The sequence below is a fragment of the Halichoeres trimaculatus genome, unplaced genomic scaffold, assembly GCF_033239565.1.
Source record: "Halichoeres trimaculatus isolate MK-OKI-2021-1 unplaced genomic scaffold, fHalTri1.1 fHalTri1_scaffold_11, whole genome shotgun sequence".
NCBI classification, from domain to species: Eukaryota; Metazoa; Chordata; class Actinopteri; order Labriformes; family Labridae; genus Halichoeres; species Halichoeres trimaculatus.
Genome location: NW_027437189.1, coordinates 5,841,031 through 5,913,119, shown reverse-complemented (window position 1 = coordinate 5,913,119; position 72,089 = coordinate 5,841,031). Strand labels below are relative to the sequence as shown.

At 38.3% G+C, this 72,089-nt stretch overlaps 3 protein-coding genes across 11 annotated transcripts in view; 1 reads left to right on the top strand and 2 right to left on the bottom strand.

Annotated features, from left to right (window-relative positions):
* Positions 1-23,122: 23,122 nt before the first annotated feature.
* Positions 23,123-31,920, bottom strand: znf217 (zinc finger protein 217). Of its 4 annotated transcripts, none has more exons than XM_074682299.1 (6): positions 31,658-31,920; positions 27,989-29,351; positions 27,454-27,561; positions 24,486-25,847; positions 24,274-24,398; positions 23,123-24,172 (listed from the first exon to the last, which is right to left on the bottom strand). In XM_074682299.1, the coding sequence occupies exons 2-5, from the start codon at positions 29,304-29,306 to the stop codon at positions 24,286-24,288; spliced, it is 2,901 nt and encodes a 966-aa protein (XP_074538400.1). In that variant the 5' UTR covers positions 29,307-29,351; positions 31,658-31,920; the 3' UTR covers positions 23,123-24,172; positions 24,274-24,285. The 4 variants fall into 4 exon arrangements, with proteins under 4 accessions (XP_074538400.1, XP_074538401.1, XP_074538402.1 ...); XM_074682300.1 differs by having other exon boundaries at positions 23,123-23,649; XM_074682301.1 differs by having other exon boundaries at positions 31,776-31,920.
* An 8,638-nt stretch (positions 31,921-40,558) lies between these two features.
* On the bottom strand, positions 40,559-53,907 carry bcas1 (brain enriched myelin associated protein 1). Of its 6 annotated transcripts, none has more exons than XM_074680635.1 (9): positions 53,584-53,907; positions 51,364-51,423; positions 51,023-51,058; positions 50,556-50,771; positions 50,365-50,442; positions 44,842-44,964; positions 44,662-44,742; positions 44,141-44,374; positions 40,559-41,535 (listed from the first exon to the last, which is right to left on the bottom strand). In XM_074680635.1, the coding sequence occupies exons 1-9, from the start codon at positions 53,602-53,604 to the stop codon at positions 41,458-41,460; spliced, it is 927 nt and encodes a 308-aa protein (XP_074536736.1). In that variant the 5' UTR covers positions 53,605-53,907; the 3' UTR covers positions 40,559-41,457. The 6 variants fall into 6 exon arrangements, with proteins under 6 accessions (XP_074536736.1, XP_074536737.1, XP_074536741.1 ...); XM_074680636.1 differs by having other exon boundaries at positions 50,365-50,436; XM_074680640.1 differs by lacking the exon at positions 44,662-44,742.
* A 15,196-nt stretch (positions 53,908-69,103) lies between these two features.
* pfdn4 (prefoldin subunit 4) overlaps positions 69,104-72,089 on the top strand; it is a 7,569-nt gene continuing 4,583 nt past the window's right edge. Inside the window, exons 1-2 of the mRNA XM_074681703.1 lie at positions 69,104-69,200; positions 69,661-69,768. Coding sequence (XP_074537804.1) covers positions 69,174-69,200; positions 69,661-69,768 — 135 coding nt within the window. The 5' untranslated portion in view covers positions 69,104-69,173. The remainder of the gene's footprint in view (positions 69,201-69,660; positions 69,769-72,089) is intronic.

Sequence of the window (72,089 nt, the reverse complement as noted above, 5' to 3'; positions counted from 1 at the left end):
TCTTTATGCTCCAGAGGCCATATCAATGAGTGACTGGCGTTTTTAGTTCATTTACCCATAGCAGTTTCTAGCTTGTTTTATGTAGTCTACACCCACAAGTGCAATATATTTAGTATTCATTTAGCATATTTTTTTATATGGTTGTTAATTCACTTTTATGTTGCCGTTAATCAAAACCATTTACTGATATGCCATTTTTTTTACTTCTATTTGAACAGATCTTGTTATACAACCAAACTGGTAGTGAAATGTATTGTGCTGGTAGGTGATGTATCATTATTAGTTTGGTTTCTTAGCCTGCTTGCTTTCTGGTTTTCACAGTGAAGTTAATGAGAGAGAGCTGGTGTCTACAAGTAAGTTAACATTTCATGTTTTTTTTTCTCTGTGAAAAACCTGAAACGGGTTGTTTAATTATTATTTATTTAATAAATAGTGTTATATATTTCGTTAATGCTGTTATTATTTTTTTTTCTGATTTTTTTTCCTGTCAAGATCCCAGAAAGGATTATTAATATTTGGTTATGTGTGGCTTTCTGGGAAAAAATATATATACACGTTTGGACACCTCTGCGATCGTCACACTATTTTTTTTATAAACTGACCCTGGCCCCCAATTAGAGAAAGGAAAAGTTGTTTGGCCCTGTCGGGAAAAAGTTTGGGGACCCCTGGTTTAGACCTTTGGCTGTAAAAATTCAAGGATAGCACATCAGCTCCCCAAAAAGTGAAGCCAAAACTTGTAGAGCTCCCTCTGGTGGTTGGCTGCAGTATGTATTACAAAGCTCATTGGTTCCTTTCCGGCTTATTTCTAAACAATTATTAGGGTTTTGAAGGGTTAGACATTTGCTGACTAATTATTTTTTGGATGTGATGTCATCATTGACAGGTCTGTTGACTAATGTAGCAAAGTCGAACCAAAGATCATGTCCATTGTCTGTGACCATGTCTTAAGAAGTGATCGTTGAACTTTAATGATGCTAACCAGTATTCATTCAGCCTTTCAAATTAAACAAAGTGCTTCACACATGTAGTGAAATTAATCAGGAACATTATTTATTCATCTGATTTAAGTAGACAGGAAACAAATATGTTACAAGATGTAAAACTGTGAAAAGTTAATTTATGAATGGATTTGAATCCGGCTCTCTTAAAAAGGATGTTTTAAGAATTGATGTATTCAGACGCCTGGTGTCGCCTACCGCACTGTAAACATTACAGAACATGCAGCGATGACTGCGACAAATCATCGTAGTTATTTATTAACGTTCATTAACGCAAAGCCATTCCAAAGGCAAACCTCCAGCCAGCGGTAATGGCCGTGTCATCAAGCACTCCTCCATTTTTACAGAAGAACTGTTTCATCATTGCACTTATCTCTGTCAGGATGCAAATGTGCCCGACGATTGATCGGCGTGACCACGGTGAAAGACTGTACGCCATGCACGAAAAACTGGTGACAGGACAAGGGTATGTTCAGGAGGTAGTGCTGCCTTTCTCCTCCTCTCCCTCCCTCCCTTTCGCCTCCTCTCCTCGGCTCTTTGAACCATTCCATCTTTATAGCTGAGCCAATCAATGGCAAACCAGTGTCTATTGTCTGTTCTGTGCTCAGGCCACTGCCCTCCTCCTGCACCCCCCATTACAGAAATGTTTCTTCCCATCAGTGCCTTTACTTATCACTTCCCGGGTGACATTGAACTTCCTATGCCCCGGCCGCCGAGACACATCTCTGAACTCACACAATTACTCTTCATCCCCACTAACAATTTAGTAATGAAGTATTGATTTCCAGATTCCTCTCTTATGGATGATATTAGATTTTGTTTGATAAACTGTGCCTGGGCCTCTAATCTGCACTGTCCCTTTTCTCCACTGTCTGTAAAACAAAGTGCCACTGGAGAGATAATGACCAGGGAACATCGATGAACTCATTTCATCAATTTGTAACACTTGACAATGAAAAAGGGCAGGCATTTTTCAAGCTGCAATGTCAAAGTTTATTGCTCTGGGTACGCTCTTATTGGAAGCCAGACATCTTGAGCAGCGTTCGGCTCTAATTTATGGGCCCCAATGTGCCAGTTACTTTTAAAGGAAATGTTTGGATACTGGGAGGATATTAGTGTTGCACCTGGGCTGTCTGATTTCCAGGGCCACCGGGGATTCATGTCATGTTACAAAATACAAAAACAGCAGAGGGGAGACGCAGACTGTGGCTGTTTGCAATGCAGGAAAACGCAGAGAAGGACATAAATCAGGCTGAAATGTTACATGTAAGTCACATATGCACTGACGTAAGAGCCGCTGAAATGCTTGAATTATAATGTTTTATGACTCAAATGTGTTTCCAGGGCATTGAAAGCACCATGAAGAAAACCCAAAGAGTAAAGGATTAGATTTAAATCGCACACACACACTGTGGGCCTCCGAAAAAGTACAAACCGTTTGAAACACATTTAGTTTCCATCAGAGCGAGAGGTCACTCTCTAAATTTAGGCCTCTGCTCCTCCAGAAGTAGGTTAAATAAGTCCTGGCTTATTGTGTTACAACAGAGCAACCTGGTGTTTGTCATCTGGGTTTATTGGCTTCTCCTCACCTCAGGCTTGACCAGTACTTCATCAATCTTACTGACACCAGCTCATTTCTTCACGGAGAGTTTCTCCACTGTATGCGTCAGGACCATGCATCATGTGCTTAAATTTCACATTTGAAACATTTCGCTCTGCTCGTTCTGAGATTCTAACCTGGAAACTTAAGAAATCATATTTTTCTGCAAAAAAATGCAAGAATCTGCTTTTGAATTCAGTTTCCTGAAATTGCAGTTAAAAGGAGCAAAACTTTGATACAAAAATCTGCCATTTACTCCAATGCAAGTTGGACTCGGTACATGGGGCGCCTGCTCTAACTTCAGCTAAAGTGACACTGAAATTTACAGCAATGAGTACTTATGAGTGAAAACTTTGCAAAGCATGATGGGATAAATTTACAGCTCTAGTTTTCTCTAAAGGAACAAAAATATATATATATATTTTAATTTTGATTTGACTTTATTTCATTCTGTCAAAAAATAAAATATTAAGTACAAAAAAATAACTAAATTAATAATTTAAACAAAAAATAAATAAATAATCATTTAAACAATAAAAAATAATTTAAACAATAGATTAATACATTATTTAAACAACAATAAATTTATAAATATTTAAATATATAAAAAAATAAATATTTAAATATATAAATAAATAGATAAATGAATAAATTATACATATGAATGAACCTAGTGCAAAACTTAAAAAGAGTTGCAGGCAAACAATGCCACACTACACTTCATTCTTACATGTTGACAAAAAAGCACTGTTTAAAAGATTATTTTATCAATTTAAAATGATTTATGTTTGCAGCTTTTAAAAATTAATTCTAGTGATCGTACTGCAACTAGCAACCAGCTGACAAAGTTATGTAGCGAGAAGAGTGATGGTGGACACTGGAGCCAAACTGTCGGACAGAAAAAGGACAGAAGAGGAGAAGAAAGCTAAATGGGAGAATGATACAGCCCAAGCTAAAGGCTAACACAGGGGCTAAGCTGTTCATGCTAATGTTGATTCCAACCCACAGTCAGCAGTTATTCTGCAGTGGTCTGTTCAAACTTGAGAGTCTATCAATAAAATGAAGAGTGAGGTTACGTTAGCTCTGATTGGTAGATGACTGGCAGGACATAGCTAACCAGGATTTACTAACTTTACACATTACAGACATGTCTTAGAGCACCGACCTGTCGGCTGTGCTAAATATAAACAGCTACAAAACTACTCACGAACTGACAGTGTTTGCTTGTTGTCACGTTAGCCTACAGATTCGTCAGAGCACCAAGCTAACGTATAGCCTGCTGCTACAACGTTTGCTTGATGTTACGTTTCAGACTGTACAGCTATTTAGCTGTACTGATAAATACCTTAGCTCAGCGTGTTGTATCCAGTAAAAAAATGTCTTTAACAAAGACAATTTGTTTTGATCTGATCTCCATTTAATTCCAAAACAAACACAGGCCTCACTAAAAGTAATTTACGTCAGTGTGCGGAGACTCCAGGCCACAAGGTGGCGAGGGAGTCCAACTAAAACAGATCTTCTTCATAGCATCTTTAAACCTCTATGAGTGAATTATTAAATGTTACATGGTCTGGTACAGAAATCTAAGATTGCAAAAATGGTCACCACCTCATACTTTAATCAGTTCCAGCTCCCTGCTCTGGGTTCTGGTCCAGTCTCATGAAAGCAGATTAAGCCTGGACCCGTTTGTCATTCAGGACAGGCTTTTCACTTTTCTGACTCACCTTTATGAAACGCCTCTCTGATGCGTCATGATGCCTGATTAGTCTTTGTTGTTCAATAAAGGTCCAAACACTTAGAGTTTATTACATTCCCACAGTCGATGCTCCGCTGCTGGCTTTGCAAAACAAAAAGTTACAAATTGAGAAGTCTCGTCTGGGTTTGGGAGATGAGTGAAGAAACTCGGTTAGATTTTGGCCTCCGCGGTTGTTTATCTTCCTAAAGATCACCGAGACGACTTTACATGAATCACCGAACTGAAGTGAAGATTTTCACACTCGTCTTTCAGACAGAATGCATCTTTGTGGTCCACCTGTGTGTGTGTGTGTGTGTGTGTGTGTGTGTTTAATAACCCTGGCTGAGGTTTCTATACGTGTGCTCCTCTGCACACAATTTACCCAGTGCAAAGTCAAATCGTTTATTTCCCCTCATTCATCCTGATAGAATGAGAGACCCGAGGAACAACAGCCAATTTAGACAGAAAATCCCAGTTCAGCTCGGGGTAATCTGATTTCTCTGCTCCCCAGAAATCTACATGTATAGTGCTTATCAACTGGATTACTGGCAGGTAGGAGGAATAACCCAATTTGAGGTTACTTGTTTCTCTGTGTGTAGTATTCAGTGTCACGTTGCATTAGAAGAGGAGGGCTATTGCTTTGTGGAGCAGACGCGTAACTTCCTCGCTCCTCCTCTCCCAGATCTACAGTAACTGCTCATTCATTGGCATGTTGTTGTTTTTGCATTAAAGCGCCGCGTAGAGCAACAAAGTGATCAAATGTAAATGTACTGCAATCACATAATGGCTCTGAGGGATGCGTTTAAACGGGAAATAAAGGCCCGAGCAAGCCAGCGTCTTATTTTCTTCATATATTCTCTTTGAGAGGAGCACGGCCTGGTTTTTTTTCAGTCGTGCATGTAGGAGATCACAGATTGGGAATGGGTGAATGTCATGGGGTCCAACACCAACCCTAAGTAAGGGCAGTATTGGCATTTTTACACTAAATCCCTATTGAATTATATTTATTTGTTCGTTTATTTTATTTTATTTTATTTACTTATTTATTTAATTTATTTTTATTTATTTATTTATTTATTTTTTATTAATTGTTTTATTTATTTACTTTTTTTTTCTTTCTTTGCACCATAAATTAGAAACAGTTATATTGGCATAGAAAAAAAATGCAGGAAAGGGCTGGAGAGGACAAAGTGGGCTCATCTAAGAAACCTCCCCAAATAGAATTAATAATAATAATAATAATAATAATAATAATAATAATAATAATAATAATAATAATAAAAACATAACAAGAAAAAGAAATAAAATTTAACGTGAAATAAACTCAAAACAACAAACAAAAAGAAAAAGAATTAACTATGAATAAGAACAAAAATAAGCTTTACAATCTTGATGTATTATATATGACTTTAGTCTGAACTTAAAATTGGTCAGAGATATAATAATATGTAATAATATAATAATATATAATAAATGATCTCTTTTTGTTTGTTTGTTTTTAGCTGTGAAACAGGCTGCAATGCTTATTTTTACCACCAACTGCGTACGTGGATCGTTGACACAAATACTTCCTGGAACAGAAACTAAAACTATTAGAGCTCCCTCTGGTGGCTGGCTGCAGAATACATCTTCAATCCTACTACCTCCATTCAAATAGATGGAACATGGGTCAAACTTGAAAAACAAAAGTCTAATCAAAGGTTCTCCAACATGGTTTCTGTCATGATGGTTTATTCTTACTGAGCTAAATTTAAGGACAAGCGCTACTTATTTGGAAAAGTTTAACATTTTAAAGATAAGCAGCTATTATACATTACAAAGCTACTATTTTATAGCATCATAAGTTCTTTTAAAGCTTTTGGATGTTAGACCAAATTTTGTTTGGTTTGAGCTGAACATTTTGGAGAAAGTGAATTTGACAGTTGGTCCTGGTTTAAGAAGGCCTAAAACCCTTTAACACTAAGGTCACATATATGTCATGGTCTGGATTAAACCACACACTTTTTCATTCCTAGAAGTGAAATTTTGAATATTTTTCCCCATTGGAAATACTGACTTAACCTAAGTTTAAGTCGACCCTATGTCAGGTAAAGAAATGGGCACATCGTTCAGGTATGACACTCTCTGACCGACGGACTCTCTGGCCAAAGGACTCTCTGGCCAACTGTTACAGGTATAAAATTCACCTGCCTATGTGTCTGTTATAAGAGGTTCATATAATTAACACTATCTTAGATTCAGACTCATTTTGAGGTGTTTAGTGATTTAATTATAACATTCATTTCCATTCTCATTCACGTTATATATATATGAAATACCACAGTACTGTTAAAAAATGTGTGTCCATTTCATATCTATTATTTCACAGCTGAAAGACAAAAAGGCGACATATTGCAGTTTCACATGTCCAAATTATTTGATTTACAGACTTTGTAGATCCGTTTTGTGTCTATCTAAATTAATGGTATGCATTGAAATAAAATCTGTTCATTAAATCCTAAACTTCGGTGACTGTTAATCATACAAGCTACAGTTTCCAAGGGTAGCAGATGGAAAACTTAAATAAAGAACAAAAAAAATGCATAAGCAGGTACAACTAAATTAATAAATAAATACAGTGTCTTTGTGTACAGAGCCCTGTGGTGCTGGGTTACCATTCCTAAAGTGTTGTTTAGACTTCTCATGTGATTCTGTGTGATTTCAGCTGGCAGGGTGTTTTCATAAAGTGTCTTTTCCAACAACTACATAAGGCCAATTTGTCAGTTAAGTCAGCCTTACCGCTAATAATGCAAAATCTCAACTTTAGCATCTTCAAATCTTATGAATTTCTGAATGAATATTTGTTAAAAAAAACCCAAAGAGTATGTGAAATTAGCTATTCAGCCCAAATCCTTCTTTAGCAAATGGCAGCAAACATGCTTTCCAACCAACCCCTAGTGGACACTCAAGGAACTGCAGTTATTTTTTTAAGACAGGAGGTCACAATTGGATTTTATCTTTAAGTATCTATTCTTAAATGCTGTGCAAACTTGGACAACCAACTAGAAAACCACTTCTGTCAACTGTAAACAAGCAAATCTTATTTATCTTATGGTAAAATTGTTCTGTAATGTAAACAGAGTGCATTTGCAACAAAACTAATAACTGAATAGCTTTTTCTGGTTATAAAAAATGTTGTACTCCTTAACAAAAGTGTCTTTATCTGCCTTTAAATGTTGTCATGCACTCAAGTTAACAATTTGATTCTGTCAGTTGCAAAAAAATTGATAATAATGAATATAATTCAAACACAAAATGTGTGAAGTTTAAAAAAAATCATTACATGGTATCTTGAATGGTTCCTCTTAGGTTTCACATTTGCACACATTACTCTGGGTTAAGCCCGGGTTGTGTTAACGGACCAGCGTTCATGTACCTCATCACCGCAGAGGTCAATCTCCCCTGAGAGAGCGCAGCCCTCCCTCCACGGTGATTATTGATAAAAGATGACACGCCAATGTAGACACAGGAGGAATTATTCTCAGGGGCCAATCACCACTCCTCTCCTGTTTCTGAAGAGGGACACCTTGCTTAATGTATAAATACTGAGGTGGGACAGTATTCCCAAACCTATCGAGTGACTATAAAAGAAACGGAGTGGAAACCATCAGGGATGCAGGGAGCCATGTCAGTTTCCTTTAGACACAGTCCTCCTAATGTCTTTTAAAGGAAACAATCATCTTTCCTGATGAACCAAAATGTCCTATCACTGCCAAGGTCAAGTACACCAAGTACACACCCTCACACACACACCCCTACACACACACAGACAGAAAGAGCTTCAGTAAATGCATCATGTGTTCAACTGTGCATTATGTCCTCAGTGCACTTCAGGGCGTGTTTCGATCTCAAGGTGCTGAAGGCAGATGCTTCAAATGTGTTTCACACCAAAGTAGAGTCTCATAATATCACATTAACAACGCTTAATAAAGGCTGCAGGCGCTTCAGTTAAAACCTGGAAACAGACTGTTTGTCTCTGTAATCACATCTTCAGACCGGAGAGTAAATTTACTGGCCTTGTTTGGGATTTACTGCCAGTAAATACACAATTAATGGATCGTAAGACACTGGGGTGTAGCTGTAAACACATACAAGTACAAATCTGAAGGGTTTATCCATAGATTTAATCATATTATACACTTTCATCACTGGCTGTTTGATAACTTCCAACATGAGCTTGATAACACAGTATAAAAGAGTTTTTAATATGTACAGATATGTGTAACAAAACAACTATGAAAATCCCTAAACTTTCTTTTTAGTTAATTTTTAACAAATTAAGCTCAAATCCAGTCTTTTTCCTATAAAACACACGACATCTGTGTTGTTTTATAATTGTCCAAGGATAAGAAAGTAATTCACCAGTTATTCACCAGAAACTGTGAATAAATTAGGCAAGTAAAGGTTAAAAAAAATAGTAATAATAAAATAAAATTATGCAAAAATGTATGAACTTGTTTTTCTTTGTATCATTGAATATGGTGAGTTCTGCAGGGTTGAATTATTATATTTAACCTTTATTTGGCCAAGTTAACCAAGGGAGACCTGGCCAAACATGGCAGCAACACAAAGTTGAAACAACGAAAAAAATTCAAACTAACCAGAACTAAACGTTTTCAAACAGAAATCAGCTAAAATACGAGATTAATGCAACCAGTTCTCATTTTCTGTGACTCACAGACTTAGATATGAGGATCTATTTTGGGTTATATACAATGAGACAAAAACTTCCACAGTATTAAAACAGAAACCTTTAAGTAGTTTAGTCAGACCTCAAATTCACATTTACTACCAACAGATTCAGCAGCACAAGATGGATTTCAAAATAAGTCATGCAAATAAAAAAAAAAAGTTTTATTTTGAAGGTTAAAAGCCCTTTTTTGACTTTCTAAACAGTCTGACTTTTATATGTTCTCATGGTTATAATCGCACCAAAAATTGGTGATTTCTAAATGCTTTTTCTCGGGATGTAGACCAAAAGTTCCCATGACAACACCACGCCAGCTGATAGAGATAGACACAAGATGTGTCTTTTCTCCCCGAAAAATGATTTCTGGGATCAATAAAATGAAAAGGGAGGTTACGTTAGCTCTGCTTGGTGAGGTTTGAGTTGGTAGATGAGCACAGATAAAGATATGTTTCAGCACCAGGCTGTGAGTAGCACAAAATATAGCTGGCTACTTAAGCCTTACTTAAGTAGCCGAGTCTACAAAGTTTGCTTGTTGTCACACTACTAACTACAAATAAATACATGACCTTGTTGCCTCTTAAACAAAAAGGAGTATTATAAAGGAAGTCAGCTCTCCATTTATTTGCTTCAAAACAAATTCACACTTTGGTAAAGTCTTTTTGACACTGGGTGCTTGTGCTCATGGGAAATGGAGTCCTTATTTATACATTAGCTTTTCCATATAGTCCTCACAGCACCTTTAAAATACATTCTTTGATTCAAAGATATAAAACTGTCTCTTCCAAATGCTCCACACTGCAAAAAATGGAAGTCTTATCAAGTGTTTTTGTCTTATTTTCTGTAAAAATTGTCTTGTTATGCTTGATATGAGCCACATTTGACTTAGTCCAAAAAAATGTCTTGTTTTGAGCTATTTAAAGACAAAAATGAGGTCTAAATTGCTTGTAGCAAGTAAAAAACGAAAAATCTGCCAATGGAACATAAAGAATTTGCTTGAAAAGTGAATAATGTCTTAATACAAGTAACTTTTTTGTCTTAAAATAACTTGAACTAAGACGTTTTACTGAACTGGTCAGGTGAATGTGGCTCATATTAAGTCTAAAAGACATTTTCTACTGAAAATAAGACAGAAACACTTTTTAAAAAAGGTGCACAAAACAGTTTAAATAGAAAGAAAGCAACAGTAAAGTTTGTCCACTGTATTTCTCTAGTTATGGATGCTCTTGGGGCAAATATCACTTAAACATCTGTTCCAGTGTGTTGTTCGCTATTTCTAAAGTGGTCAAAAAGAGTTATTATTTTATTCAACTTAGTGCTGTCAGGTGATTAAAAAAATAATCGAATTAATTGCATGATTTGTAATTAATTAATCTAATTAATCATATTTTAATCTTATATCTGCGTAAACTCCTCAAATAAAAAATCTGAATTCAAGGACATTAAAAATTTTTAGTGCATGACTAATCAAATAAATACACAAAGAAGAGAAGATTTGTAAATCCATATTTTTTTTCAACTGGTCAACATTAAAATGTTCGCGTTCGCTGCCTTTGACGTCTATAGAAGTAGGGTCTGGCGGCACTTGTCAATCAAAATCCTGCTCGTAAACTACTGTGGGTGAGAGCGGTGTGCTCTTTGGACGAGAACTCAGCATGGATATGAGGAGAAGATGTGAGATGACAGAGGCATAGCGAGACGCTGCAATTCAGAAAAGTTCAGGCAGTTCACGCTCCAACTGAGGATGTGTCGCGGTAGTTCAGAGAGAAAGAGCAGCGTGATCATGAGAAAAGATGACGGAGATCATGGAGAGGATCAAAGTTTTCTTTCTTTCTTAGGCAGTTTTGTGTTTACATAGTCATAGAAAACAATATTATTTGGGTCTTGAAAGATCGTTAAGGATCCAATGAAAATGGCTTGCAGCCAATGAGTTAATCATGTGTTTATTTTTATAATGCATGAATTTGCGGTGTAATTAATTAATCTAATCAACTTGTTAAAGTGACAGCCCTAATTCGAATAGATATACACATCGAAAACATTGATATCTTACAGACAAACTGTATCTGATCATAGCCGTGGAATAGCGAGTACATATGGTCTTCAGTGGCACTGTCAGGATATTTACTGCTCTGTGTCTTGTTGGAAACTGTAAGAAGGGAAAGTCAGGGAAAAAACAGTTGCTTAGGAGGCGCCGTGTCCTACCAATCACTCTCCTCTTCTAAAGGGGCTCCAATGGCACCTGAGGGGGAATCTCATGGCTGTCATCCCAGAAAGCCTGCCGCACTGATGCCTGCTTACCATCTGCTCCCCATATGAGCAAAAACAGCCGATTGTCTCAGAGAAGCCACCTCAATCACACTGTCATCCAACTAATATACTTTAACGTGTTTTTGGGCTGGCTTTGGACCACATCCGCCGTGCTGGGAGGCTCCTGTTTGCGATAGCAGTAAATGATTCGGTGTGCATGCGGCGTGCATTGGGTGGAGTGTGTTTGAAATGTACATCACAGCCCTGCCCCGTCTCAGCGTGGACTTGGCATCTGACAGTGAAAAAAGCAGAACAGTGGGACCCTGTCAGCGTTACACTTCCTGTAAATAACCCCGCCATGCCTTTGGTTTTATCATTCCCTGCAAATGATTCCAGGCCCCTCCAGAGTTGACAAGAAATAGCATTATTTTATGGCATGGAAAAAAGAGGAGATAAAAAGAGGAGCCGGGGAGAGAAAAAGGGAGATGGGGCTAAAAAAGGTCCTTCAGGGAACATGGTGTAAATGAAGTTCCAGGAATGACACAGGCGAGCAATGAGGCGTGGATGGAAAATATACGCTGCACATCATCGGATAGAGATGCCAGTGAAAATGGCTTCATTGAAGTGTCAGCCCTCATCCATCAATCAATCATCCGCAAGAAACAATAACGCTGCAGCGATGGGGCAGCTTTTATGGGGCTTACTCATGGGTATCGGAAACAGCACTTAAGTGTAGTTCTGACACTGGAGAAAAACAGAGGTGAGCTGCTCGGCTTATTCCACATGCAGGTAGAGCAGATAGGAGGAGGGGGGTGGGGAGAGTGGGGAGGGGGCTAAGTATACAGTATGCCCCTCTGGCTTCAGAGATCTGGGAGAGGGTTTTTTTTCATCTTCACATCAGCTCTGTAAGATCCACTTCCACACATGAGTGCCTGACGTATTCTGATCTTTTAGATCTACTTAATGCTCTGTTTCTGTGTGATTCTCATATTTCTTACAGCAGGACTCTGCCCTAATAAGTATGCGTATTTAAAAAAAAGCTTATTTTTTAATCTGTATAAGAATGCATAAGTGCACAGTGCATGGTTAGCTTGGATGGCCCTGTTAGTCCTCGATACCTGCAGAGGTTTTAGAGCTCTTTGCATATTTTCTACATGCATTACAACAGTGTAGCTCTGTAGTAGAAGAGTCCAGTTGTTGAAGTGAATTTTCTGTCTTCTTTGCTCTTCATCTGTTGAAAAAATCTGTTGTATTATGGCACCCAAAATTTGTTGTTTTTGTTTACATGGAAACAAAAGGCCAAAAATCTGCTGAATCTTCCAACTTTCTTTTTGCAAAATGTGCATCTGTTCCTCCACTTCTGCACTTGGTATTCAGTAAAACACCAGATGATGAAAAATAAACTAAAAACTCTTTCACTCGTGAAATTTCCTAAGTGTTCAGTGCCGCTCAGCTGCCACTGAAATTTACCAAAATTTGTTTTTTACACTTTGTCCCTCACAGTGTGAAGCCTCTCCTGTCATATGAGTGGGTGATGGGCTGTTGGGGGATGGTAGCTTAGTTTTTTTTTTTTTTTTTAAGTGGGTTGAAAAAGGTGCTTCTTCAATAGTAAAGTCTAGTATATAAGTCTGTGTTGACCCTGTGCCAAAAAAGGCAGATGCAAGCAGAGACACTACATATTTGTGGATTGTTGTGTCCTCGTTCCTCCGCAATACCCCGCCGAAACACATGGGGGCAGTGTGATTTGAAGTCGCCTAAGCCGCGTTTCCACCAAGCAGTCCAGTTCGGTTCAGTGTGGTTTGGTACAGTTAAGCCCGATCCCATTTGCATTTCCACAGAAAAACTGTGCCCTCTAGTGGTAGGCAGCGTGTAAGCTGAGCATGGATGGAAGACATGCAGCATTTCGTCCTCTCTGTGATTGGCATGTAGCTCTTTGATGCAATCAAGCTTTGTTTCAGAGAAGTCTGTGTGCTGCCAGGAGAAATGCAGCCACTGTCGCACAGGAAGTGACCATTCTTTCAACCAATCAAAGGTCTGCAGTGTTGTAGCTCCACCTTCTGAGAGCGGATCGGTTCAGTCTGGCACCCATACGAAAGGGTCCCAAAAAGTGGGACGGCTCGTCTTGGTTATTTGGAAATCTGTCCCGGGATAAGTCAGTGGAAACGCCACTAAATGCGTGATACAGAGACGAACCGAACCGAGCCACTTGGTGGAAACGCAGCTTTAATTACAGGAAGACTTTATTTACTGATAGGGCCTAACTGGGACACGGACCCTGGAACAAGGCAGTCCATTCATTCTAAAATTTAGCTCCAAATGAAAGCCAAAAAGTGGAAGATATTATATATATACATTAAAATTTCTAAAATCTGGACTTCCACTCCAACCAGATCTAATTAACCCTTTATTGCACAATGTATCATATTGGTTACATGAGTTTAAAAGACCTGTAACTCATCAACATGATGAGTAATATCTAAAAAAAAAATATATATATATATATATATATATTAAAAAAAGGATTATCATTCCACTACAGGCAACTTTAGTTGTGTTTTGGCCCTTTTCAAAACAGCTGCTCTCATAAAGTCATCCACACACTTTTTTTTTTTAGGAAAAATTATTAATAATTTTCAAAAGTTACAGTAAAAAAATAACTTCTGCAATCTCTACTTTTAAAATCAGTATTTTATCCATCAAATGAATGCAAATTTATGAGACACTTTACCAAAGAAAATTTGGGATAAAAAAAAATAAATAAATAAAAACAAAAAAACAAAACAAACAATTAACAACATGTGATGTGAAAATTATATAATAAACAAAATGATATAAAACAAATATATTTGTTATGTGGATTTTGCTAGGGAAATTCATAAACATCTTTAAAGAAAACTAGAATTGTTCTGTCTATTTTAAATGGATTAGGCTTTTAAGGGTTAATATAGGAAGACCAGCACGGTAGCTTTGCTTCAGACATCAGGTCAGAAAAACAGTTTTTAATGTCAGGCTGGTGATTAATTGATTGATTGATTGATTGATTGGTTTATTTACATTTATATTTGTATTTATATGTATTATTATTATTATTAGTGTTATTCTTTTTGTTATTATTATTATTATTATTATTATTATTTAAAACATATATTTTTTATTTTTATTTTTATTAAAATCTTTCCTATTTTAGAGTAAATAGATAAGATAAGATCAGATAAGATCAGATCAGATCAGATCAGATAAGATAAGATAAGATAAGATAAGAAAAGAAAAGAAAAGAAAAGAAAAGATAAGATAAGATAAGATAAGATAAGATAAGATAAGATAAGAAAAGAAAAGAAAAGAAAAGAAAAGAAAAGAAAAGATAAGATAAGATAAGATAAGATAAGATAAGATAAGATAATAATGTAGTGTCCTCAGAAATTTGTTTTGCACAGTCCGGCTCATGCAAACAGCACACTGTCAATCACATTTAAAATAAAAGCTCAACTCAATTTAACAACTAAATCTGATAAACTATATTCTTTAAAGACTAAAAAAAAAAAAAAACTCCACAGTGAAATGCAAAGAAATTATGAGCACAATCAGGGTGGTGATGGGCCCCCAGGGCCACCCTCTGGCTCTGCCCTGATTACTGTTTCATGCATACATTATATATGCCCAGCTCGCATGACACTATGAATTTCCCCAGCTTAGGCTTGAAGCGCATATCAGGCCTGTACACTGACATAAACAGGAAGAAAACTTAAGAATTGAACGAACAAGAAGCAGACTTTTCAGATAGTATCGAGCATTTCTTCCACCAGGAAAACAAAAATGAGTTTCAACGGGTTTGTGGAACAAATGAAATCTCGGGGTGTCATTTTTTTGTTTGTTTGTTTTTGTTCACAATTACAAACCCTGACTTACATTAGAGGTTGATATGAGTCATATTATTCTGTTTCCATGGCTGCATCATATGTCAGTTTATAATCATGACTCCAACCAGAATCATGACTGTGTTTACTCACAAACACGAGCGAGCCTGAAAATGGAGCAGCACTTTCTTTAAGGCTATATGTTCAGCACTTTCACAGCACAGAAATAAACAAAAACTGCTAAATGGTCCAACAGTCGCTTTTGTTGTACGTGAGCCTTTTGATTTCCCCAAACCAAGTCTCTTGATGGCTCCTCGGCAACATGAAACATGACACGTCATCCATTATTCTGTACATGTGCCTTGCTATCTCAGCCCGCTCCATATGGCCTCTGTTGTCTCCAGACACCCAAATCCCTTTCCTCAGGCCAGGGGCTGTTTTTGTGGGAACCATTACATGGCTCCTCTTCCTCAGAGGAATGGGGTGACGATGATGAGCAATCACAGCCAGAGCAGACTCTCTGCCTCAGATTCTGACAGGATATTCAACAATTGACCGTATCCGCTTTGTTGGCCCAATTGCTAATTCATGCAAGTTGACAATCTGGAGGCAACAATTATGAGTGATGAAAGGCCTGAAAATAAGAGAGGAGCGAGAGCACTTAAGGGGACGCAGAAAACATGAAGTTTACTTTACGAGAAGGAGGGAGGAGAAAACATCCTCAGACAAAGAGGAATCTGCTAAACAGAGCCTCTTCTAAAACCAAACACTGAACAGATGAGTGGATGACAATGCATGCAGAAAATGTCATCTGTGTATTAGATTGTGCACTTTAAATGGAGCTCTTTCCCACAAATGTGATTTTAAAAAAAGGACTCAGTGAAGCGAGGACCTCAGGTGTTTGATGCCTGAGCATTTTGAGAGAAATAGAGGAAACCTGCAAAAAATCATAAATATGTTTCTTGGATCATCTGAATTTATCCTAAGCTTTAACTGTAATGAGATTAAAGCGTGAGATTCTTTAAAGTCACAAACATTTGCTTTTCATTTATGCACAGAAAATGGGTAACACGCTACAAATAACATTTCTTCACATTAAGCTCTAAAACATTGCTTTTAATGCAGATTTAGAGAAATATTTGCCAAACATATCTGTCAAATATTATATATAAATGTATGAATAAATTCAAAATCTTGAGTAAAGATTTCCAAATAATCGCTAAAATTTCTAAATATTTAGTCAAGGTTTCTAAATATATATATATATATATATATATATATATATATACACACACATATATAAACATATACATATACATATACATATATAAGATTTCTAAATCTTGAGGTATGATTTCGAAATATTAAGCTTATGTGCAAATTTACACTCCTGTCCGTCAGAAGCATCAAAATAAAAATTGACAACGAATTGTTGAACGAATTAGTGGAGAATATTGGAAGGGCTGTTTTAGCCGTGATCCAGGGTTTTCAAGCTTTACTTCTTTAGTGTCAGCCACAGAATCCACGATAGTGCCATCACAGCGCCTGGTATGTTTTTCTAGCAGCTAATTTAGCCGACGGTGTTTGATGTTGTTAACTTTTTATGTAGGCTTGCTATGGTTAAACATAAGCTACTTCATACTCAAGCCTATTTTTTGTTTTTGTTTTTGTGTTTGATGATTAACATGATTAGCAATTAAACAAGAAAATATTTTGTTTGATATTCTCAAAATCCTGCTTGGCTGGATCGCTTCCACAAACTTTTATTGCGTGAGTGACTTCATATCTAGAAAGTTTTGAAAAGAATTAGAAATCTCAACTTAATATTTATAAATCATTGCAAATATCAACATATCCAAGCTAAATATTTAGCCTCACGTTACCAGCTAGTGGAAGAAAAGCATTTCACCCTCTGCTGGAGAAAAGTGGGAACTTTTTCTTACCTAGTTTATAAAGACTAAATTGAAGGATTCATTTCTTCATTTACTGAACCTCTTGTCCTGTTCAGGGTCGCAGGTGGCTGGAGCCTATCCCAGATACCATTGGGCGAGAGGCGGGGTACATCCTGGAATGGTTACCAATCAATCAGAGGGCTGACACATAGAGACAGACATCCATTCACACCTAGGGACAAGTTAGAGTGACCAATTAAGCTGATGAGTGTGTTTTTGGACTGTGGGAGGAAGCCGGAGTACTCAGAGAGAACCCACGTATGCACGAGGAGAACATGCAAACTCCACACAGAAAGGCCCACCGGCTGAGGTGGGGATTTGAACCTGTGACCTTCTTGCTGTGAGGCTGCAGCGCTAACCTTTGTTCCACTGTGCAGCTCCGAAGGATTTACACTTAGAAAAAAAAGAAGTCATTATTAGACCCATTATGAGCCACTAGCTAAATATTTAGAATGTAAGATAAACACTGAGTACCGTAGCTGAATATTTAGAACCAGACACTTATCATTTATGTATAACATTTGACTGATATATTTCACAACTATTTCTCTTAATATGCATAAAAAGTGGTGTTTTTGAGCTAAATGTGGAGAAATGTTATTTGTAGTGCGTGCAACTTTCCAATCGGTGCCCAATCACATTAGAGGGGTGTGTCTTGCTTCCACAAATGCACATTAGAGGACAGGGAGCACTGTACCACCAAATATAACTGTTTTCATGCAAAAAAAACAAATCTTTTTGAAAAGAAAACAAATGTTCTGACTCCTTAAGAGGAATAAAATCATGTTGTGATTAAATTATTTGTCCCACTAAATCTTAACATCAAATTTAGACGTTAATTTATCGCCATCTCTGGTTGTTCAGAGACTAATTGGATTGGAAATTTTATGACTAACTACTTATTCTACTTCTGTTCTCTGTCATGTAGCTTAAAACCAACACTGATTTCCTCCCAGGGTTCTCAATATACATCCAACTCTGTAAATAAACAATATTTTAGAGTATTTCTGCTCAGAATCTTTGGTTTTATAATTGTTGTTGAGTCTTTTTTTTAATCAAGGGTTTATTTTTAATTCAGGACTTAAGCCTCTAATTTTCACTTTTGTGTATATTTTCTGTACAATGATGGTGTTTTGGGTGAGGGACAAGACAGAAAAAGGAAGATAAGGAAGGTTTTAAGTCTATGCACACGTCATAAACGTCTCATATTATTCTCAACATTCTGACTTTTTTCTGCTTATTTAAATTAATATTTTTCTTCCTTATCTTTTCTTACATCTGATCTTAAAACTCTTTTGTGTCTAAACAAACAATCCATTTCTTTAGGTGCAGCTTTAACATGTTTTATTGACACTAAGACCTGCAGAGATGTACAGATGAAGACAAATAGAGTTCAGGTCAAGTTTCAGGCAGAAGTGCACTAACTTTCACATTTCTTCAGGCCCCAAACAGCAGGATAAAAACATCCAGCGCAGGGAGTAAACAGAGGAAGAATTCAAAGAGCATCTTTGCCTATCAAATGGACTCCTGACATGAAAGCCTCGCAGCACTCTGGACACGGGGATTGAGAGTAACGGGATGCATGTCATAATCTGTTGTCGACTTGCATCCTCCGCCACGCGTTTGCACTAAGTTTGCCACAGTGTGGGGGGATATGAGGGTGATGCTAAGTGAAATGCTCATTTTGCGTTTGTGATTACCAGGGCCCATGGGCGATATGCACTAATGTGAGCTAATGCAATAGATTACACAGTGCTGGCCCAGGGGAACAGACAGCAAACAGATGTGGTCTACTCAAAAAGGGAGGAGGGGCTGGGAAGAAAAAAAAAATCAAAGTTTAAAGTGTTCAATGCGCTGAAGATTGTCCCCTGCAATTTGTTGTTTACAGAATGCACTGCCATGATGGGTTTTGTCAGCCATCTCTGTGTAGAGACAATAGTGTGCTCGTGTTTCGCAGATGTACAAGCTGTGAGCGAAGTTCTCTCAGGAAGCTTTTTAAGGACTCAATCGTCACGAAACACAAAGAGCGGAGAGAGACGCGGCTGTAAAGCTCTGTCTGCACCTCTCGCTGCTATCAGGGGTGTCACACCAGGTGTGTTTGACAGCTGATTCACCTGTGTGACGTTCAACAAAAACACACTTTAAAAATTCAATCTGCAGCACAACTTAACAAGCTCATTTCCTGTTACTGTTATGAAGAAATATGATAAGAAATGTGTGTTTCTGTAAGTTTATTCAACAAAATACACCTGAAACTCTCACCATCAGTCTCAAATTTGTGATATTTGCTGCCAACTAAGCACACAGCACTGGTCTGCAACTCAGACTGAAGATACTTTGAACACAGAATCTGGAGAGGCCATTATCTGGAGTTTGTCAATACTGCCCTCTGGTGGCCAACCTGAGGCATTGACAGTAGAAAAGTACATTATAAACATTTAATTTAAATTTTAATCCATCCTCATTATTTTTAACCTGTAAAATCCAAAACAGATTTTCAAGTATCAACCTTTTTTTTCACATCTGTGTTAGAAAGCTACCACATACGCAAAAGTACATTTTCTATCATAAGTTTTGTTCATGTTTACAGACCTGATTAAAATCTTAAGACCAGTTGAAAAATTGCTAGAATATGCATTTTGCACATTTGGAGCTTAATGAGGTTTTATATAGAGCTACAATATGCAAAAGCAAGAAGGGGGAGTATGAAAAAAAATCATTTGGAACTTGTAATTAAAAAAACAAAAAAATGAAATAGGTTGTTTTCTGTCAGGCTTCACACGGTCATGCCCTCCTGATGGCTAAAGCTAAGAAGCTGTCTCTTCTTGAACGTGGTCGGATCTTCGAGCAGCATAAGGCCTCTAACAGTAAGACAGTCATTCTACATTTTTTGAAAGATCCTGAGCATTATGGGAACACAAAAGTCAAGTGGTAGACCCAAAAAAATTACACCTGCGCTGAGCCGGAGGATCTGATTGGCTGTCCGTCTAGACACAGGGCGGTCATCGACCCAAATTAAGGCCCTTACTGGTGCAGACTGCGGCACAATAAGCTTCAGACAACATCTGCTGGAAAAAGGTTTCAAAAACAAATTCAAAGACCTCGACCTCCGTTTACACTTTGCCAGGAAGCATCAAACATGGGACACTGGAAGGTGGAAAAACCTTGACGTTCTAGATGACTTTCAACGTTACTGGCATGACGAGGAGATCCCACCTGAGATGTTTTCTACCCGGCACAGTGGAGGGGGGTCCATCATGATTAGGGGCTTTTTCATTCAGTGAACACTGGAGCTTCAGGTGGTGCAGGGTGGTCAAACGGCAGCTGGTTACGTGCAGATGTTGCAGCAGGCACCCTTCATGACTGAGGGCCCTGGTCTGTGTGGTAACTGTAGGTTTTTCAACAGGACAATAACATCACTTTTTTTGACCATCCCGCATGTTCCCCTAATTTGAATCCAAGAGAGAACATTTGGGGATGGATGGCGAGGGAAGTTTATAAAAATGTCCATCAGTTCCAGACAGTTGATGCCCTTCGTGACGCCATCTTCATCACTTGGAGCAATGTTCCCAAAAGCTTCCTGGAAACACTTCCATCAAGCATGCCCAAATGAATTTTTGGAAGTGATCGAGAAGAACGGTGGAGCTACTTTTTACTGAGTCCTACTGAGAAAAGTTTTTTGTAATTTTTTGAGTGATGGTCTTCAACTTTTGATCAGCTGATAAACAGCCTATTTTAGTTTACTGTTTTCAGTAAATTACTTTCTTAAAGCTTTTTGTCACACTCCCCCTTCTTGCTTTTGCATATTGCTGCTCTACTTAAAACCTCATTAAGATCCAAATGTGCAAAAGGTCAATTCTAGCTGTTTTTCAACTGGTCTTAAGATTTTGATCAGGTCTGAATTGAAGGTAAGAAGCTGTTTTTCTTTTTAAGAAATTCTATTTTGAATCGACTATTACTGCAAAAACATGTATATAAAATCCCACTTTTAAAAAGAAACAATATCTTAAATGTATGATGTTATTCAAATCTTCATCTTTCCATCTGGGACCCAGAGCCACTGACTCCAATTAAAACAGTCATTGCGCCGCATCCCCTTGGACCCAGTTAAAGAAGCTTCTGGGTCTCACTCTGAACTCTCTCTTGGCCTCAGCACTTTATAATATATGCACATAATATTGTTGTTAAAACGAGGAGCATCAGCAGAAGTGTTCTCCCTGCATGCATCCCTCCAGATGTTATGAAAAGAGTTAAATCACAGCTTTTAATACCACTCAGATGTTAACCTTAAGTTTCCACAAAGCATCCTGACACTTGAAGTCATTATCTCATAAGAAATACTTTTAATTGGATGCTGAAAGTAATTTAGTTTCAAATGGTGAAATGTAAACATGTCACTTCCTGTCAGCACTTATCTTTGTTCATGTCTACTTCTTTATTCTGTTTCTTAAAACAGCTGTTTAGTGTAAGACTGACTCAGCAGGGATGAAAAAGTTTTAAAAGTGTTATTGTGCACTAGATTTTAAGAGCAAAAACACAAAAACAAATAAAGTGACCATTTCAGTAAAAAGTTTGTGTGGCCAGTATACTAACACTTGTGTCTCATTGAGGCACCCACAGCAGCTTTTCCAATGTGTCGATTCTTTTACTGTTGTTTCTTCAGTGATATTTTTACTATTTTTCTCCTGTGTTTGTCTGGAGATCCTACATGTAACCAGGGCTGCATTGTTTACATGTGAAATCAGCTGTTAGCAGCCTGTAGCATGTCAGTGCTAACTGGTGCGAGGCCTGATGTTCCCCACAAGGAGAGAAGGAGGTGAGGACAACGTGCTGGTTCTCAGGTGTGAGCTAAGAAGTGACGACATCAACCTGTACTTCCAACCATCATTATTGGGAACGTAAGATCTATCTCCAATAAGATGGACAAGCTAGCCGTGCTAACCAAGCAACAGAGGGAATACCAGAAAGCAGAGTAGCAACATGCTATTCACAGACATGGCTAACAGAGCTAACCTCAGACACCAACACCACATTGGAAGAGCTTCACCTGCTGTAGGCAGACAGGATCCAGGAGACAGAGACTGAACAGACTGCTGAAGAAGCTCAGTCCTGGACCCTGTGGAGGTGGAGGCTGGCTGAACTGGACAATGATGGACAAGCTGTCAGCAGCTATTTTCTTATGGACATTTTTTGCACTTTCTATACACTTTCTTACTTTTGTTTTCTTGATTGCTGCTGTGACTCCTGAATTTCCCTTTGGTGATTAAATATTTTCTATTTCTATTGTATTTCCTAAAAAACTCAAATCATGTGCGTCAGTTTTGACAATTTAGGGGATCTTTTTTGGTGCTTTTGTGGTTATAAATAATAGCTTAAAAAATGCCTGGATTTTATTATTGGACAGTGTAACATATTTATTCTTTAGTATATATCCTTGCAATGCTGTGCTCATGTTCAGCATGGAAAATCACCTACTCTTCCCCTTCCTCACAGTCACGAGGATGCGTTTAGGTACCTAAACATTAGGGCTGGGACAAAATAATTTTCTCCTGATTTGATTCTTTTACAATTTTGGGGTGCCGACTCGATTTAAATTGCAGTTCTTTGGTATTTATAATATTTTGGTTTGCTTTGTTTATCGCCAAGCTGTTTAGTTAAATGATGATGATAATGCCTGGACTATAGTAGGAGCCGTATTTTCCCATAAAATGCACATCACGTGAGTCAGAGAGAAACATTTCGCCCTCTGCTGGAGAAAAGTGGTAACTTTTTTTTTCCTATCAAGTTTCTACACAAAGACTAAAATGAAGAATTTGAATTTGAAAAAAAAAAGATTTTTTGACAAAGAGTGCCAATATATTGTATAGTGATTTTTTTCTCACCCCCACTAAACTTGGTACTTTTTTGTATTATGTGACTCGGTACTCTGTACCACGGACAGAAAATAAATGCGGTCTCCATGTCCCCGGCTACGTGTTTGTCTCAAATAACTCTACAGAGATGATCGCCTCTCTCTTTATTATTGAAATGTGTCATACAAATCTCAAACAATATTTTATTTTACATAAGTACACATGTAATGTGAATACCAAAACAACGAAAAATAATTTAACCCAAGGCTTTCAAAGTGGAAAATACAAACATTGCAAAACAGCTTGTACGTTTGAGTTCACCTGAGACTCTGTTCACAGTGTAGGTTAAACAAGCCATATATGAACAAGGCTGCTTTTGTTTTTTTTGTTTTTTTTTTACAGGATGAACACTCGCAGGACTCAAACATCCTGAAAAGTGACAAATCATGCAACGGGAATAACACGACTGTGAGCCTTTAATACCCAAACAGAACACAGTGGATCTGAGGCACAACTCAAGCAGATTTTATGAAGACAAGTCCTAACCAGGAGAAGAGTGTCACAGTTAATGATACGCCACAGGTTGATGACGCCGTTCTGTCACCAGATGTGTGTGTTTTACGTGCTGCCTGACAGACACGCGTCTGTCTGAGTCTCCAGTCTGACATGATCCCTACAGCAGCTTTACAAAAAAAAAAAATATCACAGTGTCGAGAGCACAACATGAGGTAGACAACTTCAACATGCACAGGACTTGTTTCTGTGGCCGAAGCCGTCAAGTTAATCCAAAGAAAATCCCACACACACACAAACACACCCGTCAGTGCCTTGGAGAGGGAGTAAGACTGGTTCTCAACTGTTTCCTTTAACATAAATCATATTTCATACATTTTTATTTAATCGAATTATATGTACTGGGAGCTTACAGATATATTTCTGTTACTCTACGTACACACTCTGCAGAAGTTCACAGATATCTGAGAATAACTTGGTCAATTATGGATTCAGAACTATCACAGTGCACACCAGTGAAATTAGATCTCTAAAGAGAATTTGTCTGCATTTTTTATTTGGGAAAGTATCAACAAAAAAGCCTCAGCCCTGAAATGTTTTTGCAGTTCAATGAATGAAAAAATAATCTTCCAGCACAGATCAACTCTCTCAAGCTGAGTTTCTCCAAAATAAGGTAGCAGCAGAGTTTAAATCTACAGAGAAGAAAGGAATACTTAGTATTTTTCAAATTTAATACGTTTAGAAAAGCTTCGAGAGCCCTGACTGTTGTTCGTCTAAATCTTCAACAGTTTACCTTGGTGTCACTTTAGGAGGTTTTGTCTGTGGAGCCATAGCGCTGGTTAGGGAAGGGGCCTGAGGTGTCTCTCCTCTGCAGGTTGGGCAGAGTGGGTAAGTGTTGGTACAGCACAGTTCTGCCCCCTGAGGAAGAATCTGGAATGTTAGCGCTAAAAACCTCCAGGATGTGACATGATACAACACAACTTCTTCTCTTAGCCTAATAAGTACCTGCTCTGGGGTTGCTCAGGCCTCCGTGGCTGCTGTTAGCCGGCGTGCTGTGGTAGAGAGAAGCCAGCTCGTTGGGTGTGTAAGGCCGCAGGAGGTTCATCATGCTCCAGTCAGCGTCCAAACCTCCCCCCATAGCTGGAGAAGTGGTTTTTAAAGCAGCGTCGGAGCCTGCTGGTGCTGCTTTCCCGCTCCTCCCTGAGGCGGGCAGCCGGCTGGATCCGTCCCCTGCAGCTCCTCTAAAAACGGGCTTCTCGCTGCTCTCAGCTGCTCTTCCTGTCGGCACCACAAACTTTAACCTCTTGCTGGAAGGTTCTCCGAAATCCATCTGTGGGAGGCTCCCGAAGCGGCTGGACAGGCAGAGCCTCGCAGCGTCTGAGTGCCAAATGACGCCGCTTCTCACCGGGTAGCTCCTCTCGCCGATTCCCACTCTGTCCGGGGGTGTGAAGTGGTCCACGGCGTGTTTGGGTCCTGGGTTTGACTTCCTCATGAGCTCCGTGAACCTGGACGACTCCTGACTGGGATGTGAGTCCAGTCTGTGACGCTGGCCTTCCTGGACAGCATCATGTGGGGGAGCATGGATAGGAGACCTCTTAGGAGCATTAGGGGGGTGCGTTGGAGTTTTTTCTTGGGATTTGGCAGGTTGAGGAGGCGGGGACCTGGTTCGGCGAGGGTGGCGGCGATCAATCATGGGAAGCGGGGTCACATCTTTTCCCTCCAGAGCGGGAGGGCAGCCTGTGTACCGCTTTTGTTTCACATTACCTCCAAATCCGTTCTTCTTTGCAGAGTCTGCCTTGTCTTTGTGTGTTAGCTTTTTGTGCATAATCAGAACCTCGGGGTACATCGTTTTATACGCACAAAACGAACAGGCGATTGGAATTAATGCGTTTCTCGGCTCTGCGCTGGCAGAGATGGAGAGAGACACTTTTAAGGACAGATTTAACGGGGCCTCAGAGTTCTCCTCTTTTATCTCCTCCTTTTCCATCTTCAGGTTAACAGGTGCGGGGCACTTTACGACCACACCATCAATCGGGGAGTAAGCAGACTTAGCGATTAATTTCTCATACTCAGCATTCATCTGGATGAGCGGTTTGCTCGCCGCTTGCTGCTTGCCGTCAAATCTGTCCTCGGGTGTTGTGATGGGGCTCGGCCTGGCTGCAGGAAGCCAGAGTTTGGATCTATTTGACGCTGGGTTTTCGGTTTCAGTCGTATGTTTTTCGTCGTCAGGAGAGGGTGATAACTGCAGGGGCCTGCTGGGGATTTCCATGTAGGGTTTGTCCTTGTGGCGCCGATCCAGGTGATATTTAAGTGACGTCTTCTGGGCTGCTGCATAGTCGCAATAAGCACATTTGAAAGGTTTTTCACCTAAAAAAAAAAATTTGAGCATAAGGTTTTAAAATTTAAATACGATGTGGGTCAGAGTTCAGACTCATATTTCGTTACCTCTATTAAAACAACGGCCTGAGTCATTTTTTCAAGTTTTGGGGAAAACGCAAAAAAACTTAACCAAATCCAGAGCATATTATATTTATTTTTAATTTCAATCAAAAAGGCCTTCACAGTGGATGACTATTGACATGCAGAGAAAATTGTAGTTTGACTCAGCCAACTTCAAACCTAGCTTAAACTGCCCTTTCATTCCTTAGTGCAAACTCAAAACTGAAATTATCCTGAGTTAAATAAAACAGATGTCAGGTAAATCAAACTGGTTAGGAGGCGGTCCCTTTCCTCACTTCTCCAGGTCTTTTTTGCTCAGTTTAATTGAACAAATGTCAGGTCAGTCATACGCTGAGTGGGCATACTCATACAACTACAAAAAAACCAAAAACATTTCTTTAGTTTTAAACTTTCAGGAGTATTATTGCCTTGTGCTCATTTATGTTTGGTTACAGAAATAAGTGGGCTAGCCGAGGATAGGTAGCTAGCTAGAAGTAGCTAAATTTGAAGTTAAAGTATAACTTTTGAAATTTAGACTAAAATACAACACAACATGATACCCTAGCCTTTCTTGCTAGGTGTATCCCTGTTTGTGGTGAGCTCCGTCTTCTTTGTTGTCATTTTTTCATCTCTTTTTTGTCATTTTTACATTCAAGGTGGATCATCACTTTGTATGGCTCATTTGTTGGTAATGGCCACCAAACTGGTTTTGTCTTCAGTGATATTTTTTTTACTATTTTTGCTCCTGTGTTTGTCTGGAGATCCTACATGTAACCATGGCTGCATTGTTTACATGTGAAATCAGCTTTTAGCAGCCTGTAGCATGTCAATACTAACTGGTGCAGGGCCTGATGTTCCCCACAAGGTGAGGAGAAGGAGGCGAGGACGACGAGCTGGTTCTCAGGTGTGAGCTAAGAAGTGACGACATCAACCTGTCCTTCCATCAATTGTTATTAGAACGTAAGATCTATCTCCAATAAGATGGACAAGCTAGCCGTGCTAACCCAGCAACAGAGGGAATACCAGAAGGGAGTAGCATCATGATATTCACTGAAATGGCTAACGGAGCTAACACTGGACCTTTTTGCACTTTCTGTACACTTTCTTACTTTTGTTTTCTTGATTGCTGCTGTGACTCCTTAATTTCCCCTCAAGGATAAATAAAGTATTTTCTTTTCTGTTCCACTATGATAGTGAACCTAATCACTCACCAGTAGAATCTGATTCAAGAATAATATATACAGCTTCTTCTGCACTAAAGTTTCTGTTTCTTCCCGAAGCAGTCGCCATCATGAAAGCTTGTTGATTTTCCCATGTCACACATTTTATCCTAAATAATCCAAAATTTTGACTTTGGCTGGAAATAAAATGGCCTAATTCAGCCTCCTCGCATAGGGCATAAAGAGCATGATCTTTTTAGCTTGGCCAGCATTATCAAGAGATGATTTAAGCCAAAAACTCATTTTTGTTAGAAAAATGACAATAGGGTGACGATTTGCAAAGTCATCATATTGGTTTAGTGTGTTTTATTTACCTGTATGTGTCCTCAGGTGAACTGTGAGGTAGTAGCTTGATCGGAATGATTTGCCGCAGTAACTGCACGCTTTGGATCTGACTTTTGATCGATCAAAACCATCTTCACCTTTAAAAAGAAAGACAAATTTATACATCAGAACATAGAAATGCAAAGAGAAAGATCAGCTGCTTTCAGGACACAAAGAAGTTTGACCTTGAGATGCTCCCAGATCAGGTTACATAACTCTCCAAGGCACTCTCCCTTCATTAGTTATCATGTGGACCTTGAAACATGCAGAACAAACAGCTTTCAGCTCGGCACCAAGCTGAGGTTCAGGGACACATCAGACTTCTTTCCAAAAGCCTGACGCCAAAACCTGTAGGAGTTTGTTTTCTAGATGTCTTTGCAGTTTCTCTTCAGGCCTTAGATTTGTTGAAAAGAGAGTGCCTTACAGTTTTGTGTTATTCTTTTTTTTCATCAGCAGAGGGAGCCCTTGGGAGCTGAATTAAAGCATCAAACATTTCATCATGTGAAGCATGAGCTCTGAACTCACCTGGACTCAGGTTTTCTGTCAGTGCGGCCTCCTCACACCCCTCCTCAGAGCCCTCGTCTGCGTTCTCGAGGGAGTTAACCCTGGAAAGCTTCCCCTCCACGGATGAAGTCGGACTCTCTCCGCCCCCTCTTTCACGTTTGTGCACCCTGGAGTGGAGGACTAACTGGTGGTAGGTCCTGAAGGTCCTCTGACATTCCTCACATGTCGTCGGCCTCTCTTTAGCTTTACCATTCTGCATCAGAGACCTCCTCTGCGGTTGGAGGTTTTCTGCTGCGGCGTGTGTCTGAGACCGGAGCTCTCTCCCGAGCGCCTCTTTTGTAGCTTTGTCTCCTTGACCTTCTGTCCAAATATTATTCAGCTCCTCCTTATCGGAGCCGCATTCTTCGTTGTCTGTGCTGGCTTCCTGGCTCAGGTCCTTCACCGTGTTGGGACCCACAGCTATCTTGCCTTTTGTTGCAAGTTGCCAGGCCTGATATGTGTTGAAGGGATCCAGCTGAGGGATCCATTTTGACGATCTCACGTGTTGCAAAGCACTTCCTTCGGAGTGAGGCTTCAGTCCTAGACTGTTGAGAAACATTTCCTGTTTTTCAGGGGCTTCAGTAGTGTCATCCTTTTCTTTATCTCTGCCTGGCTCCGTCTCTCGGTTGTGGACTTTACTGTGTTCGACCAAACTCTCGTGATCTGGGAAGAAAAACCCACACACCATGCACATTTTGTAAACAGTGACTACAGGCTCTGGTGCGGCTTCCTGGAGGACACCGTTGATTGAAAAGGGGCTCTCCAAGTCCAGCTGGGCCTTGCTTTTTACCCCTGGTCTTACATGCATCTTCATGTGGTTTTTAAGGAACCACGGCTCTCTGAACCTGCGTCCACACACATTGCAGCAGTACGTAAAGTAATCCTTGTGTTTCCTCATGTGGGTCTCCAGCTCCCTGGCATCTTGTGAAACCAGCCCACACACGATACAGCTGGGAATCACCTCTTTTTCATCAGGGAGGCTGCTCGCTTTGGCTCGGGGTTTCTCTCCGGGGATCCTGAACTCGGCTTCAACTCGGAGCACGGCCGGTTCAAAGAAAGTGGTGGGGTGTTGTGTTAATACATGAGGTCCCAGCTCATCCTGATGGGTAAAAGTCTGCTCACAGAACATACAGGATACAGTCGCACTTCCTTCTGGTTGCGACACGGTCTTTTCAGAGTAGGTGGTGTGTGGCGTCATGCTGGAGACAGGCTCGGGGATGCTTGCGTTGTTGCTAATAAGGAGATCTTGGGCAAGGCCATCTGGGCTCTCGACCAACGGCAGCAAAGAGTGGGTCGGCATGGCCTTCTGCGGGTTGGGGCGACACTGTACCAGAATTTAAGGAACCTGGAAACAAACGATAAAAAGAGACAAGAAAATATGAAGCAAGGATCAGGATTAGATAAATCTTTCTAAATACAACCACACACAGAAAATTTGCCTCACTTTTACTGAAACAGGAAATGTATCTTTTTGGCAATCAACTGCACAGATGGCTCATTTCCTCTGGCTACTGATAAGGTGTATAGAAACAGTACAAGCATTATGTTTAGTCATTCTCAGGGCTCATACCTGGTGTGTTAAACTGTTTCACAAGAGAGATGAGAGTTTTTAAAATGAATTGATGATATTCAAAATATATTACAGCTGAATGAAGATGCCTTTAAATAGTTTTATGTTGAGTAATTTAACCTTCATTCACAAATAAGTTGTTTTTCAGTCATATCTGTTGGAATCAAACAAATACAGAGAGTTTCTATCTCCATTGTTGAGTCACACATTGTACATTCATAACCAAATCTCTACCTGTATGTGTCTGAACAAGGGGAGACCCCCTCCTTTTTGAGGTTTTCTCACAGCAGCCCTTTCACTTTGCTATGATACACAGCTTATATAAAGAGAAACAAGCAGGTGACTTGAGCGACTGGACCGACAAGTTCACAAGCTCAAGGCTAGAGTTAACGCAGGTGAGGAGATGTACAGCGGCTCATTGTTTGGATTTGAAGTTGTTTTCACACACTGAGCTTAATTTCCTTAGCCTATCTGAACAGTTTCCGAGATGGAAACTCTTCAATGAGTCGTCATTTTCCAGTGAATCATCTGAGGTCTTTCCACTTTGATATCTTGATATTTTTGAGTTTCTATTTGTTGCTATGATGGGAATAGGAGTAAATGCTGCGACATTCAACATTCAAGAAAACTACACAACAGGGAAATCCGAATCTTATCTTCCCAGTTATTTCCCAGTAAATCACATCTGTCCTTTCAATATCACAGCTAAATATTATGAATCTTTCCACACTAGTATAAAATCCTAATTTGATACGATAGCTTCTTCTTCGACTATTGATAAAGAGTAGGTTTCTAGTTTAAGCTCCAAATTGTTTCCAACAATACAGTAATACTTTACTGTAAATAAAGCACCAAACAAGCTATTAGTAATCATTTAAATTGCATGCAAATGACTACAATTAAGCATGTGTGATCTGCTCCATTATAAAACATGACAATGTCTGTAGCTTGTGTTTCACTTTTCAGACATCTAACAGTGAGTCATCAACATAGAGGGTGGCTGGTTATCAAATATCAGCTTATGTCAATATGTCGAGATCCTACATTTTGCATTTTTGGGGCTTTCCCAAGTTAATCAGATATCATCGTGCATCAATTAAATTTCACTTTTACAACTTTCCAAGAATCGCCGCCTCCTGATATTATTATAATTATGGGAAATGTGACTGGTTATGACACTGCATATTGAACTCCCCTGAGATTTTTGCTTAATCAAGCGACACCCATTAACTGCTGCAAGCTGAAACATCACATTATCTATTGTTTAAGATTTTTTTTAGTTTGTTTTAAGTCATTACTGTAAAGCAGTCCATTTTATAGGTCTACAAATAGGCAAACAGCTGTTAAAATGGGGACAACAACGTGTATTTCCTTGTTATTTACCCCAATTTTTTTTCAATAGTATAAGTTAGCGTGTAAACAATACGTCTTATTTGTATTTCTCTCAGTTTTACTTTAAAACCTTGACTTTAAGTACTTCTAACTCAGTCCAGGTGAGCCTGTGTGTTTTTTCTTTAAAGCACATGCATGCTTTGTGTGAGGTAGCCTTAACGTTAGCCACCTTGTTATTCAAGTAACCACAGTCCTCATTAAAAAGCATCAACGTTGGCGAGCTTAGGTTGCCAGTTAGAGGAGTTTACAACGTGAAATAAGCAACTTACACGCCCTAAAAAAAGTCGATGGTTTTTTAAAAAAGAACCGTTGTTATTACATTTCTATGAGTGCATTATAAGCAGAACACGAGGAGTTGGTTTCGATACAAATCAATATCAATCATGTTAACCGTGCTGCAGTCGTTAACTCTGATTAGGTCCCTTTAAATCATAAGAATTCAGCAAACGTTAGACGAACACAATAGTTACCCGTGTAACAGCAGATTGGAGTAATTCAGCATTCATCATTCTTGTATAGGCTGCTTACTTTATCGGTTACATTATGAGTTTAACGCCAGTTTCGAGTTAGCTTCCCAGAATTAGTTCCTTACGTCGCAAACTTTAAGCCTAAACGTGAACTCCAACCACCGACACTAACGTTCAAATAACTACACCTTCAGTCGTTTCAACTCACCAAACAATACCTACCAAAGTGAGATATTTCCGGATTAATAATGACACTGACAGTGCGAGCGACTGAAATCAGTGAGCGAGGTTGTTTGTGTGGGTTGCTTCTTCATTTCACGTCGCTTGGAGGACAGCTCACCTATTCAATTGTTTGAATGTGAGTCGAATTTGTTCGACTTGGCGAGTCCTCCTCACCGTGCAGCTGTTGAATATGAGGCGCGCGCACTCCCAACGACTCTCAAACACACACACATACACGCAGGGGAAGGGAAGATGGAGCGCGTGCACGGCAACCCCCCAAAAAACGGGTAGGGTGGTCACGTGGTCACAAATAACAGCAACAGAGAGTGTTCTACATGTATAAAGCGAAGTACGGCTTCAACGAGTAAAATAATGTATGTTATCAAAAAGAAGACTCAAAACATAAAACTGATAAAGAAAAAAAAAATAAAGTCTGATATTAAAATCTTAATTATTTGGTGTTTATTTTGAATATCTTTGCATTTGTGGAAACTCTTAATGTTAAAAACGCTTTAATTTTTTTTTTTTTTTTTTTTTTTAGAACAAAATCAAGAAGGGAGCACAAGTAAGACACTATAACATAAGTTTTGTATTTAAAAAATAAACACATTTCAGGTTATTACCTATTACCAGGAACGTAGAGGTAGCTAAAACTACACGTACCTTATATTAAGGACCTTTCTTCCACATGTGCAGCTAACTGTATATCTATTTATAGCCTTGTATCTGTGATTGATTTTTCTATACCTGTTTTTTGCACCAAGCTTGAACGCTCTAATTTCGTATCTCTCAGTATCAGTTTATCTGTGTAGGTGCACTGCATGACTCCACTTGCCAACTGTTATGATGCCAGCAGCTGGAACAGGTAAAACAATCCAGGGCAATCCTTCACATTCACGAGAGCTTAGTGTGTATTTTTTCAGGGTACAAATCTTAACAGTAAGATCTGTTTTGGAGTGTTTTTGCCCACTTGTTTGCCGGATGATAACACCTCTTAAGCTGCACTAATTTATGCAAACTGTCACAGACTGAGTCAATGTGCTGATTAGAGCCACAGGCAGTGTAACAATAGCGTTTGTCAAGTAATGCTGCCTTGATTGAACCTACTTTGAAGGTGTCGCCTTTCTTCTTCTTCTTCTTCTTCTTCTTCTTCTACTACCTCTTCTTCTTTTCTTCTTCTTCTTCTTCTTTCACGCTCCAACGGCATGCATCAGCTACCATGTGGAGGGTGGGGGAGGGGTGGCACAAACTTTTTTTTTCCACAGCAGCATGAGGAGATTTTGCAGAAGCAGGTTAGTTGAGTCATGAAAACGTTTTTCTTCCTATTCCACCTCACTAAACATGGCCTGGTTTTATACACTATAAGATTTTGTGCTCTTAAACTGAAACATTACAGCTTCTGTCACATGTTTGATCTTGAAGTAAAGGGGGGAGGTTTGCCTCAATAAAGCAATATTACTATATTGAATATACATTAAACATCTTAAACTTTTATAAAAGTGATTTTCAGATAAGAAAAAGTAATAGAATGGAGTTTGTGTAGTCAGTTTTTTGTAGGACAGAGGCTGTCACCTACAGTAGCACCCTAATGTGAACGCAAATAGCCCCTCCTCCACACTCCCACCTTCTAAACAGACACTATCCATTGATGCCTGCTTAAAGCCATACATTATTCAATCAATGACGATATTCAGTGGGATACAGAGTACTGAGACATAAACACACTCCTCTGCTTGAATCTCTCTCTGAATGGTAGCAGTGTCTGAAAAAAAAAGCTTCATCAGCTAAGACACAGTGAACAAAGAGCGTGCCCCTTACATTAGGCTGGGTTCTTCCTGTTATATATGCTATTTGATTGTTTTGTCTATAAAATCTTGTAGTCATTCTTTATAGATGTTACCAAACAGGTTGGACGAAGCAGAAGCCTTTTATCTATTTGATTTACAAAAGTAGATCTGCAGGTTTGGCAAGCATACTTGACTTAATAGTTGTGTGCACAAAAGGTGTAAAGCAGACCACACAGAATATTAGACGTATTGTGCATATAAAAGAAATTTTACTCAATCAAAGTGTGGATTAAGAAAGCCACATGTTCAGTAAACATCCTGTGTGTGTCTTATCTCACTGGGAGTTAATCCCTTACATGAGCTGCCTCTAAATTCAAACATTTCTTGAGCTCCCCTGCAGTAAAGTATGAATCTGATTTAGCTTTTCTTCCCCTCACCCTGAGATCCTGTTGCACAAACAGGTCGAGTATGTTAATCAAAGGCACCACATGTGACACATCGAGGCCTCCCGCTCATTTCCTTTTGTTCTGCGGCCACAAAGGCTCTGTGAAAGGCGATCAATCTGCAGGAGCGGTGTGATGCCTCAGGATGATGAGATTACACAGGGATGTTGTTGTCCATCATAGGAAAGTAAATACTCTGAGGGTTACTCATAAGTGGCTATATATCTTTGAGTGTCCCTAAAAACAACCTGCTGCATGTTAGTATGTTTACCTGCAAGATATCAAAGCAAAACCTCAGGTTCTTAGAGAAAAAACTACCTTTAAGTCAGCCTTTAATAACAGCTTAATCTTTAGAAAATTGTATTGTCTAATTCCCCTTATTTAAATATTTTAATACTTTGAATCATAAGAATAATTCTTCTTTAATTCTTAACTGTAAAGTAATTTTTGCACTGACTGTTTCTAGACTTTTTCTGTAAAACTTCAGTAACCAGTTACCACCTTTAAATTGATTCATTTAATGCTGATAGAAGCAAATATTTCTTTCAAAGATGTCATATTATCCTTATCTCCTATGGTAAAGCAACAAGTGGGCAAGCATTGTTTACTTCCAACTGATTTAATTACCCCCTCCTATTGTTTGACGCTATGCTAATGCAGTTTCTCTTCCACAATCAAAAAAACTCATTGTCACAGATTATGTCTTGCAGAAACAAACCACATGCATTCAGTGACTTCTAATTAAGAAAAAAAGGAGTTGTTTTTAAAAATGTCTGAATGGATGGTAATGTATTCAGGAGACAGACAGCCTGATAGGAACAGGATGGGCGGATGGGGAAAGGCAGTGGAGGCTTCTTTTTGTCCCGACGTGTCAGGAGCAGCTGACTGCATTGTTCTCCTGCAGATTCACAGCCTGCCTTCTTTCATAATCCCAGAGTCGCTCCTGAGACACCCTGATAATATATAATCTCCTTTCTCACCCCGAGACGGCCATATTTATTCAGTGCAACCAGCTGTTGTGTTGTTGATCATCAGAGAAGTTTTATCGGTCGGGGAAAGCAGTTTGTTTCTGGCCTCAGAACAAGTTAGAGACATTTTGGGAGGAAAGATTGAGACTGTTTGTTCCTCTGCCAGTGACATACCCCGTTTGTCTTAAAAACGTAATTCCACAGTGACCCAAAATGACCCAGTATTCCTTCTAACTATCTTCTAAACACACCAGTCAGAGTTACTGCTTAGTGATGGGAAAATACAACAGGAAGGATAAAAGATGGAAGCAAGATTTTAATTTTTCACTCTTTTGCAAAAACCACTAATCAATTACATTTTATTGTTGTTAAAGCAGAACTGTGTCGCAATGTAGATTATTATCACCCTTTGGACAACTCTACTTTGTGCACATAGGTTAAAGTAGACATTTTATTTATTTGTGACTTTTTTGCATTTTTAAATATAATAATAATAATAATAATAATAATAATAATAATAATAATAATAATAATAATAATAATAATAATAAATAAATAAATAAATAAATAGATACATAAATAAAATATCACAACCCATTTAAAAAAAACATAAAATTGATTAAATTAATTATAATAAAATTGATGATAATATATGACATCATATTTTATTAAATTCATATATTCATTCTTCGGTGTGCTGCTTAAACTTCTTTTTATGTGAATTAATGGTTATTATTATTCATATAAACAGAGTCCAAAGGGGTTAATTCATAGTTATTGAGTGGAAACATTGAATAAATTATTAGAAATAGAAAGTGTTAATGTATACAGTTCATGAGTACAGAAAGTATTGGGAGAGAATAGAAAAAATAACCAAAGATCTTTTAAAGTGGATATTTTTATGTGCCGCATTTCTCCTGACAGGAATACTTTTCTGCATTTATAGGACATAAACTGAAAAATGAAATATATGTGCTGATCATATTTTTATTTTATTTTGTCCACTTATAAACATAACAGGACAAAAAAGTGTTAATGTACTGTACTGTATATTCATATATTTCTTTCTCAAAGCTCTTGTAAGGATTTTTCAGTTTGTATTGATTTTGGCGCCCTCTGTAGACAAAAAAGTGCACACTGTCTACTTTATGCTGTTTTCTTTGTTTTATGGTGATATTTTTTTTTAATTTTTTTTTAAGTTTTTTGTGCCTTTACGTAGAGAGGATGAGATGGTGGATAGAGCAGGAAAAACAGGGTGTGAGTGAAGGAAAGAAACGCAGCAAAGTTGCACCAGGTTTGATTTGAAACCAGGATTGTCCTCTAGAGGGCTTACATTATGGGACAGGCAACCTAGACTGCCATGGCAGTACTTCCAGACAAAAAAATCACAGCCTTCTTTCTCGTGACTGTCACATATTTTACTTTTTGTGAGCATAAAGCTGTATTTTTTCAACAAACTGACACCTTCCTTCATCAGGCAACGCAAGTTTATTTATACAACACAGTTCAGTGATAAGGCAACTCAAAGTGCTTCACAGAGATGCAGATATACATGGAAAAGGTCACCAAAACATATTAAAAGGAAAGAATTAGAAATTAATTTAGAGAGCGTTAAAAATTGGCAAAAAAAAAGTAATGTTATATTAATATTTTTTTTAAGTTTACAAGTTTCAAGAAAGAAAATTTAAGCCTGGACCTATTTGCTATTTTGTGCTGTAAAGAGGCATCAGTACAACACTCTCTTTTTTGAATGAATAAATAAATAAAATTATTATTGGAAAGTTGTGTGACTCTCAAAGCCCCTGAAAATGCATAGAATACAAAAAACCTGAAATACAAAAAAAATTAAGTTATTTTACCCTTCAAACTAAAGCTATACTCAAGCTTCTGCAGCAATCAGTCAAAAAAGAAATTAGTTATAAAAAAAAAAGTAAAAAAAAAAAAAGGTTGCTGCTGCTCTTAGAATACACAAAGCATGTTTCTCTCTTTTCACCAGATTTTACCCAAAACGTTCAAGTTTTGGGGGTATTTCTGATGGTCAATTTAAGAATCGGATATACTTTATTGATCCCCGAGGGGAAATTGCCTTTTACAGCTACTCCTTTCAAAAAGTGTTAAAAATAGAAAGTAAAAAGTATAAATTATAAGATAAAAGAAATTACGAAATATGCAAATATAAGACAGTAAAAAAAATCAAATGTTCCCAAACACAAGTGACTACTTTTCTTTTTATGTTAAGGTTATCATATGATCACATGCGTGGAAATCATTTGAAACGCTTTCTTCTACACTTTGACTGGTCTCAAATTACATCGACAGTCATGAGGTTTTGGTTGTCCCTCTGCTGAGGCCTTTTGGCCCTTCAGCAGGATGTAACATTCCCCTGAAAGACTCACAAAAACAGACTCTGAATATCACTGGAGGCATCTGCATCAGAATACCTCCCTCACACACACACACACACAGGCACACACAGACACACACATAGTGCCTGCAGGACCTGCTCATTCACTCTGGGTTTACACTCAGATCACTGTTATTGATTAGTTATCAGATCAGAACTTGTGATGGTCTGATCGTTGTGTGTCTTCTCGCCGGTCCCTGCAGTTGTTTTCCCCCTCGTGTTTCCCCTACAGAGCAGACCTGTTAGCGGCGAGCAGGGCCGTGATGCACATTAATGCTGACAGCAGGCCTCCTGTCAGGCCTGCCTGCCTACTGTGCCCTTGTTCCACCCCCTCTGAGCTCAGTGCATTCACACAATCACAGGCATTGTCCTGGGATGAACTGCTGCAACACCCCGCTCAGGCACATCTTGTGCAGTTTACATTCTTTCTATACCTTGAACTGTTTCTTTTTCATACACCAGAGCACATGCTTGAGTGTGTAGGAGAAACTTTTATTTGAAGCTGTTTCTTTTTCTGTTCTTGCTGGATCACTTGGAAACACAAAAAGCTGTAAAACATGAATTAACTTCCAAGAAAGTGGAGCCATCAGTGAGAGGTGTTGGGAGCTAGCATAAATGGTATATAGTTGCTCATTTTTGTAGATTATTATTAAGTGTTTCTCTTGATTTGATGTATTAGGAAACGAACACAAGAGCCTCACACGTCCCAGAAATACAGCAAGACAGAAAAATGTGACACTGCATCTCAATTTGAAGCTCTCCTCGAGGGGAAAAGAGCAGACAATGGACCACATGTCTTATACATTACAAGCAATACTTCACTTTTTCTCCTTTAGTGCCACGGCAATTACTTTAATGCACAATTTAAAATGATCATACCTATTACGGAGGGCCTCATTGATAACAAAGGAGCAGTGTGAGTTATGCCTCCAGGGGCCACGACTCATCACTTAATGGTGGGTGAATGAGGGGTCTCAGACGTTACTATCTAAAACACATCCTTCCAGAGACTTCACTCAGCACGATCCATCAAAGAAATTACATCATAAACGCTAAAAGAGGATTTGAGGGCTTCCTGTACCCGGAATACAAAATTCTTTGGATTTTTTTTCACCTGTCGTTTATCTCAGCCGGTCTTTATAAAAATGTAGATGAGTGTTGGATAGAGATGTCCAGCAGTCATCACTCTGCCTGTCACGGCCTGTGCAGCGGCCACGTCTGTCAGATAACTGTCAGCTGTCTGCAAGGAAGACAAATAAATACATGCATGAGTAAGGTCTATACTATTTACCTCTACACCCAACATAGCAAAGTGTGACTCATTTGTCACGCCTTGCAGCTACTAAGCTCGCTGCTTAAACCTGCTGCAATGAGACTGTTTTTTTATTCTCTTTTTATCAAAACACTGCATCATATAATTTATTTGATAATCTTAGATGCAATTTTTCCTTCTTTTCTCTTCCACTGTCTGTTCATTTTTAACATTCATAACATGCATTAGATACAAAAAAGGGGAAAAAAATAATTAGTAGCTATTTTTCTTATTAATAATCAAAGACACTGACACTAAATAAAATCATGCATTAACATTTTGTTAAACTAAATCTTCATCACAATCGTCAATAAAGCCTGCCACCGCTCTACTTCACCTCCTACAACATCAACAGCCCACCAACTCTCCATGCACCTGTAGCTAACCTCAAGTTTTACAGCCCTGGTAGATAACTAAACCCACAAAAAAGACAAATCTGGAAAAAAAAAAATACAGATTTTAATTCAGTGTGGATGGATTCATTTAACTGACAATGTGCTTAAAATACATGATTGATAAGTGAAAAGTCATTAGCAAACAACAAATAATGATGAGTTTAGTGATATTATCTAAACATGTTATCAAATTCAAGTATTTTTTTGGTTGAAAATTTTTGCAGATTTTTCAACTTCAAAATTGTTGGGGTATGCAAATTAATTTATTTTTAAATGTTCAACATTTTTGCAAATTTTAACATTTTTTTTTTATTGGAAATTTTTGCAAATTTTTGAAATTTTTAAATTGTTTATTTTTCTGCAAATGTATTTAATTGCATTTTTTTTAATTTTTGCAAATTTTGATTTTTTTTAACTGGAAATTTTACCAATTTTTTGAAATTTCAAAATTGTTGATTTTTTTTTCACAAATTAATTTAGTTTCAAAATGTTTCAAATTTTTGCAAATTTTGATATATCTTCTTTTTAATTTCTTGCAAAATTAAAAAAAATGTTTTATATCTGTTGAAATTTTGGCAAATTTTAACATTTTTTCAAATTTTAACAAATTTTTAAAATATCAACATTTTTTCTATTTTTTTTTACAATCACCAGTGCTATGATTTGCATATTTAGGTTCAATTGGCAGTAGTTTTAAAACCAGATAAAATCAGATAAGTTACACTGTCATATTGTGTTTTCAATGTATCCCAGAGTACTGTTTCCTTCCACTAATATGTTTGCAGAAATCCAAGAAAGAAATAGAGAATTTCCAGCATCCAAAAATTAATTATTTTGTCAATTTCATATCCAACCACTCAGTGCTTGGACTCCCATCCCGAAAGTCTCTTAACACACAGTAACACTTAAACAAACTATTTATAATTATGATAAGCACATTGCATAAGATTTGACTAGAATATATGTTTAAACAAAACAATATATTTCATAAAATAAAATAAAAAATAAATAAATTAAAAAAAGAGTCAACAAAAGGTCAGTATTTGCTGACCCATGAACCCGTGAACCCATGAATGAAGAGCTACTGTGACAGAGGGAAGAGCAGAGACAAGAAGAAGTGTGACTTTGGCTGCACATAAGCAAAATACAGAACTATGGGCGTGCTCAGAAGTTCTTCAGAGAGTCAGACATGTTTTTCTGATTCTCTGCTCTGTTTTCGTTTCCAGCAAAGGGTTAAAATGTAATCGTTGATGTGTTTTTGGCACTTTTTGATACTTTTAATAAAAAAATGTAAATTCTGTTGCATTTTAAAGCATTTAGTACTGTAAAGAATTGAAGCATTAGAATTTTGACAACCATAAATAACTGATTACTCCTTCTGGTGAACCCATTGCCCCCCTAAAGCCCACCCTCTTATCCATATATGGTCACTTCCTGCTCAAAAAATTGTAAAAAAATAAAGTCCTGGCATCAGTATCAGACCCATCGGACCCATTTCCCATTCTTATTTGGTGACATACTTTTGCAACTTTTGCAACACCCATTTGTTTTAACACCCACTGTAATTCATTAAGACGAAGAGCAAACAAGTGTTGAACATGTTTATTGTCTTTGAGATAGCTGAAGTTAAGCATACATACATACAAAGGCAAACAAAGGTTGATATTAATTGCACATACGCCAAACACAAATGACTCACACCGTAAGACGTGCATGTTTAGAAACACGACACAAAGTGCTGCGATCAAATTAAAAACTAATCGGCTGTGATTTATGAGAAGTGCACCACAAGGACACGTTTGCACAAAGACACCATTCTGCCACCTCAGATGCTTTTGTTATTGTGAACACTTACAATCAGGTCCCTACAGAGCGGCATAGATTGTGATTTTCCCCACATGGCCCAAAACATGTTAAGATATGTGCTTTAGTTTTACATTTAGCTTGCATAGAGTTAACAAATCTGTAAGTGCAGTTTGTTATAGAAAACATGTTAAATGTTATATACAAGTACTTTATTCTATATCTGTTTATATTATCCTTTGCATTGCCTCCACTGTGTGATTCTTCTGGTTTAAACTGTGAAAATAAAACCTTTCAGGATTATGTTTTCTTATGTTTTTGACATAATCTGCTTAAAGCAAAGCGTGGTTCTGTGTTTTGTGAAAGCCCAGTTTGTCAGGTGGTGAGAACAGAGAGAAGTCACTTTGTAGAAAATGTTCACACACACATTGCTATACTTGTCAAGACGTCTATATAACCAAAAATATATATATTTTCTCAGCCACCCAGCCGTTCCTAATTTCCACCTGTTGAACACCTGCTCATTGATCATCTTTCCCACACTTTCTTGAACTCTCTCAGACACTTTTGCTCTTTGCATTGCGACTTCTAAAGGGTAACAGAGACGGAGTTAAAGAGAAGGAGATGAAGATTGAGTAAGAGCAAGAAAGAGAGTCTGTACAGAGAAACTTCGGGGTTGGTTTTGGTTTCATTTGGCCTTCTCAGCTGCTGCAGGAGCGGCAGGATCTGTCTGGACCCCGGCGTCTGTGGAGCCACGTCGCTGACCCTGGAATTAAAGGATAAAAGTGTAAGTCCATGAAGATAATAATAATGATGATAATAATAATAATAATAATAACAATAATAATAATAATAATAATAATAATAATAATAATAATAATAATAATAATAATAATAAAATTAAAACATGGTAAAAATCTAGTGTTGTGTTGTGTATTTCATAAATTTGCAAGAATACATGAAATTTCACTAAGTTGGAAAATTTTACAAAAAAAAAAAAACATTCAAAAATGTGCAAAAAAAAGTTTTTTTAACTTGTCATTTAAAAAAATTGCTAAGTTTAAAAAAATGTCAAAAAGTCATATATTAGCATGTTTTTAATCAATAAAAATAAATTTTAAAAATTTGCAGGAGTTTCAAAATTTCAAAGTTTGCAAAATCTTCAAAATATGGATGTGTTTTTTCTAAAAAGAAAAAAGTGTATAAAATTAGAAACATTGGTAAAAATCTAGTTTTGTGTTGTATATTTCATAAATTTGCAAAAAATCATGAAATTTCACTTAGTTGGAAAATTTAACAAAAAAAATTGATTTTTCAAATATGTGCAAAAAAAAAACTGTTCCACAATTTTTAAAGTTTGCAAAAGTTTGCAAAATCTTCAGAAAATTCTGATATTTTTTCTAAAAAAAATCTTCAAAATTGAAAAAAAAAAAAAAGTATTTCAAGAGCTTTTTTGCAGTTAAAAACAAAAAGCAGGGTAGTAAATATGAAAAGATGAACTTAATACTAATAAATAATAATAAAGCAAAGATAAATTGGAACAACACACATGAGCAAAGCATAAAACAATTAAGGCCTAAAAGGGTGTCAGTAAAGGGATTGACAGTGAACAAAGATGAGTCACAGATGAGATAAAACCTGAATAAAAGTAAGTCACTACATTAATGAGTTAACATAACATAGAGGAAGTAAATAAAAGAGCAGGGGTGGCCAACCTGTCAGAGACCAAGAGCCATAAAAATTACCATGGTACTTAAAAGAGCCACATCACACATGTGGTCTTGAAATGACATAACATGAAAAAAAAAATATATATATATATATATATATATATATATATATATATATATATATATATATATATATATATATATATATATATATATATATATCTTTCCAATCCATACATAGATAGAAAGATAGATAGATAGATAGATAGATAGATAGATAGATAGATAGATAGATAGATAGATAGATAGATAGATAGATAGATAGATAGATAGATAAATAGATAGATAGATAGATAAATAGATAGATAGATAGATAGATAGAAGTACATGAGCGATTGAGAGGAGCACATATAGAGAAGAGAAACTGAAACTTAAGTATCAATCTCATCACCCAAGTATTGATCAAGACTGATCCCAACGTTGGCTTCAATATATCAATATTTTAGATTGATCAACACACCACTACTCATAAGAAGAAGTATATATATTTATGAGTTTTATGAGCTGCACACGAAAGGCAAGGAGCCTCATGTGGCTCGCAAGCAGCAGGTTGGCCACTTCTGTAAAAGAGGATGGACTTAATGTAGTGGGAAATAAAAGATAAGAGAAAGGCTAAAAGACAGTAAAGCAAAAATAAGACAAAGATAAAAAATGAAAGACAAAAGACGACATCACACAAAAGCCAGTCTGTAAAAGTGAGTTTTTAAAAGTGACTTAAAAGAAGCGACAGACTCTGCACGTCTTATCTCCTCTGGCAGGTCGTTCCAGGAGCTCTGACGGAGAAACCTTTAATTTTGAGCCTTGACCAGAGGAGGAGGAAATGTATGAGGAGGAAATGAGAGGAAATGTAGCTTGGAGCAAGTACCATGAGAGCTTTAAAAGTAATCAATTAAATCTTAAAATCAACTCTAAAACTCATAGGAAGCCAGTGTGGGAGGCTTAAACTGGAGTGATGTGATGTCATCCACTAAAACTAGTCGGAAGAGAGAGGGAGTTTTTTATTTAAACCAGGGGGGAGAGAGTTACAGTTGTCCAGTCTTGAGGATATGAAGGCGTGGATTATTTTTTCAGGATCTGGCGGAGTGAGTATTTGTTTAGTAACAACCCTTTCTTTACATGGAAGTATATTTAAGACATAAATATTATTTTCATTTCATCCAAAGTCGACTAAAAGTTGGGATTTTGGTCTTAGTTGTGTTAAGGGAACATGCACTTTAACACGGAGCCCACGCCTTGGGTTACTTGGTTAGTGTCTGCTGCCATCTAGTGGAGATCTCCTCAACAAACAGATCACACTGGAAAATTAAATCTTATCAAGTGTTTTTGTCTTATTTTCAGTAGAAAATGTCTTTTTAGACTTGAATGAGCCACATTCACCAGACCAGTCAAGAAATTTGTCTTATTCCAAGTTATTTAAAGACAAAAATTAGGTCTGTATTGGCAGATTTATTTTTTACTTGTTACAAGCAATTCAGACCTCATTTTTGTCTTTAAACAACTTGAAACAAGAATGCGGCTCCAATCAAGTATAACAAGGCAAATCTTAACTTAAAATAAGACAAAAACACTTGATAAGATTTCAGTTTTTGCAGTGCATCTCCACTACAAGGCCCTGTGAGGAAGCCTTTTCACTCTCCTCACCAGACTTTTAAAGAACGTGTGGATGGAGTTCCTCTTCTCCAGTTTCTTTGGCGCATTCACGGCTTCATCTCCAGCTTGAGGGCCCGCTGAAGCCGCTTTACTTTCCGGAGCCGCCTCTGAAGGCTTGGCTGCTGCTGCTGCTTTGGGTTCATCTTTGGCTTTAGCTGTCTGAGCTGCCTCGGCGGTGGCAGCAGCGGCAGCGGGGGCAGGGGTCGCCTTCTTGGAGCCGGCGGCCTGAAAGTGTTGTGAATGAATTGAATTGATCTGAAACCATCTCCAGCATCTGTTGCTCTCTTCTGGTTTGATGCAGATGGACTTAGCGATGATATCAGATGTGACATTTGGAGTGACATTAAGATGCTCCAATCACAGGTTAGGAAAGTGTGAAAACATTATGATTATGAGGGAGAATCACAGAAGCACTCTGAAGCTGATCAAATCGTTTTAAAGCAGGTTCAAACCAGACGTATTAAAAGAAAGTCCACTGGTTAATGAAGCAGTCGTAGTTTGGCTTTATTTACCACTCCAGCTGTTCTCCTGAGGAACCGAACTCCACTTGTGGAGGCTGCCTGGACTTTTGTAGTCATGTTGTCTAACAGTACCTCAAATTCACATTAATCTGTTACTCTCTGTTTAGTAATTTCTTCACATTTCATGCTCAGAAATTTTAGATAATGCAAAGAAGTCTAAATGTTTCTTACTTTAGTTTTGAAGAAAGAGAGGAAGGCTGTTTTTGTGTCTGCTTTCTTCTCTTCCGGAGCAGGCGGCGCAGGTTCAGGCTTCGCAGCGGCCTCCAGAGTGACGACTTTTGACGGATCCACCTTCTTTGAGAGGAGAAAACACAAGTTATGAACTCTACGAGGATTAAAGGCAGGGACACCAGTGAGACTCTTACAGAGTGAGAGGAGGAGCTGCCACCTGAGAAAAAGGAGGTAAGAGAAAGTCCAGGATCAGAGCTGGAAAAGAGGGTGACCAACCTGAATAGAAATATTCCCTTTAAGCATGAAGGCACCCGCGCCGTCATGCACAAAAGCAAAGAATGTTACTTTCTGCAAAAAAGGGAAGATAACCTTCAAGGGGATTTGAACATTTTGGGAAATGTGCTAATTTGCAAACATGCATCCAATTCAAATCTTAAAAACAAGGTAGGAGATGTTTTTGTTTTCTTATAGAGGGATTATCAGTCTACGTCATCATAAAGATGCGCACGCATCTTGACCGCAGAAGCAGCGTTTAGCTCCATTCATTTAGACGAGTTAGCATTTTTTTAAACACTAAATTCAACCTGTTATCAGCATTAAAATGTACGGCTGTTCTGTGGTTTGTTTTTGGAAACGATACCATACAACAGCGGCAACGTATATCAAGTTTTGACCGTCACAGAGCGACCAGTGTTTTGGAGTTAATAGCCACCATGCTAACTGGTGACTCTCAGCCAAGGGTATCAGTGATTAACTGCCGAGAGTCACCAGTTAACAGGGTCACACTTTCCACTGAAACACCAGCGACATCTGGGGGTAAAGAAATAATTCTGGGCGTAGTTTTGTGGTTCTTTTATTATGATTATTTTATTATTATTTTATTACTGTCACAGTCTGGTAGGTGTCCACTTATGGAAAACATTTGATCATAAAACTGATTTCAGTGATATCAACCATAGTTCAGCTCTACTAGTAATCATTTTTAGACGGCATGTACTTAATTTTGGTTCACTAGTGCGTGTGTAGACTTTTCTAGTACAGTAAAATGTGTCACCAAAAAGTGTTCACTAGAAGTACTAGTAGACTGTTTTAAGTCTATTAGTACTAACAGTAGGCTTAAAAATGATCACTATTACTACTAGTAAGCCTTATATGCAAATAAGTGGGTGTGAAAAAACAAATTCAGGCTTCCCACTGGTTTTTGAAAATCTATCTAATCTACAAGCAGTCTACTAGTACCACTAGTGAGACATTTAAGTTTATTTGTAGTATTAGTAAACCAAAATTTTGTTTCACTAGTAAAGGTTTTTGTCACACTAGAGCCCAAGTAGACATTACTAGTAAAGCAGAGTTGTCTGCTAGTTGACAATTTTGTATCACTAGTAGTACTAGCAAAGCTTTGAGTTTTTACTTGTAACATTTTCTAAGTCTACTAGTACTACTAGTGACATAAAATTGTCTACTTGAAAACAATTTGGGGTCTACTAGTAGACCTACTTGTAGACCTACTAGTAGACCTAATGCAACTGCAGTAGGAGAGACTTTAAACAAATACAGTACCCTGATTGGTTGTTATATTTTCAAAAGCCAATGGGAAGCCTGATTTTTTTTCCCCCACTCACTTATTAGCATATAAGGCTTTCTAGTAGTACTAGTGATCATTTTTAAGTCAACTGGTAGTACTGGTAGAGCTGAACCATATCAATGATATCAATTTTATGCTTTAACGGCTTTCCATATCCACAGATAATGCAGTCATGAGCATCGAGTGACAGTTTAAACTGCTCTCTGGGTACACGCTGGATTTCTCCGCTAAAAACGTCTGTCCACCTAATATCTGTCCAATTGCTGATCTCTTCTATCCACTCACTGCTATTTCACAAACCTGGGAGCTGTTTACCATCTTTAAAAGTGCTGATACTTAGTTTAAAATTTTGTTTTTTGGTGGTTAGCTTAGCTCCTCCACATCAGTTGACAAACCATTATACTCTGCTGTGCTTCTGCACTCAAGTTTCGTGCGCATACAACGTTATTGATAAACAAATAATCCCTCTACACCAGGATGAGCAGGAAAGCAGGTGAGCTAGATACATTTCCCAAAACATGGAAGTCCTTCAATTTACCTCATCTCCTCCCTCTGGTTGTACCCCTGCTTCATCAACCGTCTGCAGGGGAGAAAATTATTTGTTTCCCCTCAATTCAAGTTATTGGGAAAGGCAATAAATCATGATTGTACACGTCTGTCATGATGGAACAAATGAATCCATTTATTAATCAAGAATATTGTCTGGTTTCGCCAATTTTGTGTTCTCTAAGTGGGATAAACGAGAGATTATATTTGGTTCATCTTGTGCAACATCATGTCAGAGGTGCCTGCAGAGAGAAGAAATGAAGAATTAATATTCCCGAGCACCTCCCGCTGATTTACCTCGACGACCGACTGTGCTGCTTCCACTGCTGTCTCCAGGAGTTCAACAATTTCACTCTGAGCAGATGCAAATTTATCAGACATTAGAATGTATTTGGTGCTAAAAGACACAGGATCAGAGGATTATTCTGCTCCCTAAAAGAAAAAAAAAAAACCCAGCAGTGAGGACGCTCCTTTGATTTTACCTGGGCTCCTACAGCAGGCTCGGGTACCTCCACTGGAGTCTCCTGCAGGGCAAAATTAGTATTTTTATTCTAAGGAGATGCAAATGAAGATGTGAAAAACCTTAATGTAACACTTCATCGGTTCAAAGTAGCTGTGTGAAACCCACATTTAAGGCTCCAGGGAGGAGATTTTAACTGGTTGTAAAACAGAAATTAACAGTGATGTCTTTTCAGAGACAACAGATCATTAGCAACAGGCCTGACAGTTTCTGTGTGGTGACTTTGAATGCTTGTAATTGCTGTGAGATGGTAGGCGTCGAACCAGATGATTGGCAGCATCACAAACATTCCCACATTTAGCAATAAAAACAAAGGCAGGGTGAGATATGTGGTTAGAAAAGGCTACTGAAAGCATCCGCGGCACAAAATCAGCAAAGAGAAAAGAGTGATAGCCTTAACTACCAAGGGCACCACAATCAACAAAAACTGTGAATCCCTTGTAGAAGGTTTAAATGTGTTAATATCAGATATCTAAATACAGCTATGATAACTAGACATGTTACGCTACTTTTGTTAGCCTCACATTTGACCGCAAAGATACTACATTTCCCAGAAAACAGCTGAGATGCTTCACTTTACCTCTGCTTCAACAACAGGTTCTGCATCTACTTCTACTTCTGGCTCTGGTGGCTTCTTGGTTGTCTGTGGGTTAGTGAAGGAATTAGTAACGTTAGTAAAAACCAAAAGGTCAAAAACAGTCTGCCTGAGGTGGAGAAGGGCAGGTATGAGTCAGCAGTTTTTAGGACGTTAGCATAGCAATGAGTGAAAAAGAAGAACTATGACTGCTTGATAAGACTTCAGTAAAAGATATGTGCCATTTTGTATGTGCTAGCTTTTTACAGCGCTAAAGCTAAGGGCTGGTTAGCTTAGCTTAGTCTGGAGACTGGAAGTGAGCAGAAACAGTTAGCCTAGCTTTACCTCAGTTTGCTAACACACCTATCAGGACACGTACAAAAACTAACACTTAAAATGAATGGAAGAATTTATTATGAGTCACTTTCAGCTATTTTAGACCAGTTGCAGCGACTTCCTGTAGTGTCTGGTGCAGTGTTTCCAACTCTTCAGTAAAGAAAGTAGCTATTGGCTGTCGGAGAAGTCGCTAAAAAATGTCAAGGCCTATCTGCTTGCATGTCAATGTCATGGACGCTGTAGTAAAGAGGAGTATAATGCCATGGGAGAGACTAAAAGTGAGTGAAAAGGAATTATTCATATTTTTAGAACTACAAATGAACTTTCTTCTGTCAGTTCTTGTTTTTTAGAAAGTCAAAGTAACAACCCTCACACACAGCACATGCAAGCAAAATACAAGAAAAAGTTAATTGATTTTTCCCTTCATGGGAAAAAGAGTTGATAGAGGACTCTTAAAAGTAGCTAAATAAAGTGACAAAGTTGCTAATTTTGCTAGCTAACACTGCTAAGACTAAATTAGAAGTAACACAGTTTAGATAGTACAAGTTCTCAGTGAGTTGTAGTCGGGGAGCTAACAAGGCTAACTACTTCACACTGTTTTCCCTCTCTTGCTAAGTTAGGTGGTATTCTAGATTTAGCTTAAAAGTTAGCCTGCAGCTAAAGGAGCAGTATTGACTTTCATGTAACTGTAGTCAGAAGCAAATCACGTTTACTTCTTAAACTGTCAAATATTTTAACTAATGAGATGAAGCTAATGCTTCCTAAGTAATCGTGATAAAGTCACACAACCGTAACAAAATCTGTTTCCTTGCTCTGCTAACAACCCTCACGCATAACACATGCTCCTTGTGGAAAAAAAAATAAGACAAAAGTTGATATTACAAGTTCAGTGAGCTGCAGGAAGCTAGCAAGGCTAACTAGTCCACACTGTTTTCCTCCTTTTGCTAATTTAGGTGATTTTGTAGATTTAGCTTTAATATTAGCGTACGGCTAAAGGAGCAGTATTGACTTTCATGTAACTGTAGTCAGGAGAAGATCATGTTTACTGCTTAAACTATCAAAAAAAAATTTCCATTTTAATTAATATTTTAATTAAATAGATTAAGCTAATGCTTCCTTTGAAATCCTGATAAAGGGAGGATAAAGAAATATCAACTTGTCGAGGTTGCTAAGTTGGCTAACTCACACCGTCCAAGACAAATTAAGCAGAAACACAGTCTAGATAACACAAGTTCAGTGAGGTGTAGTAGTTAGGGAGCTAACAAGACTAACAACTCCACACTGTTTTCCTTCTTTTGCTTAGTTAGGTGATATTCTGGATTTAGCTTAAAAGATAGCGTACAGCTAAAGGAGCAGTATTGACTTTCATGTAACTGTAGCAAAAGCAAATCATGGTTACTCCTTTAGCTGTCAAATATTTTAACTAATGAGATGAAGCTAATGCTTCCTTAGGAACCCTGATAAAGTCACACTACAGTAACAAAACCTATTTCCTTGCTCTGCTAACAACCCTCACGCATAACACACGCTCCTCGTGGAAAAAAAAATAAGACAAAAGTTGATTGATTTTTCACTTTTTTGAAAAAAAGAGTTGATAGAGAACTCTGAAAAGTTGCTAAATATAGCAACAAGGTTGCTAAGTTGGCTAACTCACACTGTCCAACACAAATTGGGAAGAAACACAGTTTAGATAATACAAGTTCAGTGAGCTGTTGTTAGGGAGCTAAGAAGGCTAATTACTTCACACTGTTTTCTTCTTGTCAAAAGCAAATCATGTTTACTCCTTAAACTGTCAAATATTTTGATTAATGAGATGAGGCTAATGCTTCCTTAAGAATAGATAAAGGGAGGAAAAAGGAATATCAAATTGTTTCGTTTCTGCCAACTCCAGACAAACGTCTCTTGTTCAGTTAGTAACAGGATGAGCCGGGGTCAGTCAGAGAGTATGATAATCTACTGTACCCCTGCTGCAGGCTTGGGCGAGGCATTGGCTCCACTTGAGGCCCCCTTGCCTTTTGATGCCTTGACACCTAGCTGTACCTCAAATTCACATACAGCATGTTTCACACTACTTTACAGACCCAAACACAGCAGAACATGCACTTAAAGAAATTGTGCATTAGTTATAAATAGAATATTTACACTCTATTTACCTTTGAACGGAAGAAGCTGCTGAAAGTATTTTTGGATATTTTTCCTTTTGAGGACTCAGGTTCCTTTGCAGCAGCTTTTGGTTCCGGTTTTGGGGAGGCCTTTGCAGGTTTGGCAGCCGGTTCTGCTTTGATTTCCATTTTCGGTGGCTCTGGAGGAGGAGGCGGTGGGATAGACATTCCTTTGGGTGCTGCTGGAGGCTCGGACACTTGTGCAACCTGTATTAGACCAAACCAGTGTTAGAAGAAAACCTTGCTTTGGGAAAACTCTTCCGCAATGCTACATAAAAACATGGTTTAATGTCACACAAAAAATATAGGTTTCAGCAGTCATCCAAATCCAAGTGTTACCAATGGGATATGGAGGATTAGCAGACAACATGGCAGTTTTAGAAGGTAACCAAACCAGATGAACGTTCACTGCAAGATCTGTTACACAAATTCAAATACTTTATAGTTCAGGTGCTCACAGTAGTGGTTGTGTCTGGTTGGCTCTCCTCTGGGGACTATTTGGCAACAGAAATAAGAAGCAGTTAGAGAAATGAAGCAAACATATTTAGAAGAAAGCACAAGTTCATGGTTTATTAATGCGTAAAACGAAGCTAAAGATACATTTAGCGCAACCAGTGCATTGCTAAGTGCATTTATGCAGCCTTACAAACCAAGATAAGATTCATTTAAGGACAAATACTGCAAGCAGATCAAATAGCGTGATCACACTTCTGTAAATAAACCCATGATAGTAACGTGAATCTTATTAAACAGGTTTTTGTGTTATGCAATACTTCGTTAAAAGCTCAGCTCAGGTCACCTGATCTTTTGCGGCTGCAGGAGCAGCTGTTTCCTTTTTGGTTGTTTTAGTGGGCGTCACCTGTGCAGCAAGAGAAGAAAAATAAACCGCCTTTAGTCATTTCTGTACATGCATTTTAAAAAAAGAAGAAAGAACTGGGAGTAGTGTTGCTTATTTAGGTACATCATATGAGTGGTGATGAAGCTGCTTTGGTAAAACATCCAAAAAGTAGTAGGTGTCTTATTTTTAGTTGGGACACATTTAACTTTTCAGTCCAGAAAAATGTCTTGTTTCAAGTTGTTTAAAGACAAAAATCAGGTCTGAATTGCTTGTCTATTGTTTATTTTGATCCCCATTAGTCTCAATTTGAGTTGCAACTATTCTTCATGGGGCCCACTCATACAAACTTAAATTTTGAAAAGAACATTTCAAAACTAATCAAGAAAAATGAAAATTAGTGGCACCTCAATAACAATCAATTACAAATTCAGGAGTGCTAATGTGAAACCAACAATAAATCTATCTATCTATCTATCTATCTATCTATCTATCTATCTATCTATCTATCTATCTATCTATCTATCTATCCATCTATCCATCCATCCATCTATCTATCTATCTGTCTATCTGTCTATCTTTATATATATATATATATATATATATATATATATATATATATATATATATATATATATATATATATATATATAAATATATATATATAAATATATATATATAAATATATATTTATATACAATAAACAATAATAAATTCAAAAAATAAATAATAACAATTTATATTAACAAAAAATTAAATTAAAAATACAAAAAAATACAAAAAAATTAAAAAAATGTGGAGCTTGTTACAAAACAAAATCTGCCAATAGAACAAGAAAAAATTGCTTGAATAATTATAATAACTATTTCTTAATACAAGTAAGTTTTTTCTTGTCCCACTGGCATTTTTTTTTTTGAACAAGACATTTTTCTGGAATGGTCAGGTGAATGTGGCTCATTCTAAGTCTAAAAAGACATTTTATACTGTAAATAATACAAAAACACTTGTCAAGATCTTATTTTTTTGCAGTGTAAGGGTAATGCAAAAAAATATGTTTTTTATATATATATATATATATATATATATATATATATATATATATATATATATATATATATATATATATATATATACATATAACAGAAAAAAAATTAATTAACATTACAAAAAATGTTTTTAAATAATTCAAATTGTTGTTTAACTTGTAACAAGTAAAAAAAAAATCTGCTGATAGAACAAGAAAAAATTTCTTTAAAAAAACTTCTTAAAACCAAAATAGTTTCTTAATACAAGTACGTTTTTTTTCTTGTTCCATTGGAATTTTTTTTCTATTTAAACAAGACATTTTTCTGGACTGATAGGGTGAATGTGGCTCATATTAAGTCTAAGAAGATATTTTTTAATGAAAATAAGATGAAAACACTTGATAAGATTTCATTTTTGTGCAGTGTAAGGGTTATGTGAAAGCAAAATACGTGTTTGAATAAAACAGAAGCCTTTCATAAAAGCAGACATAGCCCTTTATGATACACTAACTGAGGCCCACAGTGCACACTGAGGTCCCTGACAGAGCACATACAGTACATGCGCTGTCATTGTGACAGCCATTGTGCTCCGGAGATGGCGTAGGCCTGCCCTCGCTCTATCTTCACAAATCTCAACTTCCAACAGCACAGGCCTCCCTTGTGAGCTCACACTATGGGTTGAACAATAGGCCACCACATTCCCGCATGTTCAAAGACTTGATTAGCATGGGGCTAGGGCAATGGTAACTCTTTAAAACGGCATGAGTCCAAAAGACAGCACGATGAAGAGGAAATACAATAGCTGCTTGTTGTACGTTTTCCATCAGGCTCTGTCATCGTGGCAGATTTTAGTTATGGATACCTTAAGTGGCGTAAAACCCCTTTTTTACACGCATAATTTAACATAATATGAGATGGACCACATATAATATATAAAATCCATCACATCTGGTTTGAATTTGTCTTCACTTATCCATAAACTGTAGATATTTCTACAAAAATCTTTGTATCACTCTGGGTTTAAGACACTATTAAAAAAATATGTTTCAACATTTAATCAGCCAAATTCTTGGTTCTTAGATTCCTTTCCCAAAGCAGTCTGTTTTAACCCAGCTGCAATGACAATTTTCACATGCAAATGCTAAATCACATCACTTACTAGTGTTTTGAAGAAGTTCATAACTGGATTCTCTTCTGGGACACTCTCCTCTTGCTCCTCAGGTTCACCGTTTTCTGGTTCTGGTTCAGGAGCTTTTTCTTCCTCTGGAGTCACACTTTCCGGCTCTGGCACTGGTTCTGGTGTTGGTGGTCTTGGTTCTGGCTCTGGTTGTTGCTCTACCTTAGCCGTCTCCTATACACCATCACAAAAAGTTATCCCTTCAGATTTATGTTAGAGCGGCGACGCTGATATGCAGGCAGTGAGTGTCTTAATCGCAGCATTGAGATGGGAGCACAATTCCAACCATGCCTCTGCCTACTCGGGGCACCGTCAACAATCAGCCTTTTATTAATGTGTCTGTCCCACCCCTCACTCATTGATATTCAACAATGTGTGAGAGTTATGCCCTCAGAAATGTTGGGAGAATCATAAACCTTGCTGTGTCCTGATGGCGAGTGGGTCAAAAAAAAAAGAAAATTGACCTAACCTGATTTCAAGAAATGTATTGTCTTAAAAAAATGGTACTATTTCTTCTAATGTGGTTGTCTTTTTTGAAAACACGTACTGCTTTGCATTTATTGGTGGTTATACAGACCTGATCAGAATCTTAAGACCAGTTGAGAAATTGCTAGAATATGCATTTTGCACAATTGGGCCATAATGAGGTTTTGAGTAGAGCTACAATATGCAAAAGCAAGAAGTAGGAGTGCGACAAAAAACATTTGGAACTTCTACTTAAAAAACAACAATAAAATAGGTTGTTTATCACCTTATCAAAAGTTTAAGACCACAGGCTATTAAAGCTAAAATCTGCTCAAAATTTGTATTTTCTGTCAGGCATTCACATGGTCATGCCCTCCTGATGGCTAAAGCTAAGAAGCTGTCTCTTCTTGAACGTGGTCGGATCATCGAGTTGCATAAGCAAGGCCTCTAACCATAAGACAGTCATTCTGCATTGTCTGAAAGATCCTGAGCATTATGGAACAAAAAAGTCAAGTGGTAGAGCCAAAAAATGACATCTGCACTGAGCCGTAGGATCCGATTGGCTGTCTGTCAAGACCCAAATTAAGGCCCTTACTGGTGCCGACTGCAGCGCAATAACCACCAGACGGCATCTGCAGGAAAAGGGTTTCAAAAACAAAAAACAAATTCTAAGACCTTGTCTCCTTCAACGCCACAAAACTGCCCGTTTAGACTTTGCCAGGGAGCATCAAACATGGGACATTGACGGTCCTGATGGCTTCAAACATTACTGACATGACGAGGAGATCCCACCAGAAATGGTTTTTTACCCGGCACAGTGGAGGGGGGTCCATCATGATCTGCGGCTTTTTCATTCAGTGAACACTGGAGCCTCAGGTGGTGCAGGGTGGTCAAATGGCAGCTGGTTACGTGCAGATGTTGCAGCGGGCATCCTTCATGACTAAGGGCCCTGGTCTGTGTGGTAAAAGCCAGGTTTTTCAACAGGACAATAACGTCACTTTTTTGGACCATCCCGCATGTTCCCCTAATTTGAATCCAAGAGAGAACATTTGGGGATGGATGGCAAGGGAAGTTTATAAAAATGGCCATCAGTTCCAGACAGTTGATGCCCTTCGTGAAGCCATCTTCACCACTTAGAGCAATGTTATCAAAAGCTTCCTGAAAACACTCGCATCAAGCATGCCCAAATGGATTTTTGAAGTGATTAACAAGAACGGTGGAGCTACTCATTACTGAGTCCTACTGAGGAAAGTTTTTTCTGGTTTTCTGAGTTTCTTGTAATTTTTTGAGCAATGGTCTTAAACTTTTGATCAGCTGATTAACAGTCTATTTCTGTTAACTTGTTTTCAATGAATACCTTTTCAAAGTGTTTCTTGCTTTTGCATATTGCAGCTCTACTTAAAACCTCATTACGATCCAAATGTGCAAAAGGTAAATTCTAGCAATTTTCAACTGATCTAGAGCTTGATCAGGTCTGTAATGCTTTGAAGGAATGAAAACTACGTTATGAAAGCGCAAGAAATTTTTCAAGTTTTATTTTAGATTTTATTGGAAAACGTTTTAGTTCACAGTTTCAACTTTGTGGCAATTATATACAGAGGCAATAAATTATTCAATAATTAAAAAAAAACATCAACTTTAATACTTAAGAACCTGGAAAGAGGTAGAATATTTTCAATGACAATGTGCTAAACAACTCAAAATTTTGATCTCTTTTGTGTCCACCTCTCCCTTTGCTCTGCAACAATTTCTCCCTCAGTGTCTTCACAAACAGCACCAACACACTCTGACACAACTTGATCTAAGGAGGCCAGTTGAGAGTCTTCATCAGTTTGTGGTTGTTCCTCATGACAGCTCACATCCTCCTCTACAAGATCCTCTCCGACAAAAACCCAAGGCTCCAACTCTTGTGTGGCATCCATCACTGATGCATCTGCTTGTTTTTCCACTAATTGTTCTGTAGCTTTGAATTTTTCTGACATAACTCCAACATTTGATTCTTGATTGTTCTCCATCTTTGTGGTTTGTGGTTGCTGCTGAAGAAGGGTCACAGGATCCTCTGCAGACTCTGAAGAATTGACAACAGATGGAGCAACCGTTTCACCAAGAGCGTCTTCCAGTAGCACCTCGTTTGGGGTGACAGTCTCTATGAGTTCCTCTTGGATTGAAACACAAGGCTCAGGCTCTTTGATGGGGTCCACCCAGGCTACATTTGTGTGTCCAAGTACATTTTCCACTTCTATCTTTTCCATAATTTCAGGCTTTACCAAGACAGATTCCAGTGAGTTCTCAGGCACTACCTCAAGCACTGTGGTTTCTGGTTGTTGCTCAAGAAAGCTGGAACTCTCCTCAGCAGACTCTTCAGGAATGACCGGGCTGAAACCGGTGAGTTCACCACATTCAAAACTGACCAAAGATGGGGGAGCAGCTTTTTCACAAGCTTCCTTCGAAAGTGCTTCAACTTGGGGAATGTTCAGATCAAGTAGACTGGTTTGGATTGAAGCAAACGGCATAAACTCTCTTTTGGCATCCAGTTGAGGCACAGGTACTTGATCATCCACTTGTTCTTGTACTGGTTTCTCAGCAACTTCAAGATTATCTGAGTAACCATGAGCCACTGATTGTGGTAGGTTGTCAGACTCAACCACAAACATTTCAGTATCTGGAAGTTGTTCAGGAAGACAAGTAACATTCACCACAGACTCCTTTGCAATAAAAGGATTGCTGTGACCAGCACCATCAGAGGTCACTTCGTCAGCAGATATGACAGGATTTGATTCACTAGTTAGGACGTACTTTACTGCATTGACAGTTGAAACAACTGTTTGTTCTTCAACACCTTGAATTAATCTTTCACTTGGGGCAACTTTAATCTGGAAGGTGCTCTCTTGAACAGGCTCTTGGTTGGTGACTGTTTCAGTAACTTTGACCATCTCTGAAACAGCGTCAACAGCAGGTTCTGGTTGCTTAGATTGTACCACAAGCACTTCAGCTCCTGGTGTTGGTTCAGGAAGCCGAGCGACATCCACCACAGGCTTCTCTGCAATGACGGGAATTTGAGTCTCATCACATTTTGGTGCAACGACAGGAGGCAAAGCATGTTTCTGATAAGAGGCTTCTAACAGATATCCAACTGGGGTCTTGTATTTCCCTCCAATTCTTCCTATGTTTGAAGCATAAAGTTTGAACTTCCCAGTGCTTTTCCTTGTTTGTGGAAAACTGCCTTGTTCAACTGTTTCCAATTTGTTGTCCAACTTCTTGACTTCTGTGTGTTGCATGAGAGAGCTGGTGCCGTCTATTACAAGCTTATCAGAAAAGTCAGGGCTTGATCCACTAGGTAGAACATACTGTACTGCATCCAAAGGTGGAATTACCAATTTTACTTTAACATCTTGCAATGATATTTCACTTGGGGCAGTATTCAACTGGAGGGGACTGTCTTGGACTGACTTTTTCTTGGCGTCCAACAAGAACATATGAACTTGATTATCCACTGGTTCACTCACTACATTCTCAGTAACTTTGACTGTCTCTGAAACAGGGTCAACAACAGGTTCTGGTTGGCTAGATTGTACCACAAGCACTTCAGCTCTTGGTGTTGGATCAGGAAGACCAGCAACATTCACTGCAGGCTTCACTGTGATGATGGGAATTTCAGATTCATCACATTTTGGCAAATCCACAGAAGGCAAAGCATGTTCCTGATCAGGGTTTTCAAACAGATGGCCAACTGAGGTCATGTATTTCCTTCCAAGTCTTTCTATGTTTGATGCATAAAGCTTGAACTTCCCAGTGCTTTTTCCTTTCTGTGGAACACTGGCTTGTTCAATTGTTTCCATTTTGTTGTCCAACTTTTTGACTTCTGTGTGTTGCATGAGAGAGCTGGTGCTGCCCTCCACAAGTTTATGGGAAAAGACCAGGCTTGAAATCTTAGGTAGAACATACTTTACTGTGTCCAAAGGTGGAATAACTGTTTTTACTTTAACATCTTGCAATGACATTTCACTTGGGGGAACTTTAATCCGGAAGGTGCCCTCTTGAACAGGCTCTTGGATGGTGACCATCTCAGTTACTTTGACCATCTCTGAAACAGTGTCAACAACAGGTTCTGGTTGGTTAGATTGTACCACAAGCACTTCAGCTCCTGGTGTTGGTTCAGGAAGACAAGCAACATCCACTGTAGGTTCCTCTGCAATGACGGAAATTTGAGTTTTATCACATTTTGGTGCAACGACAGGAGGAAAAGCATGTTCCTGATCAGGGTCTCCAAACATTTGTCCATCTGGGGTTGTGTATTTCCCTCCTAGTCTTCCTATGACTGAAGAATAAAACCTGAACTTCCTTGTGCTTTTTTCCATCTGTGGATTACTGGCTGGTTCAACTGTTTCCGGTGAGTTCTCCGACTTTTTGATTTCTGTGTGTTGCATTAAATAGCTGGTGCTGCCCTCCACAAGTTTATCGGACAAGACAGGGCTTGAAACGCTAGGTAGAGCATACTTTACTGCACCCAAAGGTGGAACTACTGTCTTTACTTTAACATCTTGCAATGACATTTCACTTGGGGCAACTTTAATCTGGAAGGTGCTGTCTTGAACTGACTCTGGGTTGGTGACTGTTTCAGTCACTTTGACCATCTCTGAAACAGTGTCAACAACAGGTTCTGGTTGGGTAGGTTGCACCACAAGCACTTCAGCTTTTGGTGTTGTTTCTGGAAGACGAGCAACATCCACTGCAGGTTTCACTGTGATGGTAGGAATTTCAGATTCGTCACATTTTGGCGAATCCACAGGAGGCAAAGCATGTTCCTGATCAGGGTTTTCAAACAGATGGCCAACTGAGGTCATGTATTTCCTTCCAAGTCTTTCTATGTTTGATGCATAAAGCTTGAACTTCCCAGTTCTTTTTCCTGTCTTAGGAACACTGGCTTGTTCAACTGTTTCCAGTGAGGTCCTCAACTTCTTGACTTCTGTGGGGGCAGTATTCTCCTCAAAGGGGTTCTCTTGGACAGACATTTCATTGGCGTTCAACAAGGACAGATGAACTTGATTATCCACTGGTTCACTCACTATATTCTCACTTACTTTCACCGTCTCTGAAAAGGCTCTAGCAACTTCTTCTGGTTGATAAGTTTGAACCACAAACATCTCAGTATCTGGAAGTTGTTCAGAAAGACAACCAATATCCCCCACAGGCTCCTTGGCAATGAAAGATTGCTGTGACCAGGGGGAAACTTTAATCTGGAAGAGGCTCTCTTGAACAGGCTCTTGGTTGGTGACCATTTCCGTTACTTTGACCATCTCTGAAACAGTGTCAACAACAGGTTCTGGTTGGTTAGATTGTACCACAAGCACTTCAGCTTTTGGTGTTGGTTCAGGGAGATGAGCAACATCCACTGTAGGCTTCACTGCAGTAACGGAAATTTGAGTTTCATCACATTTTGGTGCAACAACAGGAGGCAAAGCATGTTCCCGATCAGGGTTTTCAAACAGATGGCCAGCTGAGGTCATGTATTTCCTTCCAAGTCTTTCTATGTTTGATGCATAAAGCTTGAACTTCCCTGTGCTTTTTCCTGTCTTAGGAACACTGGCTTGTTCAACTGTTTCCAGTGAGTTCTTTAACTTCTTGACTTCTGTGTGTTGCATGAGAGAGCTGGTGCTGGCCTCAACAAGTTCATGAGAAAGGATAGTGCTTGATACACTAGGTAGAACATACTTTACTGCATCCAATGGAGGAATAACTGTTTTTACTTTAACATCTTGCAATGACATTTCACTCGGGGCAACTTTAATCTGGAAGGTGCTCTCTTGAACAGACTCTGGGTTGGTGACTGTTTCAGTCACTTTGACCGTCTCTGAAACAGCGTCAACAGGTTCTGGTTGGGTAGATTGTACCACAAGCCCTTCAGCTCTTGGTGTTGGTTCAGGAACAAGAGTAGCATCCACTGTAGGCTTCTCTGCATTGACGGGAATTTTAGTTTCATCAAAGTTTGGTGCAACAACAGGAGGCAAAGCATGTTCCTGATCAGGGTCTCCAAATAGGTGTCTAGCTGAGGTCATGTATTTCCCTCTGAGTCTTTCCATGTTTGAAGCAAAAAGCTTGAACTTGCTTGTGCTTTGCTCTTTCTGTGGTACATTGGCTTGATCAACTCTTTCCAGTGAGTTCTCCAACATCTTGACTCCTGTGTGTGGCTCAAGGAGGATTGTGATGTCCTCTACAGGCGTATCAGAAAAGACAGAGATTGATTCGGTTGCCCTTATGGTTTCCTTGTCTGCTGATTCTTCATCAACATCTTGTTGGAACATTTCCATCATAGTAACATTCTCCTCTACGAGTCTTTCTTGGACTGAAACACAAGGCTCACATTCTTCATTTGCATTGACCTGGGGGACATTTGGTGGATCGTCCAGATGTCCAGCTGGGGTCATGTATTTTCCTCCAAGTATTCCTTTCACTGAAGCAAAAAGCTGGAACTTCCCTGTGCTTGTCCTTGTCTGTGGAACACTGGCTTGTTCAACTGTTTCCAGTGTGTTCTTCCACAATTTTTTGTCTTCTGTGTGTGGCTCTTCTACAAGCGTATCAGGAAAGACAGACAGTGATTCAGTCGGTCTAATGGTTTCCAGATCCGTCGATTCCTCAACATCCTGTTTGAAGATTTCCACAGGAGTAACATTCTCCTGTATGAGTCTTTCTTGGACTGAAACACATGGCAAACATTCTTCAGCTGCATCGACCTGGGAGGCATTTGGTGGATCATGCACAGTTGTCTCAACTACAACTGCAGGAAGTTCAAGCTTGCCTAAAACAGCCTCTACAACTGATTTCATTCTTTTCTCAGACCTTACCACAATCTCTGCTCTTATAGGTTGTTGTGAAAGAAAACTTGCACTGTCCTCCACATTCACTTCAAAGCCATCAGGACCTACGTCGGTCTCCTCAATGCATTCCTCTGCAACCTCAAGTGGTAGATCTGATTCTTGATCATCTTCTTCCAGATGCACTTCAGCCACAGTCAAATTCTCTTCAAGGGTTTGTTGAACTGAAATGTAAGGCTCATCTTCAGCAACAGGAGCTGGTTGCACCATTTCTTGCACATGTGCGCATCCCTCAACTGTGTTTTCGATTGCCTGAAACTTCTTTGAAAAGCCTTTAACATCTTCTTCTGGTTCATAATTTTGTACCACAATCATTTCAGTATCTGGAAGTGGTTCAGAAGGACATCCAATATGCACGACAGGCTCCCCTGCAAATAAAGGATTGCTTGGACCAGCACCATCAGAAGTCACTCCATCAGTGGAAAAGACAGGATTTGATTCACTAGGTAAAATGCATTGTACTGCATCAACAGGTGGAATAATTGTTTGTTCTTCAGCATCTTGCAATAATATTTCACTTGGGGCAAATTTAATCTGGAAGGTGCCCTCTTGGTTGGCAACCATTTCAGTTACTATGACCATCTCTGAAACAGCGTCAACAAGAGGTTCTGCTTGGTTAGATTGTACCACAAGCATTTCAGCTCCTGGTGTTGGTTCAGGAAGACAAGCAACATCCACGGTAGGTTCCTCTGGAATTTGAGTTTCATCAAAGTTTGGTGCAACGACAGGAGGAAAAGCATGTTCCCGGTCAAGGTCTCCAAACAGATGTCCAGCTGAGGTCATGTATTTCCCTCCAAGTCTTCCTTTGGCTGAAGCAAAAATCTGGAACTTCCTTGTGACTTTCCCTGTCTGTGGTACACTGGTTTGATCAACTGTTTCCAGATCCTTTGATTCTTCACCAACGTCTTGTTGAAACATTCCCAAGGGAGAAAAATTAACTTCTTTGAGTCTTTCTTGGACTGAAACACATGGCTCACATTCTTCAGTTGCATCTACCCAGGGGGCATTTGGTGGATCATGGGCAGGTGTCTCAACTACAACGCCAGGAATTTCAAGGTTGCCTGAAACATGCACCGCAAAGCCAACAGGACTTGCCCCCGTGTCCTCAATACATTCCTCTGCAACCTCAAGTGGTAGATCTGATATTTGATCATCTTCTTGTGGATGCACTTCAGCCACAGTGAAATTCTCTTCGAGGGTTTGTTGAACTGAAATGCAAGGCTCATAAACTTCAGGAGCAGGAACCAGTCGCACCTTTCCTTGCTCATGTGCACATCCCTCAACTGTGTTTTCAATTGCGTGAAACTTCTCTGAAAAAGCTTCAACAACTGATTTCAGTTTGTTCTCCAATGTGGCTACAAGCCCGCCTGTTTTTGTTTGTTGCTGGAATTGGTTGTCGTCTGTGGACTTACTTTCCACAGTAAGCAGAGATGGACCGGCTGTTTCAGTATCTATTTGCAGCTCCGGTACAGGGATGTTGATCTTCTCTGTGAGTTCTTCTTGGACTGAAAATTCTGTTGGTTCTTCAGTTATGTTTTCTATAACTTCAAGCCTCTCTAACATTGATTGAATGACTGCTTCAGGTGTGTTCTCCAGCGTCATTGTGACTGTATCATCTTCGCAAGAGCTTGGACATTCTTCTAGTGGACCTTGTTCAGTTGTTTCACAGCATTCAGCTTGCAGTGTGGTGTCTTCTTCAACACTTTCTGTTACTGCTTTCATTCGGATTAATAAAGACTCTTCACTTATCTCCTCAGAAACTATTTCACATTGTTCATCTGTAACGGAGACACCCGCTTCCTCTTCCTCAGTAAGAGGAATATAAACTGTTGCAACAATGACCTCTTCTTTCAGGTGGATGTCGAACTCTTCAGGCTCTCGAGGAGTGATGGTAATGGTCGAAAAATCAAGAGCAAGGGTATCTATTGCAGCCAGATGACCCACTTTAGCATTGCCGCTACAAATGGGTGGACTGGGTTCCAAATCAGCTGCCACATCTTGACAAGGTTCAACTTCAGGAAAAGGCACAGGGTTGTCTTCATTACCAGGAGTTTCTTCAGGAAGTTCCTCAATGGTGATGAGCTGTTTATACGAAGCCACATCATGACTCACATGGATGACTTTCTTTTGCTCATGTGCTCCAAGGGAAATAATTTCAAAATCAGCGGCAACATCTTCGAAGGTTGATGCCACTTTTACCGTATGGAAAGCAAGTCCTTGAGGCTTTAGTTGGTTCGTGGGTGAAGGATTTAGTTTCTCACTGGTAGTCCCTAAAATTGTTTCCATCTCCAAGTGGATTTGCTCATCTTTTGGGGTAGAAACAGAGTTCTCTTCCCTGGTATTGTATGAGGCAGATATATCTTCAGCCCATTTCCCAGAGTGTTTGGGTACAGCTGGCTTTGGTATGTCGACAGCAGCATAATAAGTAAATTCAGAAGCAGCAGCGAAACCAGCCTCAGAATAGTGGAGCACTGCTGTAGGAAGGCTCGGAGCGGCCTCAAATCGAGTTTCCTGTTCTTTTATCAGTTCAGCATCCGCCACCAACTGAACCTTCTCCTCTTCAAAGCTTATATTCTCATACACACTGTCCGCCATGATGACCACTTCCTCAATGATGAACCCAGGAACCGGGGGCTCTGCGTTTGCCGTCAGTTCAACGGCCTCCTCGTCGATGATGACCACGGAGTCGGTCAGAAAGCTGTGTTCAGTTGTTGCGGCCTCTATCAGGATGGTATCGTTATCAAGACCGGTTTGCGTCCAAACTTGTGCGACAGTTTTTCTGTCTGTTTGGGTTGATGCTTCGACTTTTGGACGCAGGTGTCTTCTGAGATCAGCGATGACTGTAGTGGCCGCTCTTTGTCCGCATGAGTCCTTTATTATAAGAATCAACAATCGTGTTAAGATAAAATATATTTGTTTTTGTTGCTGGGACAAAGAAGACAACCACGTGTAATGCCCTGCAGCACAACAGTCCTACAAAATAAATTTACGTTTAGTGTTTGATTACTGTTAACCATATTCCCATGGCGACCATGTTCCCCTGATGTCATATTTAGGATGGCGAGCTCGGTTGTTGTTATGGTGTTATCAACAGATACTACAAATCAAAGAGACATCCATCCAACTTCATGGTATTATGAAAAGTAACAACCCATGACCTCATGTATTATATGGAGCAGTAAATGTAGAGCTGAAAAACCAAAACAACTTAAGTCATTAAACTTCGAAAAACATCCACAAAAGGAAATATAAAGAAAGTTCTACTGTCGTAAGGCTGTTGTGTAGCAGTGCATTACATCCACTAATTGTTAATATTAATGTTTGTGAATTTTGTGTGTTTACAGGATTATTTATTTACTGAATTAGAGGTTAGTACTTGGGAAACTATTTTAAGTGTTTGTGATTTGAGGCAGTTTTTGAGGCAGGCTGTTATTAGAAATTAGAGACATTATCAAAAGAGTTAACTCTTTCATAGCTGTCAACAAATCCCATGAAACCCTTGAAAACCTGTTTATATTTTTTATATATATATATAAACAAATGAGATATATAAGGATAGAGGCCTGACAGACTGGGGATACATGAGAATGAAGGCTACAGGTGTTCCCTGACTGCTGCGCATGACCTCTACTTTTATCATGATATGGAAGCAAATTGCTGCATACTCATGACCACTAGGGGCAGTATAGAGGCAGATGGGCAGTGACGGTGAATGCAGCAGGAACAGAAAGTTTCTGAAAAGGCTATCTGCATAAATCAAACTGGAAACCTGCTAAATTTACTGGGAGCAATCTGGGAATACTTTGTCTAAGCACAGAGGGAAAAGTTTGCACTGTCCACCGTGTTAAGTGTAAGCTGGCACCCCAGGCCACTGAAACCCAGAGTATCAAGCCATGACTCTTATTTATAAAGTACATCTCCAGCCTAAAGAGCATCATTTAGATTTTGTATAATTGTCTTCTCATGGGATTTGTTGACTACAAGAAAAATATCAAACATTAACATAAAACATCTACTCACAGGCTCTTGACCGGCAGCTGGAGGACTTTCCTCTGGAGCTTCTTCCTTTGCACTCTTGTCTTCTGCTGCAGGAACTTCTGGAGGAGGTTCTATCTTCTTCTTAAACATTTTACCAAACAGACTGGATTTCTTCTTCTCCTTCACGACTTCCAGGACCTCATCCGCCTTCTCATTCACGATTTCCAAGACCTGGTCCTTCTTCTCATTCACCGTCTCCACAGCCTGGTCCTTCTTCTCGTTCACGATTTTCAGGACGTCGTCCTTGGTGTTGTTCACTGTCTCCAGGACCTCGTCTTTCTTACTGTTCACCGTCTCCAGGACTTCTCCTGCCTTGTTTGCAGTTTCAAGAAGGTTAGAGAGATCTGGAGTTGCGACTGGAGCTGGTTCAGAGTCTGTTTTGACTGGACCGTCTGTTGTCTCAGTGGGGTGGTCTAAAGATGGAGGCCCGCCATTTTGCTTGACAAGATTGTCACCTTTGACTTAAAGAAGAAAGAAAGTGTTAGACAGAATACAAGAAATTATAGAAATCAAATTACAGAGCTGAATATCAATTTTATCAACTAAGCATGAGGAAAAATGTGGTTCGAGTGACTTGTCTTTGAATCTTGGTAAAACATAGAAGTTGATTGATGACGATTGTAAGCCTGCTGTCACTGCTTTCTTTCCAGAAGTCACACCAGTGTTGGTTTGTGTGTGTTGGCTCTCCCTGCCTGAAACATTTAGGTCATGCATGCTTTGTGTTTGTGTTATGTTCCATGAGGTAAACACTGAAGTGACACTGCCTTTATCTCCAGCGTCAACATTCACTCTTATCCAAACTGGAGAACCAGTGGGAATCTTCCCGTCTCTTCGGGTATAAAAACCGCACCATGACAGGTCAAATAGTGACTCCTTGTTAATTGTCTGGGACTACGCCTAGAGTTTACATTGGAGACTCAAGACATAGTCCATCTGGGAGTCGCAGTGTTTGCAGAGCATTATAAAACTAAAGGACTAATTCAACATGGGCTGATCAGCTGATTCTGTCTGTCACAGTTATCATGATCAACAGTTTTCCTGAGGGGAAATATACTGAAACTTATCCTACTAAACATCAAAAAAGTGGAACCTTGCCTTCTCCTGAGATTTATTTACATAGGTGTATAGATTCTATAGATTTAAAAACAGTTTATTCAACAATATATTTGTTGTTTATGATAAGAAGACAGGAGAGAAATCCTCTTACCATCAACCTCCAATCCATTTGACGTTATACTCGCTGAGACTCCGGGCACTGATCCGTTTTCATGCCTCTCTGATTTTTCCAGACTCTGCAAAACCAAAACAAAGACTTTAGGCTCCATTTCTCCAGGAGATGATACTCAAATGAGTTCCTTTTGACCAAGATTTCAACTGAGATGGTTGATATGTAAGTTGAATATTGTTACCGTTTCGGGCTCATTTGGTGTTGACTGCTCGTTTCCCATATTTCAAGTCAACCTAGAAGAACACAGACTTTTTAGAGCTGAAAGAATTTGGGAATCAAAAGATAATTCTCTTGTAAGCTTGAAATGTCTTAAGTCCTGGTTTGACTTAATAAATCTTACCTTGTTTAACCTCTGCAAGTAAAGCAAATAGTATCCTCTGGAGGAATAAAGTTCCCGTCACTGTGCTGCACTGATGGCCTCGCAGCTCCAACCCAACTGTGTATACACCACTACTGTCAACAGGCTTTTTAATGTGTGCTTTAAAAAAATGGGCGGAGCTTTTTTTAAGTACCCAATTTGATTTCCTCCTGTATATATATAAAAAAAGGCCACCGCCCACTCTACAAGGTGTTGGCATCTCTTTTGTGAAACCACATGACCAGCACATGCTTATCTCTGTGTGACTTCAGTGAAAATACTGAGGCGATGTGATAAAGTGGTTACGCTCTGATCAATCACACTGTGACGAGGCGGTGCAGGCCAGTTTTGTTGATCAATGCAGCTGACAACAGGATGTGAATTGAGAATCTTGGCCTGGCAAAAACATGTTTGAATTGATAACCTCATGGTATCACTCTAGTTGATACTTCTTCTTCTTCTGTTTTTGTTTATAAGATCCCCATCCTGAGATTGTTGATCATCAGAGGAAGAAAGTGCTTAAAAGTACTTGTTTATGTCTTTGACAATGTTTTAAAAAGTAACTTCCTTTTTCTGCAAAGACAAAATATCTGTTTTATTATCACAGTTAATCAAGGCACACAAAGAGCTCTGTAATGAAATCATCTGTCTCTACAGACTGCCACACGGGCCTGTCAATGCATCACACAGGCTTATCTGAGAGCTGTTCAAGGATCAAAGACTACACTTCATCACTTAATTCCTTGCTCTTGCTATGATTTGTCTCATCTTTTGTGTTGTTTAGAACTTTTATGAGTAAATGCGCCATGATCACGCTGACAACAGCTAAAATAAAAACTCCTCTCCTTTGATTTCTGACGTCTAATGAGAGCTTTTCTATTTAAATCAGCTGTCAAGTGTCTGGATTTGCTTTTTGGTAGATAACAGCAAAAGGAAACTGAGTTTAAAAACCTCAAATGAGCAGTATGTATTGAATTCATTATGACAAGGCTTGGAATCCATGAGCACAATGTCCTGATTGTAGCCTATAGCCTGCACATTGAGGTGGGAGTTGGATTCCCCTGTTTGGATTGTGCACTTCTGACTTCATGCGAGGCCTGCAGCTGAGAGACCTCAAGCAAACTCTTCATGAACCAACGCAGGACGGCCCACTGGTTTTATTCGTGTCACAGCCCTCACACCAATGGCATGTCAAATGTTCTCCAGCTCGGACCAAAACTGTATGATTTCTCTTGAAACTTCCAGCATGTTACAATCTTTGATGTGGAGCTCTACATTACATCCATTGAAACTCTCTGCAGCTCGTATAACTTGGATTAATAGCACTAAAGCTCTGTAGATGTAAATATTTGAACATGGGTGCAGTACTGTTTGCTGAAAAAATATTTACCGAACATCAGTTCCGGTTGATAAAATAACTGGAACAAAAATTGTATGTGAAATTGAAAAGTTTTTGAAATTATTTATTAAATTCACCTCTTAAAAAATAAGTTGGCTAAATTCCAACTTCAATTCCAGATGTAAAAAATATATCATGCAGCAAAATGAGCACTCCTTTTTTTTGGTTGTTTCTGGAGAATAAGGGACATTTCTGACGTCATAGTCATCATCTCACTCATGACCAATAATAATTATAACAATAATAACAACTTTATTTATACACTACCACTGAAACCATTAGTTTACAAAGTGCTTGACAACGGAAGTCTGAGAGCAAAATAAAAAACAATATAAAACCAGAAATGGTGAAAGATAAGACAGTAGAAGAAAAAATAAAAGGATACACGCGTTATAATTATAATAAGAGACAAATTTAAGTTTTTATTTTTTTAATGTAATTAAAGTAAACTTGAAATAATGGTAATACTGAAAATCATGACAGAAATAAATGCAACAACACAATAACACAGATTTATAAGATGTAGAGGACATTAAAAAAGCTTAGGCAAATAAAAGACAAACTAAATAACAAAATAAAAGAGAAGAAATGGGGTAACAAGTAAAGACAAAAAAAAGTCAACAAAAAGACCAAACCAGGAGTCACAACCAGAAAGTGCCATTGTAAAGAGAGAAGTCAAAGAACTATGAAAGCCCATTTCTGCTGGGTAAAAATATGAATAAAATATATAGGGAAACATACTCAATTTAAAAAAAAAAAAGAAAAATAATAATACTTGTCCTAAATAAAACAAAATTTCAGAGAAGATTTTGCTGTAGTGAGTCATAACAATAAGATTAAAAAAAAACCTTATAACTCTTTAAATAAGAGATACTAATTCAAATCTATGGGGGTGTTTTTTTTTGTTTGTTTGTTTTTTTTTAAATTTGATTTATTTCTTTATTTCTTTTTTACCTTGCGGAAAGAGGTAACTTTTTTTTCCAATTAATCAGATAAATTCAATTTAAAAAAATAATGAAGAGGAAATAAACAAACGAAACAAATAACATTTGCAAGTTACTCTTTCACCCGAACAGGAACGGGCTTCAAAAACTTAAAATTAGATATAAAAGTCCTTTACTTACGCGCACTTCAGCGTTCTTCTCACTAGGGGGCAGTACATCTGTATCATCACGTTGTGTTCACCGGTTCCTTGCAGCCGAGGAAGCCAAGATGGCAGCCACCATAAAGGGACCTGTGGTAATCTAAAATTAATATAACTTCTCTTTGTATTATCATAGAGTCTGTTTCTGCGCATTCTTTGGATTTATTTAAGAGAAATTAGATGTTGTTTGTTTGAGAGTAAAGGCTCAAATTTTTTGTTTTGTGGTAGATTTTACGTCTTGGACACACCCTCGCGTGGCTCATGTCAATGGGAGTTAGCATTAGCTTTACCGTTAGCCAGCTTGGAAACGACGTAGCTTGTAAGAGCTACAGTTCTTCAGGCGTTAATCGATTTCAAAGTGTCTTAGAACCGAAGTGTAATAATAAAGTGGATTCAAAAGTTTCTTGCTAATGTTTCCTGGCAGGGCAGCGCCCATGCTATCGTCTTTAGCTCCTTATCTATGTAACGTTAGCTGCTCAGATCATTCGTCTCTGCTGTGTTTAGAGTAACTGTCACAGTTAGCCACTGATTTCACTCATGTCCTCTCGTCTGCAGGGGGTTGAAGATGTCAACGTCACATTTGAGGATCAGCAGAAGATCAATAAGTTTGCCAGAAACACGAGTCGGATGACGGAGCTGAAGAATGAAATAGAAGCAAAGAAAGTAAGCTGCAACACACACTGGCTGTGCCAATTTGCACTAAGACATAAATAATGAGGTCCAATGTTAAGTTTATTTTCACAGACCACTTCACTTGAGTCAAGTTTGTTTAAAGTGTAGATATAACTGTGCTCTGACAAATGATGTAAATATAGACGGTATTAAGGCGAGAGACCTTGATTACCATAGCAACCCTGCTTAACTTATCACCCAGGGAGGGTTACCCTGCTCATCTGACCCGAGGTTCAACCATACAGGAATCAAGGACACATTTTCTCCTACAGCACAGAAATTCCATCACAATTATGAAATATTATCAAAAGTTATGATGAACTTACAACAACAAATACTGCCAAGGTTCAAGATTACTATATTTGTACACGTAGACATAGTTTGCAGGGGTGAGTCAGCCTTGTTTTAGTAATAACAAACAATTAGCATGAGTCAAGATGGTCAAAAGTGCTCAGAGGGAAAAATTAATTTTAAAAAATCAATAAAAACGAAGGAAAATAACAATAAGATGGGAAAGAAATAAAATAGATGTTGGTTGATAAATCTGGAAAGAAATAAAACCAAGTATCTGACAATAAACATGTTAACATGTTAAAAAGTGCCATTGTTCCTCTGCCTCTCTTCTTTTTTTTAAATTTTTTATTATAACTGCTACTTCTACCTGTCATGACTGAGAGGGAGGTTTAGGTCCCTGATAAAACTTTTGTTATCTGAGTTGTTGTGAAACATGAAGTCTGTTGTGTTTCTGAAATTTACATGGTAACAACGTGTTCTGTAATAGCAATATGTTTTACATTTTACTTCTTTTTTTTTTTTTTTTTTTCAAACATTCAATTTAATTCAACAAGCTTTATCGACATATCTGTGCAATGACAAAGCATTAATAAATACACATCACAGATATTGGTTAAAACAGTAAATGTGAAAGAAATAAAGGGCAAACTAATCAATATTTTAAATAACAAGGAAAAATAATTATTTTGTGTTAATGGTTGATGATTTGGGATGTAACAATACACTCAACTCATGATTCGATTTCATTTACGATACTGGGTTTTCATTGCGATTTTCTGACAATTTTTTAAACAGGATGAGCTCACAGACAAAATATGACTGAAAAAGATTCTTTTAATTGTTTTTGCAACTGCAGAACACAAACCATGCAATGAATGCAAAATTTAAAACGCAGACACACACTCACTCATGTATATATTGATGTATAAAAACTGCATGGTATGTTTTCTCTTATTTTTAACAAATTAAAGAGAATTCCTTTTTATTGTCTGAGGTAGGGTAAACTGTATAAAACAAAGTTTGTTGTTTTCTTAAAAGTGCAAGTGAAGTTATATTTTATTTTGAATATAAACAAATCTATTTTCAAAATAACTAAATGAATAATACAAATGAACAAAATCTCTTCAAATAAACAGTGTCAGGCTTGCATGTGTTCAAGTCTGGGATTGACATGTTTTTTTTTTTTTTTTTTCTCCCTCATGGAAAATCAGCCTCTGCTGTTTAAACCGCGTTTTGAAACCTCACACATTTGTATGTATTTTAACTGTGTTGCAGTGCATTGTTACATCCCTTTTGATGATTAATGATTAATTTTTGCATTACAGTCAAATCAGTAGGAGATCATACAAATAATGTTGCATCATCTTTCACTTCTCCTTTCCATGTGAAATGAGAGCTCATTCTCAAGGACAGCAGTTTCACAGGGGGAAATATGCCATTTTTAAACTCACTTTTTTATATAAGAATCTGAGAAAGAGAAAAGGCAATTTAAAGATAAAAAACAAACAAGTGAACTGATCCATAAAGTGGGAAAACTAACATTATCTCCTGTGTCACCAGAGAAGCACATAAAAGGAAATCATAAAAACATGGCTATCTGTTGTCTTGAAAAAAAGTTAGGCAGTTTAAAAACTTTTTGCTGTCATGAGATTGATCTAGGGCTGAAACGATTCCTCTAATAATTCGAGTAACTCGATTTCAAAAGCTGATCAAGGAATTTTTTCTGCCTCGAGGAATCGTTTAATTTTAAAAGATCAAAGAATAGTATACTTTTGATGTTGCAAATAGAGCTGACGCTATATTAAGTGACTTTACAGACCCATCCTACGATACTATTCCTCTCTGCTTCAGCGTCCACGACCGTTACATGCAAATGACTTGTTATGCATATAAGGGGATTACGTCAATGTTTTAATTTCTATTTAAAATGTCTCATATCTAGACAGATACCATTGAATTTAAAATTTATTACCCAAGTGACATGTTTTTTCACTTGTTTAACACATTTTTTTTTTTAA

Bases quoted from the DNA above. Each gene is read 5' to 3' on its own strand.
- znf217 (XM_074682299.1), bottom strand. From the start codon at position 29,306: ATGCCGACCCACTCTTTGCTGCCGTTGGTCGAGAGCCCAGATGGCCTT. The intron at 25,848-27,453 runs GTAAATAAAACA...TTTTTTTTTTAG, and splicing joins TCACCTGAGGACACATACAG to GTGAAAAACCTTTCAAATGT. The intron at 24,399-24,485 runs GTACTTATTAGG...ATTCTTCCTCAG, and splicing joins CCTGAGCAACCCCAGAGCAG to GGGGCAGAACTGTGCTGTAC.
- bcas1 (XM_074680635.1), bottom strand. From the start codon at position 53,604: ATGAACTTCTTCAAAACACTA. The intron at 50,443-50,555 runs GTAAATAGAGTG...TGTGAATTTGAG, and splicing joins GCAGCTTCTTCCGTTCAAAG to GTACAGCTAGGTGTCAAGGC. The intron at 44,743-44,841 runs GTAAGAAACATT...TGTGAATTTGAG, and splicing joins TCTCTTTCTTCAAAACTAAA to GTACTGTTAGACAACATGAC.